Here is a 72,089-nt window from a genome sequence, read left to right as displayed (position 1 = left end):
GCTATAATTTTACACAGAAAAGGTTAGCAAGCCATGTTATCACACTAAAAACAAGGTGAAACACATATTGTTTACATTTTGTGACTACACTTTTGAAATTGTATTTTAACATTTACTGATTGGCCCCCATTCACTTCAATTGTAAGAGCCTCTTTTTAAGAAAAGGAAGGCAAGTCCAAATTTATTTTTGTGGTAATCAACATTATGCCACAAATGTGGTCCATTGATCTTAACTTGAATTAAACTCGGAATATTCCTAACTTCCAGTTGGTACCCTTGTGTAAGCACCCAGTCCCTCACTGACCAATGGCTCACTTTTGCTCTTTATCTCCATCCTGTTAGTTTCCATCCTGTCATTTTTGCCATTGTGTTAATACTCAAGTTATAATTAATAAAGTGGAAGGGCCTGAGCCTGGTTGATCCTTTTGCATAAATACTTCCTTAAATTGCAATACAAGCAAACCCATTTTTGTAGACACACAGTTCAAAGATACTGTAAAGCAAGAATGAACTCACTATACAACTCCAAAGAGTTTCATTTGAGCACTAGACTGTGTAAATAAGTTATCTATCAAATGAATGTATAATTGGTCTATGGAAACATTTCAATTCTACATGACAGGTTTTGAGCTGATAAATGGAAAATGTCTGCAAAAAAATGTCCATGTGCTTACCCAACATCCGGTAAAAAAAAGAGAGAGAGAAAAAAAAGTGTGTTATAGAAAAAAACAACAGTGGATACTGGTTGCTAAAGACAATGAAAATATGTTGTTTCAAACATTTCACTGTAATTTGTAATAAAGCATTAATTATGTATAACATTAAACTGCTGCCACTTGCCTGTGAGCACAAAACATATTCAGTATGTCTAAAGGGGTACAAGGAGAAATAATTCGGCATTCTCATTCATCTCTTGTGTTATTGCAAGAATATGCTCCTGAGGAAGTGAGTTTGTGAATACAGATGTAGCTTATACTCCAGGGTTAAAGACAGCAAATCCCCCTGGAGCTTGTTGGTACCAAAAAAATATAGTTATCGTTTATATGTCATTTCAGCAGTTCAAGTGAATTTACACTATACATCCTACACACTTGACATATTTGTGTGATTCATTTGATGGCCTGGTCCATTTTCTCTTATTTCACACTAGATGTTAAGAGATTTTTTCATGGCACAAAAGCAGGACTTTACAAGGGAAAACACCCTGTCGAGTGCATTTTTTATGGTGAAAGCATTTAAAGTCAACATTCACAACCCATTTTCCTTCAGTTACATGACATATTTCTGAATGAAACAGAATAGTCAAGCAAAACATGTAAGATGAGACATTTTAACTGTCAGGAATTGACTGGATTGGAGTCAGATTGGTATATGAGTTAGCAGTGGATTGTGGAGGTCTACTCCCCTCCTGAAACACTGGTGACACCCACTTTTGAGGAGGTTTTTTGACTGGTACATGAAGGGTGAAGGTAAAGTTCACCCTATAGAACATCACCAATCTGATTGGTAGTTTTCCTCAAATCTGTCTTTGCTTGCTGTTATTACAGTAATATTGAATGAACTATTGGCAAGATCACCTACAACAGAAGCTTAAAAAAAATGCATAAATAGCTATTCGGCTGTTGGTTAACTTTCTTTCTTTTTTTTTTTTTTTTTTTTTTGGAATAAAGTATATGGATGAATCATACACAATGAAACCAGAAAGGTGTATTAATAAAGTAAATAAAGTCAATTTTTATCTAATTTTACGTAGTGTGGTCCACATGCTAAAGTAGGTAGTTCCAACATTCTTTTTAAATTTAATAGAAACTCTTGCAATGGCATACATGTAAAAGAATAAGGATTTTTAAGGTCCAATATTTGTTCAGATATACACATTGTGGATTCAGTCTTCCACGCACGAGGAAGTCCTAGCAACAGCACAGTTTGCATATAACCTTTTAAGCTGAAGCTTAAATACACTGGCAACCACAGTGTGGAGTGCAAAAAAGTAACACTTCACATTAATGTTCCCTTTGTTAAGGGTTTATAAAGGGGTTCATTAATGACTAATATGTCTTTTACAAATGCATTAGAAGTCCCTGATAAACGTGTATAACAACATACATAAAAAAGGGTGGCTTTCATGCAATACCTGCCAAATCTTGAGACTTTTTACTTCACATTTTATAAATGCTCATTAACACTTATTAAACAATAATAACCTATGAAAATGTACCTGTACACATGAAGGAGTTACCCACATTAGAAACCTGTAAAAAAAAAGTTCAGTATGGTTTAATGGTCATCAGGCTTTATTGCTAAAATGTTCACTATTTGGAAAGTATTGCATGAAAGTTGTAATTTTTATTCATGTTGTTATAACTGCATATCAATAATTTATAATGCATTTAAATGACAATTTAATTTCAACTTAAAATAATTATACTTTCATTAGTCACACCTGGATGTCATTTCTATATAAATATGCCATTAATTAGGTCTTTCTTTGGAAAAGCTTTTTATAATTCAATGATAAAAGTCCCACTATGGGACTGTGTTTGAGTGGTACGGTGATATCCTCGTAAAGGTTCCAGTAATTTCTGTTCCAACTAGTGATTCTAAACTGTATGTAAACTGACATAAAAGCACTTACTTTTAAGATGTTGTGAATATGTTGCAATTGTGTGTTTCAGTGTCTATGCAAATGTACCAAAGCATACACATAAACATCACATACAAATATCTATGAATACTATTTCAACCTGTTGTTGTAGAGACAACATACAGGTTCGGAACAACCTAAGTGTGAGTAAATAATGACAATTATCATTTTTGGGTGAACTATTCCTTTAATACAAACTGCTGCAATGATATAATGTACATGGATCAGGATATTTAAGGTTCAATATATATTTCATTAACCCATATTTTGGATTCAATCTGGCAATTTGCAACTGCCAGTAAGACTCACATTACAAATCCCTACAGTAGCAACAACACAGTTTGCATATAATATGTGAGGCTGAAGCTAAACTACTCTGGCAACCACACATATTTTCATCTAATGGTTGCACAAGAAGTAGAAATAAAGAAATATTTATCAATATCCCTCAACATAGCTTTTAAAATATGGCTTTTCTACAGATAATGCCGAAGTATAAATAGTTTAGCCATGGTTTACTCACCCACCTGGAGAAGCTTTCCTAAAACATCCAGCTCATTTTCTGGTAATGCTGAGATTTGAATGTAAAATCCCAAGGATGAAGTCAGTGTCAAAGTCAAAGTATGCTTTGCATACTTCATCTGTGCTGCTGGGAGACCTTGGATGAGGTTTTTGAAATCTAGCAGATGGGGCAGTGGATTCATTCATGAAGGCTCTTGTGATTCAAGTTTATGGTCTTTAGGTTCCCAGTAATTCTGTTTTCTCAAGTCTTGTTGGCACAGACCCATAAAGCTTGTCTTAAATAATTAAGTGACCTTAAAAAAGGTCAGTCTATGATTGACCTTTAGAACATCTTACATTCAATGTTGATAAACAGGTCTTAATCAGGAAAAATGTTTAGAATCTTCAACATTCTTCTAATCATAAGGCAGTGATTAAAATGCATACAGAACTTAGTGGAATGTTTTAAAAAAATATTTTATCTATTCTTAAAGGAATGTTCATCTTGTCTCATCACTCACTTTGTAAAAACAAGAAATATAGACCACTAATCTAAATATTGGGCATGTTTTAATTCCCTGACATTATTTCTCTTATAATGGAAGTCTATTAAGCAAGTGTGCTGGAGGGTTTAAAAGCAGACAATTAAGCTTGTATTTTTGTGAAAGAAATAATAAGTTGGGCTATTTTTCAGGGGGAAAAAATATTTATTGTTAAATGTGTATTTCTTTCTTTCTTTTATATAATTATTATTTGTTCTATAAAGTTGTGTAAATCGTCAGTTTGAGGAGGGACTACTTTTCTAAGTGGATAAACGTACAGTTATGCATTACTGACTCAATTCCTAGGGGTTGTTTCGCACCATAAAAAGGTGCTTAAAAGTGCTTAATAGACTTCCCCATAAACTTGCATTGTAATAGCATTACATACATGCATGTTTCCTTTGTTTTTACAAACAAAAAGATTAGTCGAAACTATAAGCAACAGCTTGAGCTTTAGGCCAGAATATACCTAGAGTGCATAGCTAGCTTTGCCTCTTATAATGCAACTGGGATACAATTAGATGCATATTCTTTATATCACTACAGATGTCTCCAGGTGAACTGCCACTGTGAACTGCAAATCATTCTATGATAAAAGTATGCTAAAGAAAGCTCATTTACTTTCTTATTTACTGTATGTTTATATTTAATTAATAAATAATATGTGATATATTAATATAACTATATAAATATATAAATATATAAATTAATATAATATAAAAATTAATATATATGTGATATATTATATATATATATATATATATATATATATATATATATATATATATATATGATATATTAATATAGTGTAATATATTATATGTATATAAATAAATAATTTAATAAATAAATAAATAAATAAATGTTTCTTTCTTTTTAAATCTTTTATCTGTATAGCCCTAAAGGCAATATTAAATGACATATTTACTGTATGTTTATATTTAATATGTCATTTAACATTGCCTTTAGGGCTATACAGATAAAAGATTTTAAAAAGAAAGAAATATTTATTAAAACAATAACTTCCTTTCATTTAAAAAATAGCCAAATAACTGTGAAAACACCTATAGTATGTAGAAAAGAGCAAAATAACAAACACATTATCCATTAAATGCAAGAAAGCAACAACAATTTGTTTAATTTAGGAACTTGCAAAGAGAAAAACAACTCAGAAATTGTGTAGTGACTTGTTAAATAGAGAAAAACAAGAGTATTTCAGTCCTTTTAAAATTGTTTGGAATAAAACTGGATATTTAACACAACAATGTTGAAACACAGATATTTAAATTCCCTTTTGTTTAGTACATTTTCTATATGTTGACAGAGCATGGCCGTATCAGAAAAAAATGCCTCCTTATAATCTCAGTCCAAAACCTTTCATGAATAATTCCTTCCCCCTTATATTATCTGTAAACATGTTTTATGACATTCTGAGTGAGAGAGAGGAGATATAAACCCCTGTTGACCCCTTTTAACTTTTATTATATCATGATCCATCTTGAAATGCTGTCAGGCAGTGGTTCCATATGGTCTCTGTGTTTGAAGTATACTCACTCAGGAAAATATATTAATTATAGAGAAAGTGAAAGCCTCACTTAACAGATTAACATTACCTTTTTTTCCAAAATGCCATTTCTGATTAAACATATAAATGTACAGCACATGCAAAAAAGGGAATCACATCTATTTCTTCTTTTGGCAGGGATGCATAAAGGTCTGGAGTCAAATAGAACAGTGTCTTTTGATCAATTTGCATTAATACTATTTCACAATTACCATTTTAATTATGGGAAGACCGAGGCTGGTTGCCACAGCTATCATGCATATTTTTGAGCACCTAACCCCACCCCTATCTCTAAACCTAACCACTTCTCAACAATATAAAACATGTAACAGGCAAACAAAATATATTTTTTTCCACAAAATAACAAAAAGCATATTAAAGGGGGCCTGGGTAGCTCAGTGAGTAAAGATGCTGACTACCACCTACTATCACTACCAGTCGCGAGTGCGAATCCAGGGCGTGCTGAGTGACTCCAGCCGGGTCTCCTAAGCAACCAAATTGACCCGGTTGGTAGGGAGGGTAGATATAAAGAATGGTTGCTATAATGTGGTTCTCGCTCTCGGTGGGGCACATGGTGGGTTGTGTGTGGATGCCGTGGAGAATAGCGTAAAGCCTCCACGGTAAAGCGCGGTAACGCGGTAACGTGCTCAACAAGCCACATGATAAGATGCACGGATTGATGGTCTCAGACGCAGTGGCAACTGAGATTCGTCCTCCGCCACCCGGATTGAGGCAAGTCACTATGCCACCAGGAGGACTTAGAGCGCATTGGGAATTGGGCATGCCATATTGGGTAGAAAAGGGGAGAAATAAAAGAAAAAAAGAAAGAAAAGCATAATAAAAGTATTCCAAACAACTCGTGCTGCATTCCAAGTCTTCTGAAGACAAAATACAGCTTTGAGTGAGGAACAGAGTGAAACATCTTGGTTAAGTATGTAAACTTGGTTCCCTGTATAAGGGAACAAGAAGCTGCATAAGTAGCTAACACTGTGGGAACACCTCCCATGTATGACGATACCTGAAGCCTGTTTAGAATCATGCCAATTCATTGGCTGATGACGAGAAGCACAGCACTGTCATCTGCTCAAATTTCTGTGAGGGGCACGAGCACCAAGGAAGCGATGAGGAAGTGTGGCAAAGATATGCAGCATCTCGTTCTCTTATTCAGGGAATCAAGGTTACATTTGTTACATTATTTTATAGGTTCACTCGACACTGTGTCAGTAGCTGATGCTATGGGAATTTGTATACCATGGCATCACACTACTGAATCGCATGCCACCTGTGCCAGCCCATGTAGCAAACACGCAACACCCTAACTGGGCATAATTTATGCAATCTTTCATCCTCAGCTGACTGAAAGGTGGAGGAGAAAAAGAGTGCAGCATGATAACCAACAAGTAAAACAGAGTTGAGGCCACCTTACGCAAAACACCCCAGTAAACAACCCTGGCACAAAGTCCAAACAAGAAGAACAAACCAAAAGGTCATACAAACACCTAACTCACTTAAAAGACGCTAAGGCCAAAAATAGAGCTGTCTTAATACTTTGCAGTTCTTCAGTAGAAACTGAAGAGTCTGAGGCTCAAACTGAGCACCCAAAAACCCCTCCAGCACTATGGAAAAGTCCCACACAGGGACAAATACAGGTCAAAAAGGCCTCATTCTGCACACACCTCTTATTAACTGAGAAACAAGAGGATGGCTACCAATCACCAGACCTTTTAGAGGTGTATGGCAAGAAATCACTGCCACATAAACTTTGAGAGACGCTGGAGCAGCACATGCAGCTTTTACTCTTGTAAAAACACCAGTACTAAACCAATAGGGCAGTGAACTGCGTCCTCACCACACACCAAGGTAAAAACGTGCACCTCCTATGAGAATACAGATGCAGAGTAGGCTGTGCCCGAGCATTCATAATGGTATCTACCACAGGAGGATAATCCATTATTAAACTGCAACCCATTCAAGGACCAAACCCAAAACTTCCATATCTCGGGCCGTGGGTGTCCACTCATGCCTCGTCTGAGTAAGCAGGCCTTTCCGTAATGGAATCTTCCAAGTAGGGGCGTGCAGCAAAGCCTTTATCTGTATTTGTATCTGTTGCAATGCAAAAATGATCTGTATCTGTATTCGGGTATATAGCCATATAACAAATATGTCTTCTTTAAATCATAGAATTACTTATTTTACTTCATATTATTATTATTATTATATTTAATTATATTATTTGTATTCTTTATTTCTAACAAGATAAAGATGATTATATGTTGTCAACCATGGATTGCTCTCCCTCATCATCCATACTGTCAATAAAACAAACTAAAAAAGCTAAATAATACAAGAATATTCTGTTTGAATCAGAAATAAACAACAACAGTGTGAATCATTGACGGCACAACAGTAGGGCTGGGCAATATTGCTACAGAAATTATGCTATATCTCTATATTTTTCAGCCTATTCAATAATTATGTATTTTGCTCTAATTTTACTTAAAAGTAAGCTTTTTTAACCAGAGGCAGCATCATTTCAACCAAACAGACATTCTAAACGTTTCATGCATGAAGTAAAAAATCTAGTTTATAATAATTAAGACATTTCCCATAGTAGTATTTTTTCCAAGTAGGAATAATATTTAATAATTTTCATTATAAGCACTAATTTACAACTGAGTACAACTGAGTTATAAAATGCATTATTTACCTACATTTATTTTTACTACAAAATGTTTTCTGTAAATGAACATGGTGCGCAAAAACTAACTTTATTAATTTTTTAAACCAGTTGATGATTATTATAATACTGAATTATTATTGGGGATTATTGTGTTATTTGAGGATTTGAGGATTAGATTCGTCAGTGCTGGTCCTAGCCTTTTGGGGGCCCTAACCCAAACTTCACGTGTGGGCACCCATGATTCTTGTTCGTAACCCCCGAAACGACAGCCTCTCCTCACCCAACCCTTAAGCCTTTCTCACAGAGCAGTTTCGCTGTACACAAACATACAGAAAGATAATTTTAAGAAACATTTGTATTTATTATTATTATACTTCCAAATTTCAATAAACGCAAAGAAAAGGAACATAAGGAAACAAACTGCACATGTTAAAACTTTAAAGTAAAAAAAAAAAATAAAAAAAATACATAAACATTTCAGTGAAAGTACTTCTAAAACTTTTGGCAATTAACAAACAGTACAATAGGCCTTTAATTTTTTTTAATTATGTCAAATTTAGAATTACTATAGCACAACAAAATATGCCATCTTATCCTAGGGCGGCACCAGAAACTCCACCAGCAGCCCTTTTCACATTACATGTTAGTCACGGATCGCCTCGCAGCATGTCAGATTATCACCTGAATCAAATTTTAAAAATACTTTCAATATGGCATTCCTGTCATAAAACGAAGCTGGACACCTAAGTATGAGCTTAATGATAATGACAAGATTAAATAAGAATTGATATAAATAAGAAATTAAATAAGCTTACCCGGCGCACGAAACGGAAATAAAATAATATAATTTATTATAATAAATATAATAAATTGTTATTATTAATTATAATTATTTATTAGGAAACATGTGACTTCTACAGTTGACATTACATTTATGTACATGTTTAGAACATTTATTCAGTAATGTTTGCGTGACAATAAATAAAAGTACTTAGCTGCTTATAACATCTTTGATAGCACTGGGGCCCCCTGGCGGATCGGGGTCCTTATGCATACGCAACTTGCGTTTAGGGTGTACCAGCACAATTGGTGCGTTTCAGACAACTCGGATTTCGAGATTTTCCCACTTCCGACTTGAAAATAATGACTGGAACGCTGCCTGAAGTCAGACATCCGACTTGTGAACTCGGGGTAGATCGATCAACCCAACTTCAGCAAGTAGCGTTATTTGACTTCATTTCCAAGATGGCGTGACCTCCGAGCATAAACCGGAGCTGGGTTTTTTGAAGCATAAAAACAAACTTTTAAGTATTTTCACTGCAGGAATTGTCTGTATATGCAATATACAATAAATGTACAAGACGATGTTAATAAGAATTGTTTGTGTATCAATAAATGCCTATGTTTTCACCTATTTTGCTTGTGAATAGCCAGCTAGCTTGCATCTGGAAGACTATGCATGTGTTTATGCATTTGTCATGTGTTCATGTGACTGTGATGTGTGATTGACTGGAACACACTGAGGTCGGAAGTGGGAAATTTAAACTTGGATATTCCCACCTCCTACTTAATCTGGAATGCAGCATAAGATTTGTTTTATAGCACGTGAACCACCCTGAGCGCATGCATGAACCCCTCGCCTGAACACAAAGAGTGCATCACCCACTTATTCCGAAGCGCACACAAACCAAGTAGACAATTAATTTCATTTAATCTCAGCTGTTTGTGGTTTAACCTCGTGCGACCCTGCGTCCACATGCGTGGACGTTGCACTTTGACTTCGCTATATGCAACGCATAATTTAAATGAATAAAAACTTCTGCCACACTGAGTCATGTGACACAACAACATGACGTCGATTTCCTTGAAGCGCTCCTACAGACACAGCGCCAACAAATGTGCCTCTGGTAAGAAATCTCTTTAAGTTTTTTCATTGAAACCTATTTGGTTGTAAAGTGGAGAGTTTCTAGTTTAGTTTGATAAATCTGTTTTTTTTTTCATGCGTCAGCACCCTGATAAACATATGTCCATATATGTGGAAACTCGTACCGCATTTCCTCAAAAGTAGAAAAAACATGTTTGTTATTTTCAATAACTTTCAACACATCTGAGGGTCATTTAGCTTCATTTTAATATACATTTTGTTATATTATATTTTGTTATCTCTGTGTAATATGATAATATTCATTAACATTAGGAATGCATTCCTATATACCTATATTTATTATCCATAAGCTGAAAAATGTTGCCTTCAGAGGCTTTATATGGAGTTAGGATGAAAATAAGGTGCATTTCAAACTGTTCTGAGACCAGTGAAGACAGAAAGCACACTGGAGGTTAAGTCATTCACTAAATAGGGAGCAAGGTAGCATCCTATAGCTTTCTTTTTCAGCTAAGTGCATTCAATCTTAAAATCCTACTGAAACTTCTGTTTCAGGCTGCAGATGATGTTTGGTCCACTCTACATGTTTGAAAGACATGGGCCAATGGTAATCAGTACATAGATTCAGAATTTTCCAATGCATCATTTTATTTTAACATGGTTGGCAGTGATTGGATGATGCTGGACGTTACTTTGAATAAGAATCATTTATTTAGCTTTAAAGAAAATCAGCTGTAATATCTGTAACTATAACATCTGCTTCCTCCAACCACCAGAGGGAGCCCTCACTCGAATACTGATCACACTCCATTTTCTTCTACAGTCATTTCCTGTTTGCTATGTATAAATAGCCATGCCTATCCATTGTTACTTTGTGAAGTATTGCCAGTCTTACTGAGCGTTTTCTCCATTGCGATTGCTTCATGTTTTGACCTTTTTTGCCTGTTTACTGGACTTCACGTTTATTGGATTGTTGTTTTTATCTTGATTGCCCATTTGAACTGTCTATTTTTGATCTTTGACTTTTGCGTGTATTTTTTGACCATCCCTTTGCTTGTTGATTTGGATGTTAAACTTCTGCAAATGGATTCAAACCCACCACCAAGCCTGAATTAATTACAGTAATGTCTCAAAAACTTGAATAACCAACACTCCTGGAGACATAATAAACAATTTGATGAAAAAACACCTAACTTTCTATAGCTTAGTGTTATTTAAAATTTCACAGCTTAGTCCCGCTGTCCACATATGTGGACATACATTTTTAGGAAAACTATTTGCTACTATTTTATTGTATTTTTTTGCTTGTTTATTAGGTGCTATTAGTTACAAATCAAAAAGGGAAATGAAAAATGCACGCAGCAGTCATGCGGGGGATTCTCAGGAGGTTAATAATCAAATATTACCATATCATGATTTTTGTGTTATTTGATTAATTTTGCAGCCCTGAAGGATCCTGAAATTGGTCTTATCAAGCAGACAGAAAAAGTGCATTCAAATCATTGTCATATTTACAATATTGGCTAATTATATATTGCCAGCAAAATTATTATGATGATATCCCAGCCCTTTATAGCCCTACACAACAGTCCATGCTTGTTCTTGGCAGGTGACTGTGTTCACTTTGTTTTAGAAAGAAATCACTCTTATTGATCAGAAACTTCACCCCTCTCTCACCTCACACACTCTAATATTTTTTATTATTTTTGAAAAAAGTATATAATTATTGAAGCAAGCTTATTTTGATATAGGGAGCCAGGGCTAATTGTCACATGGGGAAGTTGTCACAGTGGCTACATATGAACAACAAGGATTTGAGTTAAAAGTCTAATTAAACAAATGTGTTTTCTATTGCAGTGGTTGTGTACACTGGATTCAAAATAGTTCAAAACCCTCTTAAAGACACAAAACACAACATAAGCTGGGGACCAGCAATGCTGCTCTTTTCATCAGAGATGTGGCTGTACACATTTATGATTTAAAAAAAGAAACCTACCTCCTACACTGAGAAATATTTACTGGAGTAAAAAGTGTGACAACTTGCACAGATCAAGCTATGGAACATTTAGAATCTGTCGACGTGTTTAATAGACAATGTCTTGGTGCTCTGGAGATTCATATTTTGTAGTGCTATCAGTTGATTAAATTTTTTTATTGCGATTAATCGCATATTTTTTTTTTTAAGTTAATTGTGATTAATCACAGATTTTGCAAGTGTTGGAATTTGACACAATATACTGTATACTTTCCTGTCAAAATGCATTTATTTTCATCTTAGGAAAGAAAACAAAACAATATGTAGCAATATGTTGTTGGAAAGCTCTCAAGGAGTACAATACAACCAGCCTATTTGTTTTACTCACAGACCATAAAAATATAACGAGTAGTAGCTTAGTATATACCTTTGACATTTATGTTTCATGTGAACAGGTGTTGCATATATGCCACATTTTCACTTATAACTTCAAGAAAAATAAACAGAACCTAAATGATCAATCACCATTACTTAGAGGAGGCAATTATCTTTTAAATGAGCCCACACACCAGGTAATCGGATGCAAAGAACATTAGATAATCCACATGGAGCACAATGTGCACACAGCATTTGGCATCTTGCAATCTGGCTGAAAACATGTTAGCTTTCCTGGATCCGATGATGTCATCAGAAATTATGTACCATCATGGAACACTAAACCAATCGGATTGGGTTCAGATTGGTGCAAAAAATCATCCATATTTGGGCAGAGGGATATGTGATTGGTGACTGTTACATATGGCCATGAGGAGATGGCATCAATTACATGACACAAACTCAATAATGCAGACTCACTGAGGCAAATGGCACTCATTCTGTGAAATCTCATTACTAAAATAATGTCTGCATGCTATGCAAACCTTTAGTCATTGTTGTTTTTGCATGTGTAATTATTTCTAATGTACAATTATTATGTTTTATTTGTTTGAAGAGGCTTTTGGACACTTAAAATAAGAAAAAAAGTAAATTTTGGGCTCAAGTTATTTTGTGATTTTTTCAGCAGTTTCTTAAACTGAGAGTCTCAGAATTTATCATAATCTGTATTTCTTTAGGATGATACCAAACACTTGACCCTCCTTGTTTTTTGTTTTGTTTTTTGTTCAAGTTTTTTTTATTTATTTATATATATATATATATATATATATATATATATATATATATATATATATATATATATATATACAATTTTGGGTATTCCACTAAAACAAGAAATCTTTAAAAACTCCTTCAGAGCCTAAAGGGTTAAACTCCGCTTGCAGACAAAAACGTCTCATTCTGATAGTTACGAGTTCATGTGCTTCTGTGTTAATTCAAATGCACCTTACATAGGCTGAAAAATACTTGATTTCTATTACAAGTCCTGTCTAGGCTTGTTTTGTACATCAAATAGCATTAAGAGCTCTTATCCTCATAATTTTATCACTGACACGGAAGCGTTGTTGTATGTGTGTGTGGCTGCATCCAAAAACGTAGGCATCTGACTTGCTGCCCTACTCAGTTAATGGCTTAACCGACAGCATTTTTTTGATTGAACAGAACTCTTAAGGAAATTGGTCTTAGAACAGTTTGAAAAGCACCTTATTTTGATCCAACCTCTAATTGATATTAATTAGAAAGTAATGCTCTTCTCATCTCTCCAAATGCACAAAATGAACTTTTCTTGTGTCTTTCTTATAATGCATATACATATATGGTAGGATATTTCAGCTTAATCCATGAACTTGTGACACACAATTGCAAAACTCACTTTACCATAATTTTACCTGGCACAGAATCTATGCCAAACTGCCTAGAACTCTCACACCAGGTTTAACCAAATGATAACCCTTACAATATGTGGTTATGACTTGTATTCACTCTGTAACTGTATTCAACTGACATGCTGGTAAAAAAAAAAAAAAAAAGAAAAAAAAAATGGTGAATCTGCAATGCTCATTATTTATGGTTGTTTAAGTTATCAGAGTGTCTGAAGTGGATGTTGGCCAATGAGAAGATAGGGAAAAAAGAGCTTCTTTTTATTGTGTTGCAATAACGGACACAAGTTTTCAGAGCAGAAAAACAAAAAGAGAAATAAAATTGAATGCCAAGGAGATTAAACAAAAGTGCCAAAATAATTAGACATAAGAGAAAAGGGATATGAAGGGAGTAATTAACTTAAATGAAGAAAAATCAATCATAACAAGTATATAGAGACCGATAAATAAAGTAATAAATAACAGGCTATGGGGTAATAATATTCCAAAAGTTTTATAAAGACACCGAAATTCGATCACACATTCCAAATTTTGATGTTTGTTTTTATTTTATTTTTTTGTGGAAGAGGTGGACAGAGTTTTAATGTAAATTTAAAAATTTCTATGAAAGATAGTGCTGGCTGTTGCATGTGGACTAATGAAGTGTTTCTCAAGCATTTCATGCTATGTAGTGTTTATTTACCCATGTAAAAGAGGAAAAAGCAAGCGTGATTTCTTTTGGTTGGAAAATTTTTTAAAAGAAGCCTATAAACAAAATTGTGTGATTTGAGCAAAGTGAAGAGGAGTGTTAAAGTTTTATGTGTTGTTCGGACACTGCAGCCCTGTGTTTCACAACATATTTTCCGGAGGGACAAATAAAATTACATAATGTGAACGGATGGTCCATATTTTTAATTCAAGAGTGTAATATACAGTTACATGCTCCTTATAATGCCACCAGTTCTATTGTATTTTTCCAGGTATTCCAATCAATTTCTTCTAATAATCCCAGATACAGACAAGCTACTTCTCCATTTTGATGTCATTGTATGTTTCTTACGATTACAATTATGTCAAATTAAAATGACAGTAAGCTGGCCAATTTCAGTAAATTACCTCAATACTCTCCATTTTACACAAATGTGGGGACATCTGTAATGGGAAAGGTACACAATTTGCGATATACACAAAATGCTGTATGGAAACGGCTCAAGGGCAGATTTATTTTATGCTAAACCCAAACTTATGCCACAATGTGTTTTATTTATTTATTTATTAAGAATGACACCATCATGCAAACCATTTTATCGGTAAAAGGCAATTTGAATAGAATCGAGCAGGAGACAGCAAATTTCACAACAGTAACAGTTAGTTACTGTGGGGACCAGTTCTCCTCTGCCCAAACAGCATGAATATAATCGCAATATTAGTTATTTATTTGTATGTAGTACAAGTCATGGTTTAAATTGATAAACCAAGTAAGTGTTAGGGGCCAAAGTTTAAACAAAAAGATTTTGTATGGACTGTAAGATTTTAACTTAAGTCTTTGAAGTCCATCCTGAATTAACTGCGGAAATGCACACTGATGCATTGCCTATTGTTATTTGGCTGATTAAGGCTTTAGTTGGCAATTAATTTATTGTCTGTGTATTCCAATTTAATAGTGAAGTCCATCCTTTGACCAAAGTGATGAAGGTAGACGTCAGTGAGGTGCATAGCAGTTCAACTGGCAGCTTATGGCAGTTCATTTCGGTGAAGTCCATCATAGTAGTGAAGTGAAGTGATGTCTGGCTGGCACATGCTGCAGTTAGTCGTCATTACTCACCGACACGTAGCAGTGGGAGTCAGACATCAAGCAGGACCGGAGCTGGGTCTGGCAGACTCTGATAACCTCAGGATATATATCCCGAGGTTGAGACAAGTAAATAAATAAAATAATATCAGTGCAGATGCCAATCACTTTAAAGCAAAATTGTAGAATATGAGAAATGTTTCCAGTTCTGGTAGACCTAACTAATGCAGCATAACTATGAGTTGATGGATAAATTAGGTGTATGCCTGTCTGAATAGATGAGTCTTTAATCTAGCCTTTGAGTGTTTCTGAGTCCCGAACAATGCTAGGAAGACTGTTCCATAGTTTAGGAGCCAAATAGGAAAATTATCTACATCCTTTTGAGGATTTTGATATTCTAGGAATTATTAATGGGCCAGAATTTTGCGATTGAAGTGAATGTGATAGAATATAGTGTGATAGAAGGTTGTACTGACAAGTACTGTGGAGCTAGACCATTCAAACAAAGCTTTGTAAGTAATTAACAGAATTTTAACATTTATATAAAAATGTAACAGGTAGCCAATGTAACGATGATAAAATGGGGCTGATGTGATCATATTTCTTGGCTCGAATCAGCAATCTTGCTGCTGCATTTTGAACCATTTTGAAGTTAATTTATTAAACCTGCAGGACATCCTCCCAGTAATGCATTACAATAACCTAGTCTTGAGGTCATGAATGCATTAATTAGTTTTTTGGCATAAGAAACAGAGAGCGTGCGTTGTAACTTAGAAATATTTCTGAGGTAGAAGGATGCTGTTCTACAAACATTGAAAATTTGATTTTCAAATGACAGATTGCTATAAAATATAACACCTATGTTATTCACTGTAGAAGAAGATGTAACAGTATATCCATCAAAAGTCAAATTATATTATAGGGGCATATTTTTAGAGGTTTTTGGTCCAATAATTAGTACCCCTGTTTTGTCAGAATTGAGCAGAAGGAAATTTCTAGACATCTAAATCTTTGATATAATTGAAACACTCTGCTAACTTGGGGAATTATGAAATTTCATTGGGTTTTGAAGAAATATAAAGTTTGGTACTGTCGGCATACGGTTTACTGATAATGTCTCCCAGGGGAAGCATATGAAGAAAAGCAGAGGCCCTAAAAGTGATCCCTGTGAAACTCCATAATTAAATTTAGTTTTATTTGATAGTTCCTTGTTTGCAGACAAAGTGGGAGCAGTCGGATAAATAAGACCTAAAACAAGCTGATACCTGTCCACAAATGTCAACATAATTCTCAAACCTATCCAAGAGAATGTCGTGATCTGTAGTGTCAAAGGCAGTACTAAGAGCTAAAAGCACTAGCAGAGAAATGCAGCCGTGATCAAATGATAAGAGCAAGTCATTTATTACTCTGATAAGCGTAGTATCTGTACTATAATGGAGCCTAAATCCTGAATAAAATTCTTCATATATACCATTTCTCTGTAAAAATGAACACAGTTGGGAGGGCACTACCTTTTCTAGTATTTTAGACATAAATGGGAGATTTGAGATCGGTCTATAATTAACCAACTCCCCAGTATCAAGCTGTGGTTTCTTGATAAGCGGTTTTATAACTGTCAGCTTAAAGTTTCTTGGGATATGCCCTAAGAAAAATGAGGAGTTAATACTATTAAGAAGAGGTTCTGAGATTACAGGAAACACCTCTTTTAAGAGCTTAGTAGGTATTGGATTAAACATACATGTAGTTTTGTTTTGATGTGCTGATATATTTTATTAGCTCTTCCTGACCTATGACATAGGGAATAATATGAGACACTGTCTTCTGTGGTGCTTTAACAGACAATTTGCTTTATTCATTACCAATTTAGACACAGTATTGAATAAACACCTAGGATTGTTGTGGCTATTTTCTATGAGTTTGCTAAAATATGTAGCATTTAGAGCCTGTCTGTAGCTAGAGAGACTATCATTCCATACACCACGAAACACCTCTAATTTTTTATTCTTCCACTTGCACTCCATTTTCCGAGCTGCTCTCTGGAGAACATGAGTATGATCACTGTACCACGGTGCGGTGCTTTACTTTTAATTTTATTCTCTAGAATGCTAGAGAAGACTGTATCTATATTTTCTGTGACTACATCAAGTTCTTCTGAACTTTTTACCTTACTGAGTATTTGAGACAAATCTGGAAGATTATTAGTGAATAGTTCTACCCAATAGGTAACGCGGCATAGATTGAGTGACTTAGCTAAGCACAGCATACAAGAGATGATGTAATGATCTGAGATGTAATTGCTCTGCTACAGAATTGCTATATTATCAACACCAACTCCATGTGACCGAATTAAATGTAGCATATGATTATGGCGATGAGCTGGTCCTGTCACATTTTGTCTGACCCCAACAGAGTTGAAAATATCTATAGATGCAAATAGCAGTGTGTCATTTTCATTATCTATGTGAATGTTGAAGTCACCAATAATTAAAGCTCTATCCACAGCAACTACTAGATCTGACAGAAAATCAGCAAATTCTCTAAGGAAACCAGAAAATGGCCCATGTGGTATATATAATGTAGCAAGAGCAAAAGATGACAGAGATTTTTTCTGATGATGTCACATGAAGCATTATCAGTTCAAAAGAATTAAACTTATATCCTGACATCTTAGTAACACCAAAAATATAATTGTAAATTGTAGCAAAACCTCTTCTTCGACCCTACAGACGAGACTCGTGTTTATAACAATAACGTGGGGGAGTACATAAATTAAAACTTAAATATTCATCCAGTTTAAGCTAGTTTTCAGTCAAACAGAGTGAATCCAAACTATGATCTATAATCATTTCATGATCTAAAGCGATCTAATGTTTAGCAGCCCTACCTTTACATGATCTTTATCTTCATTTATTTATTTATTTCAGGTTTGACATCAATATTTTTTTTTTTTGGTAGTTCAGGGAACAGACACAGTCTCTACATGATATCTAGGTGATACAGTCTCTATGTGTTGTAGTTTATGTGACCTGTGTCTCAAGGCAGCTAACAAATGGTCGGATTAGCCAGTCTGTCTGTGTCCTGAACTAGGCTCCAGTTAGTCAGATACTATCACCATTAAGACTATAAGCCAATTACCAGAGAGGAGGTCGGCACCTTCCCTGGATGGATGGAGTTCGTCTCTCTTTAGCAGGTCAGTATACCCCAAAAACTGCAATTGTCTATAAATCCTGTGCTACTCTCCGGACACCACTCAGACATCTAGCCATTCAGTAACACTAATCTACTATAAATCTCGTCACCACGATGAGCAGGGAGGGGGCCAGAGCATATTACAGTGTATGACATCATTTTTGCAAGTTCACACACTTCTTTTACATTATCTTTAGTGATCTCTGACTGGTGAAGGAAACCAGTCATCGTTAGACTTCTCAATGGGTTTGTCATTATTTTGAAATCAAATGTCCCCTTTAACTTTGACTTCTCTTTGCTCTGAAAATGTTGGTGGCTGGAACTTCAAAAGTGCTCTCTCAGAGTTAGGTAAAGGTTGCTAAAACCCATGTTTAATTAATATGATCTCTTCAATAAAAAAATACATAAATTATAAGATTTTTGTAAATTACAATAAAAATCAACACCAAATACTCAAAGTTGTTGAATCCACAGAATTTTTATTTTTATTTTTTTTAATTATTATTATTGAAGAACTATTGAGAAGGTTTGAACTTTATTAAGCCTAAACGTGCTTCCAAAAGCACAGATAAGTTGATAGACCTAGCTGTGCACAAACCTGATGTTCTGAATGTATTCATCACTCTATATAAGCCACAGAATCCGAGGAATACAGAGACAATGGGGGACTCTTCTGAGATGTTGTGTAATAATGACAGCAGATGTTTTTATCACATGATTTTGCTCTATATGTTAGAGTGTATCCAGTGTTTTAATTGTTAATGTTGTATTTTTTATTTATTTTTAAAAGTATGGGTCTATACAGAAATTGACCTTTCAATAAACACCTACAAAATATTCACTGTAGTAAAAAGTGTGACAACTAGCCCTAGTCTCCCCTTTGCCCTAGATGTTTTGCTTTGCAGAAAGTTAACATTTAAGCCTAATACCATTTCATCAATAATACCTCTTGTGTAACAAACCTGACCTAAGATGTCATTTTTATGAGTTGACATCTGGATAGTATTTGCTGTGCTTTGAAGATTAGCTGTATTTGAAGCAGTCCTTGGCCTTTGTGCTGAAACAGGTACTTTTAAATAAACATTTGATACACCAGTCTCCTTATTCCTGGCTACCAAATGCTGCTTTTTTTGCTCAGCGGATGAGCCTCTTAAGGCTTTTGAGTATTGGTGTCCTGTTTGAGGAGAGATACTGTTTATATAAACCAATTCATGCAAAAACTTTCCACTGAGCCATTAAACTGCTTTGCCTTTTAAAAATAAGTTGTGATAGTTGTGAGACCAACACAAACACACACACACACACACACAAACACACACACACACATGTTGGTGCAGCTATCATTATGAGGACTCTCCATAGACATAATGATTTTTATACTGTACAAACTACAGATTCTACCCCTAATCCTACCCCTAAACCTAACCCTCACAAAAAACGTTCTGCATTTTTACATTTTCAATAAAATATAGTTTAGCATGTTTTTTAAGCAATATAAATTATGGGGACACTAGAAATGTAATACCCATGTAATCACCAGTTTGTAACCTAAAAAAAGTCCTCGTAAACCACATAAACCTGCCCACACACACACACACACACACACACACACACAGCCACACAATTCACTAGCAGTACAGATAAATTGCCTGCAGGTCTTTCATTAGGTCCTACACCCACTGTCATATTTTGGCTGACAGTAAAGTCATTTATGCAAATGGCTTGTACTGAAGGTATGCCCCACAGCTGTAGGTCAATCATAACATTATATAGACATTTTCAGAAGATACTGAAGTAATAATAGGCCCTGTTTACACCAGGTGTAAACATCAAAGGTGATCCAATCTCAAGTGATCAGGAAACATGGGGCTTATACCATAAATCTTTTTTAGGTTGCTAGCCAGGAACATTTTAGTTTGTGCCAACATAGGATATTTGGTATCGCCAAGGTAGGTTGGTTTTTATCAATGTTCTTTGCCATAGTAACTTGCACTCCATGGCTAACTTGCTCAGGGGAAGGTTTTGTTCTGGGTAACAGATACTGTAACTAACAGATCCTGAACCAATCAGCTGAGAAAGGTGACATCTCAGACACCTTAATTCACCCTTGTATCTCTTATTGTACATTTTACAGAAAGATTTTTAGAAATCTACAAAATCAACTCTTGATGTTAATTATTTATCAAAGAGTCTATAGCTGGCTTCACACTAGCCGACTCCAAACAACTATATTTTGGCAGAGGGCATCATAAATAACAATATGAGTATTGCATTAACATAAACAGTTGAAAAATAGTGAATTGGGATGAGACAGGGTTCCCACTCTTTCATGGCACAATTTCCCTTTAAAAAACTCTTTTAAATGGTTTCCGCAGGCTAATTTTATGTTCTACTCAAGTGTAAGCACACTTTCCTCTCTCACGAGCGTTGGGCAGTTGGCAAACATTCAACAACGTTTGGACGTTCGGATTCTTCTGAATGAATCAGCCACAGACTTTATAGCGATACAAGAGTGAGGGCATTGGAGAGTACATGTAAATGTGCTTGATTGTCTCTGTCTCTGCGTATTTACATGATTGCTGTCTGGGGCACGGGTTGGGAGGTTGGTTCTATTGACAGCATCATGATTACCAGCTCCCATCCTGGACACGTATCACTGTGCACGCTCAGGTAGGGCCGCATTCAGCATTTCACAGCAACAGTGAACGAGCCACCATTAACTTCTTATATGCTTCGCATCCATTTCTTATGCGCAGGATTTTCAGATTCAATAATACCACGTAAACTGCTTGTACCATCGTCCAATGACAGGCCGTCTGACATCTTCTTCGAGTGGCACGTGGGAGAGAGGGTGTGTCTTATAACTAAGTCGAAAGTTCATTGGTTGCTCCCACGAGTCAACAGTGCCAATGGCATTTTTTTTAACTTGATTCTCAATTGGAGAAAGTAAAGGAAAAAGAAAAGGAAAAACAAAATGAAAAAGAAAAGCCATTGACAAATGGATGAGGAATAGCAATTGGCAAATGAATTAAGAAAAGCAATTCCAAGAGCAGTGTAAGGAAATTATAGTTATTCAAGTGAACTGGAGTGAAACACTGTGTACAGTCTAGGGGTTGACTGATATTTTTTTGATATGTTTTTTTTTCAGGGCCAATACCGATAACGATTATTAGAAATCAAGGAAACAGATAACCAATATTTGGGGCCGATATACATTTGCAGTAAAAATACAATTTTAAATCAACAGTCAAAAATTCTCTTAAGAACTGGGCAAGAATGAGGACATTGTGGCCCAAAGACAACCAAAGTAGTGGACTAATGGGGATCTTCTACCTTTTATATATATACATAGGAAAGATACTGTATGGGGGTTCAGGGGTAACCCCTGAGAGAAAATGTATGTAAAATTCTTAATGAACCATTTTTATATTTTCCTTAAAATGCAAATCTATCAAAAACAAACAATGTACATTTAATAGTGCAGTTTAAAAATACTGTTATAGTTAAGTATAAATGGTCTGACTATTAAATAATGGGAATGTTTTTCATCATAAGCAGAGAATTCGTAATTTCAAAGTTTTGTTGTCTTTCTTGCCATCCATGCCAGAGATGATGTTATCTTTGATTAATAATTTTTACAAAATGTAAACAAAAATCTCTGTTTATTATGAAAAGGCTGGAAACATGTTGATTAATAAAGCTAATTTTAAACTGAAAAACAAAATAAAATAAATAAATTCTTGTCTAAAGGCGCTCTGGAACCACTATACATTTTCCTGCCACAAACCTTGCTTAGCTGAACCATCTGTGTCATATCAAATGCATGAAGATTATTTCTGCTTCATTTTCGTTTTCTGCAGTATATTTTAGCGAAAGATGCCAGTATCCATTTATACTGCTGCTCACTGTATTTCTCCACTACAGTCTACTGTTGTTAAAATAATCACATCTGCAGCTCTACTATGCGGTGCCTCATGTTGCGGGCCGGTGGAGAGAGGCAACGTATGCAAGCATGAAAATGCTTTTAATAAAGTGTGTTCTGTGCTAAAGAACATTTTTCAAGTATATAGTGCTGAAAGATCAGTTCTCTCTACACCCTGGAGCACTTGCGGTGTACACAGCTCCGTTGTTTTGTCACGCTGCTAACCTAAAGTGCAGAAATGGTGAGATGGGGCAACCTTGGTCGTAATGTCTCAATTAGTGGACCGCAATCCGGACCCCTGATTTTTTTCCATCTGGACCGCAGCCCGCTAATGGGTGACCTCTGGCATAGAGTATTGTGATGTTTATTGCAACTTCAGTATCTGGATTCTTTCCATTTGAAGACAGCTTGTCCTCACAGTGATGCATCTTTCTCTCACTGCTTTCCTCTTTCCCACCTCTCCCCCACAAATACGGAGTACAGTGTTGATTGGCCATTTACTCGTGACATATAACCAATCTGATAATACTGTGGGCTGGACATTGAGCCAGACTACAAGCAGTAAACTTTCAGAGAGAGGCGGTGGCATCAGAGCCAACTGAGCACATTTTTTAATTTATCGGCAATAAGATCAGCCAAAATAACGAATCCGATAATTTAAAAAATGATGAATATCAGATCGTCAGCCAGGCTGATAATCAGTTGACCCCTGGTATTGTCATCCGAAATGAAATATGGATTAAACATGCATTGTAGATCACATGATCATCGAGACCGCGACACGACTAAAGTGCACACCTGAAGAAAGTTTGAGGAAATCAGGTGAGGGACCATTTCTACTTACATTCACTGCAAACACTACAATGTGACAAAAAGCACTATGACCCCGTTTCCACCTGGTATTAAGATGTGTATCGGATGAACATTTGGTCAGCCCTAAATACAGGTCTAAACAGGGTCTAAAACGTTTTGTGATGGGATTACAGAAACCACACATACGAATGTGGTCAAAAACACGTCCACATCGCATTTGAGGTGTAAACACTAATCCGTCCTGTATGCGTCTTGGCAGCTGTGAAGTGCCACCACTCATGTCAATCAACCACTGAGCTAAAACAAGAGTTTAAAGTTTGCCGTTTATGAGTGGCTTTAAAAGGAAATAACTGTCTGATCGTAAATTGTCAAAAAAAAAATTGGATACATACACAATCACAAGAGCATCATGGATCTTCTTTAGTGTGTCTGATATCAACACAGATGACAAGGATGAATACCTGAAGCTCCTTTAACACAGGTATTCCACTAAAATAACGGATAATTCTGCTTGATATGTTGCGTTTGTACTTTAAACTGCAACCACATCTAGGAGAAACAGCTCGTCATTTTTGTTTGCACTTTATTTGTCTTTTCTAACTTTGTTGTGCTTTATCATGCAGTAACACACTGACATAGTGATAGAGACTCTCCCCTCCAAATCTGAACATAAGTGGTCACAGGAGATGCATTTTTGTGACCAGGTGTAAACAACGATGTGTCTTACCTGACCACATGTGATCGGATCACCAAAACCGCATCTTAATACCAGGTGGAAAAGAGGCCTTTGATCATCCGTCTCGTTAGAGGTCTGTGCGAGACTGTTTTAAACATCCCACTCCCGCAAGTTTCTATCCTGCACCCAAACTCTTCCGCTGAATTTTACTCCATGTTCACCCGCTCTCTGCCCACAGTGATTTTCTTCCCGACCACTCCCATTCCCTCAACCCCACATTTGTTTTCTACATGGGGTGTAAGCCATACAAATAGACAACAACAACAAGTATACACAAAAAAAGTTGTATTTTTCTATTATTGCTATTATCAGGTGACGCGCGACATGATGCCCATCTGACTTGCCTGAGCTTGGTTTCTTAACACTAAATAAAAAAAATAAAAAAAAGTTACACATACTTTGATGACACAGTGTGCCCACACTTTGCTCTGCCATTCTTCTAAAGCCCTGTTGACTATCTGCCTGCTCTAAATATTGTATAATTTGATGCACATGCTGTGTGCACATTTATTTTACCTTAACAATAACAAGTATTGTTCTTTTTCTTTTATTCATTAATTAATCAAATAAAAAGATATCCACATCAGATTTTTCAGGATATTTTCTGACCGCCCACTCACATCTCATTGCATTCACATTTCATGGAATCATCATCCACTCCTGCCTTCAACTCGAAAATGTAATCTCGCACAGCAAGAAGCAACCTCGGGAATGCAGACCTCTATGTCCTGTCACCAGTGCTTGAAGTGAACAAGTACTCTCTGGACCTGTCCCAAATGGCACACTTAATGTGGACTTGCGGTCTCATAGCCTTCATTTGCCTGTTCCTGCGAATTCCACGAGACCGTAGTGTGTCCCATTTGATATTTTAGCACTCTAAGGGGTGCTTGGGAGTGCCCCCTTTGCACCCTCGGTGCACCCTTCTGCTGAGCCTGCATCAGCGCGGGCTCCACGGCAGACTATTACCCAAAAGTCAACACTACTGATCCTCTCGGCCAATCACAGCAGACTGGAGTTTTTGTGTTGGAGGAAAAAACATGGCGGACGAGGCGATGTCAATCGCGGATTAAAAATATATTTAATAATCGTTTTTAACTGATTGTCAATGGTGGATCACTTGTGTATATGGTATCACTTTTAAGTCTGATGTGTAGAACTGGTTCAAAACTTTTTTTTATTTAGTTTTCTAGTGATATGGAATTACTCCTATTCAGTTTATTGAATAGTTTTTCTTTTAGGTTACATACTTTTCATAAAAGTAAGTAACCTAACATTAAACTTTGCTATTGTTGTTTCAAAGAGGGTTTTAGAATTATTTTGAGTCTCTAAAATATCAAGACAAGAGAGAATCATTTAATGCGCATGGCTGTAGCTTGTAAGATTGCTTATATTTATTGATATAGCAACATACGGTCTAACAGCGATATTTATACCTGCAGAAGTGTGGCTGTGTGTATTTTATAACTATTTTTGCAAATATATGGCGGTATGCTATTTCTATACATTTTACTGTGTTCTAAGTGCCTGCCTGTAACCATCCATGTGTCTGAATCATGTTTATTTGTTCTCTAAAGATATAAAACAATGGGGTTTTGTTGCTGTAGTTATATGTGTGCTTTGACTTTCAGAGGTTCTTGATTAAATTATTTAATGATTTATTGTCAGTGTGTTACTTGAAATTATTTAATAAAAACAAATATTTAATAGTGAGTTTAAAGTGTGTTCCTTTACCCTATCTATCAATGCCATGACTTTTTCAAATAATAATTTGTAAAACTAAATGTAAAAAAGGGTAATCTGATTAATGTCTGTCCCAAATGCACACTTTTATTACTCATGCCCCCTCATGGACTTGCTGACTAGCACCCCATCGGTCTGCATTTGCTTACATCACCAAAATCTGCTCTCAGATGAAGACCACAAGGGTCAGCCCTGGGATAGGGCCTCTTTTATCCCAAATAACAAAAACAGTAATGCTGTAAATGTCTGCATATTTCATCTTATTCTGGCCAAGAACATCTAGGTTACTAGTGTAACCTCTGTTCCCTGATGGAGGGAATGAGACGTTGTGTCGATGTAGTGACACTAGGGGTTCGATCTTGAGAGCCCCAATCACCTTTGCTTAAAACAGAAAAGGCCAATGAGAATCGGCGAGTGGAATTTGCATGCCACTCTCCACACCGGACATACAGTTATAAAAGGAGATGGCATGCACCACTCATTCAGATTTATGCTGAGGAGCCGATAGAGAGTCCCGGCCATGTCAGCGGCCGGTTCAGTGCCGCGGCAGGAGGGACACAACGTGTCATTCCCTCCATCAGGGTACAGAGGATACACTAGTAACCTAGACATTCCCTGTCTGTCACTCACTTGATGTTGTGTCGATGTAGTGACACTAGGGGTTCCAATAGGAAACGCCGCAGGCACTGAAACATGTCACGAGTTACGGAAGAGTGAACATGGGCAAGCTACTGCATACCTCGCAGTGAGCGCTCGACCACGTCGTGCCCTTCCCGTTAAGGGGGGAGGAGGCACATACCCAAGGAGGCTACAGGCAGTGGCCTTTCCTGATATTTGCTGTTAAGCAATTTACCGCTGAGCACCTAGTGGAATAATGCTGGGAAGTGCTCTTCCCTCTCCAGGAGGGAGGGCACTACGGAGACCACATCCTACCGGAGGTTAACATGTGGAGAATACCTCACATGGACTTACCAACGGGGAAGTTCACATATGGAATGATGCCACCGGGAGGACCCTATCTATGGAGAGAGTACACAGCAACAGTGGCCGAAGCAGAGTGAAGCTCTGATGAGGGGAAATAGGGTTCACCTGAGGGTAAACCGAACAGGTGGAAACGTGTCACACAGGATTACCCAGAGGGGAATCACCACGTATGGAGCAATGAGCCCGAGTACATGGGCTCACCTGAAAAGGGGCATACCACGAGTGCTGGGCCTGGTGGCGTCACTCCTCCGCTGAGTTCATCACCGAACAGTGCTTAAGACTTAAAGAAGCGTCCAGGGTTCACCAGTTATGGGGAGCTGTTGTGGACAAAATAGCGCACATCTTGAAAAAGGGGAAAGGCGTAAATGCAAGTGGTACACCCAACCGGCTACCCGGCCTACCTGCTGTTACCCCGTAACACTGGTTCTTGCAAAGGTATTGGGTGTAGTCCAACCCGCAGCTCTGCATATGTCTGCTAGAGAGGCCCCCCTTGCCAGTGCCCAGGAGGACGCAACACCTCTAGTGGAGTGTGCCCAGACTCCCAAGGGGCACAGCAAGTCCTGCGATTGGTATGCAAGGAAAATGGCATCCCCGAATTTCTCCCAAATCAGCTGGACTGTGTGGGGGTGGAGTCTCTACTCCCCGTGGAGCGTTACCTGCCATGAGAGCGAGTCCACTGCACTGTTGAAGACACCCGGAAGGTGAGTGGCTCGCAGAGACTTCAATGTCTGCTGACTCCAAAGGAGGAGGCAGCGGGCGAGTTGCGACATTCAACGTGAGCGTACGCCGCCATGGCGGTTCATGTACGCCACGGTCGCTGTGTTGTCGGTCCGGACCAACACATGCTTGCCCTGAATCAATGGCCAAAGCCTCCGCAGGGCCAGCATTACTGCCAGCAACTCTAAGCAGTTGATGTGCCATTGGAGTCGGGGCCCTGTCCAGAGCCCCGATATTGCTTACCCGTTGCACACGGTGCTCCAGCCTGAGTTCGAGGCATCTGTCGTGACCACGACGTGACTTGAGACCTGCTCTAAGGGAACGCCTGCCCGTAGAAATGCCAGGTCTGACCAAATGCTGAAAGTATGATGGCAATGTGGCATGACAGTCACATGCTAGGTGCCGTGGTGCCATGCCCACCTTGTGACTTGAGCCCGAGTACACTTGATTCTGCAGCCAGTGCTGAAGTGGTCTCATATACATCAACCCGAGGGGGAGAACCGCCGACGTGGATGTCGTATGCCCCGGAAGCCTCTGAAATTGTTTCACTGGCACCGCTACCTTCTACCTGAAGCCTTTCCCAGGCAAGTCAGCACTGACTGTGCACGCTCGGTCGTAAGACGTGCCATAAGAGTCACAAGGTCCCTGTGCGCACACAATAGATCTTGCGAGTGAGCAAGAATTAGCCAGTCGTCGAGATAATTGAGAATGCGTATGCCCTTCTCCCTTAGCGGGGCCAGGGTAGCCTCTGTGACCTTTGTAAAGATGCGAGGAGACAGGGACAGACCAAAGGGGAGGACCTTGTACTGGTATGCTCATCCCTTGAAGGCAAACTCTCATGGTCTGTGTCATGGAAGGATCGATATGTGAAAGTACGCGTCCTTTAGGTCGATGGCCGTGAACTAATCCTGATGTCGTATGCCCGCAGGACGGAGGCACCCTCGCCCCGCACCAAAGTGGAGAGGATGCCACTGAACCTGGGTGGGCGTCTGGTGAACTGGATCGTGTAGCCGAGAAGAATCGTCCTGATGAGCCACCACGAGGGGCTGGAGAGCGCTAACCAGGCCTCCAGGCTCTGCGCCAGTGGCACCAAGGGGACGACTGGATTAATCACGCCTGGGGAGGGTGGTTCGCAGCAAAGCAGAGCAGGCACGCCGCCGGAAAAACAACTCGGGGGGACGTGCTGTTCCGCAAGCCTGCAACGGTGGCCGGTGGCCTTGTAAGCCTTCGTCATCAACGAGGAAGAGAACTTACAGGCCGTGGAAGGGAGCCTTGGTTGGTCCCTCCAGGTGGCTGCGCTCTACCTGGGGAAGCTCAACATATGCCTTAGCCGTTCTGCCGTCGAGGGTAGTTAGGATGGACGAACCCACAAAGCATGTACTGGCAGAAAAAGGTGCCTTTCACGACTTCGTTAGTTCCTCGAGCATGTCCGGGGGGGCGGGGCAGGGTGTGTCCGTGAGTTGCGCTCTGATCCCAGAAACCAATCATCCAGCCGTGAACGCTCAGGGCAAGGTGGAGGGTTCCACTTTAGCCCGATGCTCGTAACCCCGCAGGGGGTGGCACGTCCTGAGCCTGATATGCCATCGTGATGGCGTCAATGACCCAGTGGGCGATCCTTTGTTTGGAGACAGCACTTCCTTTCCGCTGTCCACCAAAGCAGACAAAGAGTTGCTCGGAGCTTCTAAAGCTCACGTGCGATCCAAATATATGCATAAAGCTTGCACCAGACACAGCAACGCCAAGGCTGGGTCTGCCTCCTCCTGGGGCAGTGCTTACAGGTTCACCACCTGATCCCTAAAAGGGGTCATGGGAACCTTGGTCACATAGGTCAGTCGGGGTCTCAGGATCACGTGAGAGTAACCCATACTGAACTTAAGGCAGTCTTCAAAGAGAGTGCCTTAAGTTCAGCTGACTCCAAGGGCTCAAAGGGAGCTCCCTGTAGACGCTGAAAGACTACAGTGAGATCCCACGGGGGGATGAGGCGTGGTCTAGAGGGGTTCAACCTCCTAGTGCCTCTCAGGAACCTGGTGATCAAGTCATGTTTCCCCAAGTACTTACCATCTACCACATCGTGATGAACCGAAATAGCGGCTACATACACCTTCAAGGTGGAGGGGGACAGCCGCCCTTACAACCTCTCCTGCAGGAAGGAAAGCACCGATCCAACTGCGCATCTCTGGGGGTCTTCGCGTTGGGAAGAACACCACTTAGCGAACAGACGCCACTTCAAGGCATACAGGCACCTCATAGAGGGAGCCCTAGCCTGAGTGACCGTGGGCAGTAGGCCACTTAAGTCCTCTGCATCCCGTCCAAGGGCCAGACATGGAGATTCCAGAGGTCTGGTCACGGGTGCCAGATTGTGCCCCGTCCCTGAGAAAGAAGGTCCTTCCTCAGGCCTCAGGGGCGCTTCGAAGCCTTACTCAGGTTCTTAGTGGCCAGCCGGCCATGAGACGGGTGCCGTCTGCTTCCTGCGCTGGGCTCTATGCCGGGGCCGGTCCACGGATATAGGCTGCAGCAGAGCTGATGTTGTTGCAGCAGGAAGACGCCCTTGGTGATGAGCAGACGGGGTGCAGATTCTTGCGCAACGCCGGGGCAGGATGTGACATATGGCCTCCGTCTGCTGCTTCACCGCCTAGAACTGCTGGGCAAAGTCCTTGACGGTGTCGCCGAATAGGCCAACCTGGGAGATGGGGCAACAAGGAACTGTGCTTTGTCAGCCTCTTGCATCTCAACCAAGTTGAGCCAAAGGTGGCGCTCCTGGACCATGAGGGTGGACATCGTCCACCCGAGACAATGTCGTCCAACCAAGCAGCAACATTCAATAAAAGAACAACAAATGCAATAGTATGGATATAATTGTGCACGTGTAAATTTGCATGCATTGTTTAATGTGTTGTTATAAACATAGCAATGTTTTTGCAAACAATATTTAACAGCACAGCAATAAAACTAATAAACAATAAAATATAGTGCATCAGTGAGTATTACATGTCAAATTTCCAAGCCAGCTTTATTTATGTATAATTAGCAAGTGTCATTTGAATGTAATATGCTCTTATTTAGTAATTTTTTAATAGGCTCATTCTACCTACCTTTCTTTAAAACAAAACAGCCTGAGTATTGGCATCACATGCACTCATTATTTACTATACACAAATTTCAGGTCAGTTGGAAGCGAATTCTCCCATTCTATCATTAGCAAGTTGTACAATTTGTTCCAATGCCTTTAAAATCAGAACATCAACATCATCATCATCAGTTTCGATCTCATTATGGTAGTTCTTCACTGGGAAGATGTTGTTCAATGGCACGCCAAAAACTTGCTGCATAACTCCATCTGGAAATGAACACAAGACCAAAAATAAATAAAATGATCCTATGAATATCAGAAAGAAAAAAAAAACTATGTGAAACAAGTCATTGAATGGTGTCATTGAACCTTTTCTTTGATCTTCTTGCAGGTGTTGATCTTCCTTAGATCCTTATTCACCAGTGGGCATATTTCATCCACTTTGGTCAAGACAATCACTTGAGGAATCCTTACAATGATTGTGCATAGAGGCAATGTTAACAATCTATAAAATGGTTTAGAATTTAATATACAATAATTTGTAGATAGCAAATTTTAATTTGTCCACAAATTCAAATTGTACAAAGCCATTTGTTTAAGATCAGTGTTGGAGGCTATTTTTTTGTGATTAACATTTTTTATTGATTCATCTATTAAACAATGAAAAGCAAAACATATACAAACAGAATCAATATTTAACCCTCATTACTGCAAACCCCCCAACCCACAACAACACCCCAGTGGTCACATAATTATAGACATACACACACACAAACAAAAAAACAAAACAAAACAAAACAAAACATAATATATAATATATATAATCACAAACATCCACTACACCTCTCTCCACTGTCCCTCCCCAAGAGCCCTCCAAAAAAGCCAGATACTTGCCCCATTTCTCCACAAACAAGTCTAAATTTCAAAAGCTGCCACCCTGCCCATCTCCAAACACCACTCCTGAAATGAGGGCGCTCCAGCCGACTTCCAACCCTTTAAAATTATCTGTCTGGCAATCATAATGCTAGTTAGGACCCAGTTTTGTATGTGCTTATTCTCCATATTAATGACCGCCCCATCACCTAAAATACAGAGTATGGGGCAAAATAAAATTTGAGATCCCAATACCTCAAACATAAAACTCTGAATCTTCAACCAAAATTCTTGGATCTTAACACATCCACAAAAGACATGGGTTGTGTATCCATCTTCTGATTGACATCGCCAGCAGGTGGGTGTGTCTTTAAGACCAAGCCTATACAATCTAGAGGGGGTCCAATAGACTCCCTAGAAATCTTGAATTGCATAAGGCGAACCCTTGCATCTGTAGATGCAGACTTGATGTTATTTAGAATCCTAGCCCACACTCCCTCCTCCAATACCAAATTTAGATCTTTCTCCTATAAGGTCTTAAGAGAAGCTGAAGTTCCGTCCCCCAGACTCAAAATTAGTAATGCACTGATGCCTCATGACCTTTTCCAAAAGGAGTAATCACCACTCCCAGAGTATCTGCCACTTTAGGGGGGTGTAAACTACTCCCAAAAACAGTACAGAGCAGGTGGTGCAGCTGTAAATACTTATAGAACTGAGATCTGGGAATCCCAAAAAGTTGAACCAAATTTTGAAAAGATCTCAACACTCCACTCTCATATAGGTCAATGAGTGTAGTAACCCCCCTCACTATCCATTCTGACCAGCAGAAAGGGGACTTATTAATACATAATTTGGGGTTCAGACATATGCTCAAGGCAACATTTAAATAAATGTCCGAATTAAACACTCGACACTTTTGTCCACACCGAGTTCAAATGCGAGACAACGGGGTGTAACTTAACTTCTCTGGTTGGTTTGATAGAAAGGCTTTGTGGCAAAATAGGGGCCAGAAATTCCTGTTCAGTACAAAACCAGGGAGGGGCTCTCTCAGGTGGAAGAGACCAATGAGCCAAATGTCTGAGACCGAATGCATAATAATAAAACAAAATCTTGGGTAAGCCTAGCCCACCTTTGTCAATCAGCCTATGCAACTTATTGAAATGTAATCTGGGATGCTTACAATTCCAAATGAAGGACTTCATTATGCTATCAAATTGCTTGAAATAAGAGAGGGGGACATCTACAGGGAGAGATTGTAGCAGGTAGATACATTTTGGAATACAATTCATTTGAATAACATTAACCTTCCAAATCATAGATAAATGTAATGAAGCCCACCTGCCCACATCGCTCGAAAACCTTTTTATTAAGGGGTCAAAACGAACTCTAACTAAATCAGACAAATTTGCTGGGAATAAAATGCCCAAATACTTAATGCCCTGTTTGGGCCACTGAAAGGCACCCGGTTGAAAAGCTGTTACTGGGCAGTACGCTGTCAGAGCCAAAGCTTCAGATTTACACCAATTGACTCTGAATCCTGAGAATTTAGAAAAGGAATTAATAATTCTGTGGAGGCAAGGCATAGATCTAGTGGGGTCGGAGACAAATCATAAAATATCATCAGCGTAAAGCAAAAAGCTTATGCGCCACACCTCCCGCCAGCACCCCTGGAAAATCATCTTCCCTTCTTATCACGGCTGCTAATGGTTCCAGGGCAAGACAGAACAATAATGGGGAAAGAGGGCAACCCTGCCCCTGTCCAGATTAAAATAATCAGAAATTAATCCATTTGTTTGTACCACTGCTACCGGGTGTCTATAAAGTAACTTAATCCATCCAATAAAAGTATTCCAGAACCCGTATATTTCCAAAATCTTAAAAAGATAATCCCACTCTACCATATCAAACGCCTATTTGGCGTCAAGTGTGATGGCAGCCACCGGAGTCTGATCATTAGCCACTGACCACATGATATTGATGAAATGCCTAATGTTATCAGAAGAGCTACGGCCCCGAATAAACCCCACCCGATCTATATGTATAAGAGATGTCATAACTTTCCACTAACGGTTAGCCATAATTTTTTACAGTATTTTAAAGTCTAGCTGGATCAGGGAAATTGGATGGTAACTTTTACACTCGCTTGGATCTTTGTCCTTTTTAAGTATCAGACTGATCCGGGCTTGTGTCATGGTTGGCGGAAGCTTTCCATTCTTTAATGATTCTGTATAAACTTCTAGCAAAAGTGAGACAATTCTGTAGCATAAGATCTAAAAAATTCAATGGCAAAGCCATCTGGCCCCGGAGCCTTGCCTGTAGGCAAGGCCTTAATTACCTCGCCAAGCTCCTCCAAGGCTATCTCAGAATCAAGATAATTTTTTTGTTGCTCAGTCGTCAGTTTAGGGAGTTCTAATGGTTCCACAAAGTTTCTAATATCTTCATCAGTAGACGAAGACGTGGAACTATAGTGATCAAGATAGAATTCTTTAAAAGCATTATTAATATCATTGGCTGAGTTAAAAATTTCACCACCAGCAGATTTCACTGAGGGAATGGTAGAAAAAGACTCTCTCTGCTTTTTATATCTAGCCAAAAGCTTTCCTGCTTTGTCCCCCAACTCAAAGTATGACTTTCTTTCCCTGAATAGCCAAAACTCCACCTTTCGCAACAAAATAGTATTATATCTGTATTTCAATCGGGTCAATTCTCTGAGGCCATCAGACGACATTTGGCACTTCAGCTCTGCCTCAGCACTTTTAATATTCCCTTCCAACTCCACGAGTTCTCGTGCTTTGGACTTTTTGATGAATGAGGCATACTGTATGATCCGACCCCTAAGAACCACCTTAAGTGCCTCCCAAGCCATGTCCACAGAGGATACTGAGGACCAAGTAATCTCCACATATACATTGATTTCAGCCTTTAACATTTGTTGGAATTCCAGATTTTGCAAAAGGGATACATTAAAGCGCCAACTATATGATTTCTTTTTCTCCGTATGTGGCAACACCTCTAATCTCACCAGGGCATGATCTAAGACTAAAATGTTTCCAATTGAGCAATCCACAACAGATGAAATTAGAGATTTATATATATATAATCTATTCTAGAAGAGATCTTATGGACTGATGAAAAAAAATGTATAGTCCCTACCAGATGGGTTCAAAAGTCTCCAAATATCTGTAAGACCAGGATTTTTACGCATCCTGTGAAGCATCAATGTTGCTCTAGGGCGCTTACACACTTTTGCTTCACTATGATCAAGGACTGAGTCCATCAAAAGATTAAAGTCTCTTCCCAATATTATATCATGAGGGGTGCCAGCGGCTTGCAACATCCTTCAAGATCTATAAAAAAGCCCTGATCATCAACGTTAGGTGTGTTAATATTAGCCAAAATCAACATTTGCCCCTGAATTTCTGCTAAAACAATAATGACTCTTCCTAATTTATCTTTAACCTGTTTGAGACATTTGAATTGTAGATGCTTACTTATCAGTGTAATGACTCCCCTGCTCTTACTTGAGATGCGTTTCTTGAAGGAACACTATCATATTTCTTATGTTTAAGAAGATAAATAACTTTCCTTCTTTTTATGGGGTGCCCCAACCCATTCACATTCCACATGGAGAGAGACCATCCACTCATATTAAGATCTGACATTTTTACATATTAAAAAATATAGATTGTGTGTCAAAAACAAGATTATAAAGACCACTTTCCAACAATAGTGCAACAATCAAACCCCAAACTACCCCCCGAATCAAACAAACAAAAAAAAGAACACCGCGTACAACAGCGCCAACCGGTGTCCATCCCTCTAAATTCAAAAAGTCCATGTATGCCTACGAGAGCCCCCGTGACAAATTTGCCGTCAGATTGCTCAAGTCCGGTGCTTCTATACAAATTTTATGAGACAGAATTACATAACAGAAGAAAATCTATAAAACAAACTCCAACCAATAGGCAGAATAAACACAAAGAATGTGTAGATTCATCCACATACTGCCCCAAAGGTGTGTTCCTCCCCAAAACAAGCTCCAGGCTCTAGCGGAACCAATACACACACACACACAAAATAAGTAAAATAAATAAATAAATAAATAAAACGTTCAGTTTCCTCGGGCAGTCAAATGAATGTGCAGTGAGCCGGCTGTTTCATAAGTGCAGCAGAAGACCTAATCCTTCCAATGTCCTGCAAAAAAATATTCCACAAAACAAACTCCATCCAATAGGAGGCACAAGTACAAATGAATTGAGCAGATTCATCCTCAAGTGTCCCGAAGGAGTTTTATTCCACAAAACAAACCCTAGCCACTGGCGGAACCACCACAAGAAGAAACAAAAAAGGCGCCCAGTTTCCTCGGACAGTCAAGTGAATGTTCAGCGAGCAACATGAAAATCATCAAAATAACTTCCAATGACTTTATGAAAGACGTCGCTTGTTGTGGGCATATAAATACTTTATGGCCATTCTTAGTATCTATTTTCAATTTGGTCGGAAACATCAGTGCAAAAGCGATCTTCTGTTGATGTAAGAGTTTCTTGCATTCCTTGAATCGATCACGTTTCTCTCTTGTTGAATTCGACAATCTTGTAACCAACTCAGAAAATTTCACCTCCATCGCCGTAATCGTAAACGTATTACAGCAAGATCCTCCAAGTCCGCTATGACCTTCATCAGCATCACAGACATGCTGGACAGTTGACATTGAATTTCTCCCGCCGCACCGTCCAAATTGAGTCCCTGGTCTGCGGCCCTGTCAGAGGTATCAGCTTGAGCACGTAAGAATCTTTTAATGCCTCCAGAGCCCGAGGATTTTTAATTTTTTGACATATTGTCTTTATAAAACAGTTATGAAACAGAGTGTATCGAATCTCACCAGTTTAGGACACAAAGAGAATTAAAAACTAGCAAAGTGCGCAGAGCATGCCACCTACCTAAACATTGTTGCAGGCCAGGTACACCCCTTCATGGCAATGGTATTCCCTGATGGCAGTGGCCTCTTTTGCCACACTGCACACATTGTTCGGGAATGATTTGAGTAATATGATAAAGAGTTCAAGGTGTTGCCCTGGCCTACGAATCCCCCAGATCTCAAACCAACTGAGCATCTGTGGGATGTGCTGGACCAACAAGTCTGATCCACAGCGGATCCACTTCACAACCTACAGTACTTGAAAGATCGGCTGCTAATTTCTTGGTGCCAAATACCACAGGACACCTTCAGAGGTCTTGCAGAGTCCATGCCTTGGCGGGTCAGTGCGGAGGACCAACAGCATATTAGGCAGGTGGTCATAATGTTTTTGCTCATCAGTGTATATACAGTAGACAGACACTGATCAGCCACATCATTAAAACCACCTGCCTAATATTGTGTAGGTCCCCCTCGTGCTGCCAAATCAGTGCCAACCCGCATCTCAGAACAGCATTCCAAGATGCTATTTTTCTCACCACAATTGTACAGAGTGGTTATCTGAGTTACTGTAGACTTTGTCAGTTCGAACCAGTCTGGCCTCTGTTGACCTCTCTCATCAACTAGGCATTTACATCCACAGAGCTGCCCCTCACTGGATGTTTTTTTGTTTTTGGCACCATTCTGGTTAAATTCTAGAGAAAAATCCCAGGAGATCAGCAGTGACAGAAATACTCAAACCAGCCCATCTGGCACCAACAATCATGCCACAGTCCAAATCACTGAGATCACATTTTTCCCCATTCTGATGGCTGATGTGAACATTAACTGAAGCTCCTGACCCGTATATGCATTATTTTATGCACTGCACTGCTGCCACACAGTTTGCTGACTAAATAATCGCATGGATGACTGTTGGTGCCAGACGGGCTGGTTTGAGTATTTCTGTAACTGCTGATCTCCTGGGATTTTCACACACAACAGTCATTAAAATTTACTCAGAATGGTGCCAAAAACAAAAACATCCAGTGAGGGGCAGTTCTGCAGATGGAAATTGACTGGTTCGAACTGTATGAGTTGTTGTTTTGAGCACAACCGTGCCATGGACGCATTCTTTCACCCATCTATGTTATTTTTTAATTGTTGGTGTATGAAAACATGCTCTAGATGGATGTCTTTGACCGTTTTTATATGTTTCCGGTGATGCAAAGCTGTATGTGTGTGGGTCTAGCTGACACCATGCTTTAGACTATGTGTGCGTGTCATGCGGATGTGTCTTCATTGTATTTCAGCATGGATTGTATGTTTTTTCTGCTCATGTCAGTGTGGATTGCTTTTGAACCAGTCATAATATGATTCTAATTTTGCAAAGCAACTATAATTGAAGGATGGGGCAGTTAAAAACACTTGGACCCAATGGAAAACAATAAGAAAACCATTTTGTTCATGAATATTTCAGATGTCATGACTGTTTGATAGTTTATGGTGCTGAGTGATAACAGTTGTGTTTGAGATGAGCAGTTTAATATATTCTAATGCAATGTGTTGGATGTACATTGTGTGTAAACCCTGAAATGAAGTTTTATAAATATAGTGGGGTTGTTCATTCTCTTCCAATTGATTTTCAAATATTGCTGATTTTGAGGGGCTGCATACTGTTATCAAATCATAACAGTGGCTTTTACGTTAAAGTTTTATGGAGGCCAAAACGAGTATTTTAGACAGAGGGCCAGAAACAGGGTGGAAAATTATCAGATATTACTATATTTTGAAATTTGGTGCAACAAAAAACAAAAAACCCTTAACATTATCAGTAGACCCAAGTGGATAATAAAAAATAAAAATAAAATAAAAAATCATGACCCTTTATGGAGAACTATGGTCAATTTTCATAATTATATCCGTTTTCCTTTTGTCTAAAATCTAATGCTCCTTGGTTGCAGGAAAAGTAACTGGCTTGGTTTGCCTTCAGAAATTCCAAAAGATAACTACCCAAAAATAAATTCCCACTAGGTCGTGGATGTTATTGCACTCACTTGCGATTCTCATGGCATATAATGTTCCATGGGAGTAAAATCTCATTCTACCAGGAGTATGGCCTACACCTGGGCATAAGCAAAGGGCGTGTCTCTAGAAGACATGTCTGGCTGCAGGTTGGGCTTACGCTTACACCTTTGCCAGGTTTTACAACCTGCATGTATCTTCCCTCTCCTCCCACATATTCATAGAGCAAGAGGGCTACTCAAGACTAACCCACTGGTTAATATCAGTGTTGGAACAAAAACTTGGTCTGTTTATACTTACTGGTGTGATTGAGAGCTTGTGTGCAACATTTCACTACCCTTTTTGCTAGTGTCAGTGTGCCAAAGCCCAATGTTTTACTACCCTAGTTGGACAGTGTCATTGTGCCAAATCCCTTGGCTAGGTGATCACTCTGCTCCTCTCCTTCATGCTAACCTGGAATATGTGTTGAGGCATTGCTCCACTACCCAGCATGGCTAGTGTCACTGTCTTGTCATCAAGTCGTTGGTTTATTGTTCCCACTTTCCTTCCTATTTCTCAATACGAAGGGGTGGCTACAGCAATGCTTTTGACTACCCTGTAATAGCTAGTAGGCACTGCACATCAGTGCTATGGTGATATGATATATGACTCCCATAGAGTCAGCTTCTGACTTAGTGTCAAAATTACCTTCTTGAAAAGGAACACCTTGGTTGCTCACATAACCTTGGTTCCCTGAAAGGAGGGAACAAGACTCTGTGTAGCTCTGCCGCATCTACAGATGTTCCACTGTTATGTGACGAGAGATATGCTCTACTTCCCTTTAGTCTGAAAATCCTGATGGTGTGACACTGGGCTCCAGATTATAAACTCACTATGACATTAGCATAGGTGGAGAACTTCATCAGCCAATCAATTACCGTAATGGTACTGGGTATCAAATTCGTGCCCGCTTAAAGGGTGCTCCAATAGCGTCAGCTGATGTTGCATCTCATTCCCTCCTTTCAGGGAAGCAAAGTTACATCAGTAACCGAGACATTTACTTTAGTTTCAGTTTTTACAGTTACAGTTAGTAAAAAATATATATATATATTTTAGTAAATGATAAATAACCTTACAATAACCCAGAGGACTATGCTGAATGCAAAGTTTAGCGTGTTTTAAATGGCTTTTTAATTATTGACAAAACAACCATAAGAAAATATTTCTGCACCAGTTTTTATCTTATCATAAAAACAACAACTACAACAAACAACAAAACAAAGAACTACTTTGCCAAAGTAGGTTAAATGGCAAAAAAACTTTTCATGGTCTGGACAGTCGCACTGTTGTCTAAGCAATAATCATATTACCTAGGTCATATTATGTAGTGGTTAGTTGCAGTGATACAATGCAGAGTAGCCTAAAATGAAAACAATAATCATACATCGGCAAGTCTTACTCTTAGCGCTGATTCTGTGGCTGATTATGTTCAAATTTTCAGTTAATTCTTTTGGCGTACCTTTGACCGTATCTGCAGCCACAACATATACAAGGCAGAACACCTGATTGGAGAGCAAAGGGTCACTGTTGTAATATTCATTCTCCTGAGTAAGTGGTATATGTTGATCGAACTAAGAATTAAAATGGAGAAAAAAAAACAATGACAAATTCCAAACATACAAATATTTTTCTTTAAGACTTAAGTTCTCAATTAATGTGGTGTTTTACTTCATAGCCGTCCTTTACATGCCCAAATATGACCTTAATGATGTCTTCTGGTTGAGACCCAGCCAAGATTTTAGGATCTAAGCCCATTTTGTCACTCAATGAGAAAGGCATAGTGGCATCCAGACTCTTGACGTTATGTGCTGTGAGCTACAAATTTTTTTTTTTTTTGGTAAGTTTCCAAAATATGTAATTCCTACTGTTATTGTTTTGATGTCACTTGTGAAAAAAGTACACTTAAATGTACTTCTGAAAATAAGATACTTTCAAACAACATACTTGGACTGTGTCCACCAATGCGTTTTTTGCCAACTGAAAATGCCAGGTGCTCCTCTGAAAATGCCCAGCTGGGAGCGCTTTGGTGGAGAAGCGTTTTTTTCATCTGAGACACTTTGGTTGCTATGATACGGAATATCCACGGAAGTAATGTGCTGCAAGTACCTAATTTCACAGATGGTTTGTGTTATCAACAAGTACTGAATGTAAAAATGTCGGCACAATGTAGAGTACTTGCCCTGGCCTTTGCTCCGGATGAAGGGACGGCTGAAGCAAGTAATGTTCCTCCAAGCATTATTTGTCATATTAATATTGTGGTAGTCCGGGAATGTCATCTGATATAGACATTAATACTCAGACCAGCAAACTTCTCCATTGTTGTTGTACAAGCAGGATGTGACGGTTGTCGGTGTGATATTTGTCCTGCCCCTCTCCACAGAAGCAGAGCGAAGTTTCAGTGTTCTTCGCAGGCTGAAGACATGGCTGAGAAGCATGATGGGGCAAAACCGCTTCAAAAGGTGTTGCAATATGCCACATTCACAAGGAAAAGTTGGATAAAGTGGACAGAAATGTAGCCTGCAAGCAAATTGTGTCAGCAAATGAGAGCAGAGAGCATGATTTTGGAGTCTTCCATTAGAAAACAAAGCTAAATGGATCCAGTTTTGATGATTTCTTTGAGAAATATTTTGTGCTTTATTTTTGTTCTTTGCATTATAAGATACTGTCCCAGAAGTGTTTTTCTTAAAAGTATGCTAGAGAACATTGTAAAATGTGTTAACTTTAAATGTAATTTCAAGTAACATTTTAAAGTTAAAATGACAATCAAGTATACTTTTGTTTAAATGTTCTTTAGTATGATAATAAATAAATCCAATTAATTTTCTTTAAAGCACACTTAAAGAGTATTAAAACTTAATGATTTAAAATGTACTTTCAAAATAATACTCTAAAGTTAACCTTAAAACAAAGTGCACTTTTTTTAAAATTGTGTTTAAGTATGTTATGAAACATACTCATGAAAGTATATTCCCCAAAAGTACACTTAAGTATCAGTATTTATTTCATTTTAATTATATTTAATTGAATTATATATACCTGTAAGTATACTTTTAAAATTTTTTACTTTTAGTATTTCAAGTACATGCCAAGTACACATTTATACACTTAAATACACTTCTTTTTCACAAGGGGTCTCCACCATATATGTCATTTTATTTTTTAAATATTAAACTCCAACAGAAAATGTAAAATCACATTAAATATACTGTGCTGGTGGCTGGATGAATTTCAAATGGGGTCATTTGAAATTTCTGACGGGGCATACATTTGTCACTTGACCCTATTTGATTGATCCTATATTTAGGTAGGATTGGTTTAAAAAAAATAAAATAAAATTAAGACGGGGCAAAGAAAAGTGGCAATACCCACAGGTAACCTCAGGTAAAGAAATACAGGCTGCTCTGGAAAAAGACGGTGTGGTTGTTTGAAGGAGCACAATACAACGATACTTGAACAAAAATGAGCTGCATGGTCGAGTTGCCAGAAAGAAGCCTTTACTGCGCCAACGCCACAAAAAAGCCTGGTTACAATATGCCCGACAACACCTTGACATGCCTCACAGCTTCTGGCACACTGTAATTTTAAGTGACGAGACCAAAATAGAGCTTTATGGTCACAACCATCAGCGGTTTGGAGAGGGGTCAAAAAGTATTGTGCTCCTTGAAACACAGAGCAGCCTGTATTTCTCCTGAGGTTACCTGTGGGTTTTTCTTTGTATCCCGGACAATTCTTCTGGCAGTTGTGGCTGAAATCTTTCATGGTCTACCTGACCTTGGCTTGGTATCAAGAGATCCCTGAACTTTCCACTTCTTACTAAGTGATTGAACAGTACTGACTGGCATTTTCAAGGCTTTGGATATCTTTTTATATCCTTTTCCATCTTTATAAATTTCCATTACCTTGTTACGCAGGTCTTTTGACAGTTCTTTTCTGCTCCCCATGGCTCAGTATCTAGCCTGCTCAGTGCATCCACGTGGAGCTAACAAACTCATTGACTATATATACACTAATTGCAATTTAAAAAGCCACAGGTGTAAGAAATTAAACTTTAATTGCAATTTAAACCTGTGTGTGTCACCTTGTGTGTCTGTAACAAGGCCAAACATTCAAATGTATGTAAACTTTTGATCAGGGCCATTTGGGTGATTTCTGTTATCATTATGATTTAAAAAGGAGCCAAACAACTATGTTATAATAAATGGCTTCATATGATCACTATCCTTAAATAAAAGACAAGTTTTTTTTTTTTTTTTTTTTTTTTGCATGATCAGTCATATTTTAAAAATGAATGCCAAAATTTCACAATTTCTGCCAGGGTATGCAGACTTTTGAGTACAACTGTATCTTCAGTTTGTATTATGACTAGTCAAATTTGCATTGAAGATATCGTCAGAGTATGCGCGGTTAGAAAAAAATCGGGCTGCACACGTTCTACACTCAGGAACTCTGCTGATGGCATTTATGTCATGCATCCTGTAAGCAGATGCCTAGCATTCGCATCTGACCGAAGTATACTTTGGGCTTCCGCCGGATTCACACATTCTCCGTGAGCGGGGTGTGAACGAGGTGTGAGCAACACATTGCGTTGGGGTTTAACATTGTCTGCATCTCTTTTCCAGGTTCATATAGCAACCGCGGGGAGTCACAAGCACTTGTTTATCAGCGTACTTGGTCGTGATTGGTTAATTTATTAAGGCCTTTTTCAAGGGAACTCAGTCCACTCTGTGGTCATATTTGGAATGTTCTCGGGCAGGCTGGGCTGCTATTTTCTTTGTAAACAAGTGGCATAAATGTACTGCTCCCATCTACTTGAATGGAGAAAGACTGAAATTTCCAAAAAGGTTGGTCAAGATGCAGACCTATAAATTATTGTGTATAGTTGGTTCAGTTTAAATATTGCATCTTTTCTAAAATCTCCTGATTATTTTAGTTTTCTACTGCACCCAGAGCCGCTGAGTTAAGCGTTAGCCGCATGGCAAAAATAGGCCAAAACTATCCGCTGGGATGATTTACCTCATGACTCATGCTTGCAATGTGAAGGGTGTAATATTTTAACATGGGCACCGAAACAAAAATGCGCTGCTCAAGCCCTGTTCACAGATGATATGTGAAACCGGCATTAAGTATCCCATTACGCACACATTCTCTGTGATCAATGTGCATGGACCTCATCATTTAACATAAAAATCACAATGCCAATAAGATTAGCTCTGAATAATCACCAAATGAAAAATAATTGAAAGTTACAACAAATACTATAAAAGCAGTGTAAAGTCAGCAAACAGTTAAACTATAAACAGTACAAAGTAGTCTGCATAATTGATTTATACCGCAATGCATTATTGGGGACTCCAGTGCTTATCACAGTATTATTAAACAGAGATTGCACACCTTCCTGAATAATGCTGGCTAATCGAGCCTTTAAGGCTTATTTAGTTTAAATTATGGCAGTTTTGTCAAGAATAATCTGGTGAAGGAATACAAGCACTGCCAACACAAAGACGAAAAAACTCATACACTTAATATGCAAAATAACTCAACTATCCTATCTGCAAAGATCTGCTCCCGATAAGAGGTATGTGTTTTTACTTTACATATATTTATATTTGTATATATATATATATATATATATATATATATATATATATATATATATATATATATATATATATTATATATTTTTCGGTATATACTTTCACTGATGTTTTCATTTTTATTCAATTTTGCACATATTGTATTCTGGACAACTTTATGTTTTCATTGATTTTGTTCAACTAAAACATTTAGGCATAGTTATGTGGATAGCTGACATGAAATTTCAAGCATGGTCAGCAGTGTCCAGCAGTGTGACATACAGTTCTTTCTATCATAAAACTATTTTAAACAACATTTTCTGATTTTTTTTGTTCTACTGTAAAGGGTAACAAAATTAGTTAACATGAACAACATTGAACAATACTTTTACAGCGCTTATTATTGGTGGTTAATGTTATATTTAACGTACAAATGCATTTGTAAAATTAACACACAATTAAGCACACGATTAGCCAAAATTTTCCCAATGCTCATACTATGTGTCAGCTAAAGGTTTAAAAGTTTAGATAATAAACTTTCTGATGTATTTCTCAGCAGCTACCCAAGTTCGTTATTTTAGTGCTGTATATGGGTAATATTATTTGACAATAATACTTACTTTCTGTGTGAAACTTTTACTGTTGCAAGAATTTTAATCAACAAGTGCACCAGAGGTGACCCATCCTTGAAAGGCAATATTGACAGAGTTAATAAAGCTGGATTTTTCTGCTCCAATTTGTCCAGCTACCAGGATCTTGATGCGATTTACATCTGGGTTACTCACAGAGAACCTCTCTAGGTAGATTTTCAGGGCTTCTTTTTGTCTGTGACAAGACAAGAGACAAAATATATTCAATTATAAATGGAAGAAACACAATGTCCAGCACAAGCATGTGATAAACAAAGCAAAAGGATTTATAAGTATGAAACAAAAGATTTATCATTATGAAAATACCTCCTACAGTAGGTACCCAACAAGAATAAGCTTGCTACTGCCTCAATCACCGCGTGAATGAGTCATTAGCAGCTCTAAACAGCTAAGGGGCGCTATAACCATAGGATTTCAAAAGGCCAGAGCTAAGCGCCTCAAAGCTGTTTATCACAACGTCACAACCATTAAGCTTGTGGCAGTAGAGGTCACGTGATGCCATGCAAGAAGCAGACATGTGAGCGACAAGCTCTGCGTGCTTTGCTACATTTATAATTATTTTCATGTTATAATCTGGTGAAATTTTATACATCCAGTTACACATTTGCTCTTTGAAGCAAAACATGGCAAAGAAGTCAAAATCCTCGGCTCTGGAGACATTAAAAGACACTTACATGTTCAGGATGAAAGCCCTGACAGGCCTACAGACTGGGGACTCGATTTGGATGGCGCGGAAGGAGAGGAGATCCAGTGTCAGTTGTCCAACAAGTCGGTGATGTTGACAAAGGTTCTTGCAGACTTGGAGGATCTCGCTGTAATATGTCGATCGATTACAGCGATGGAAATAAAATTCTCTGAATTAGTTACAAGAGTGACTGATGTTGAGAGATGAATCGATTGTCTGGAATCTTCGGAGAGGGAATTAACCGCTAATCCGCCCGTGACCAAAGTTGATTTGGAACATCTCCTTGAAAAGCTTGAAGATCTTGAGAATAGAAGCTGCAGGAATAACATTAGAATTGTTGGAATTCCTGAGCATGAGGAGGGCAGAGATATGGTGAAATTACTAGACGAGCTTTTCCTGAGTCTGCTCGACATAACAGGCCACAAGCTGGAAATCGAGCGAGCTCACGGAGTCCCAGCTCACAGATTTGCTGAGGGAGATAGGCCCCGATCGATTCTGGCCAGATTTCTGAGATAAAGATATCCGATAAAGATCTTGTGTTGCACCAGGCGAGGAGCACAGGGAAGCTTTCTTGGAAGAACCATAATATTTTCTTGTTCCCGGACTTTGCGAGTTCGACAAGAGAGAAAAGCGATAGGTTCAAGGAATGTAAGAAACTCTTACATCAGCAAAAGATCACTTTTGCTCTGATGTTTCTGGCCAAACTGAGAATAGAAACGAAGGACGGTCGCAAAGCATTTACATGTCCCTATCAGGCAATGTCTTTTATTGAATCAATGGGAGAGTAAACCATTGGGTGTTTCTCATCTGAGTGGGTCGACTCGCTGTACTTTGGCTTTTGAGGAAGCTGTGCGTCATTTTGGTTTCTTTTTTCTTTTTGCATTGTCTCCGCCAAACGGTTGGAGTTTGTTTTGTGAATAACAATTTTCCTTAAAGAAACTTTTGCATTGACGAAAGATTACATTTGCATTGAAGTTCCCAGACAGTTTTGAAAGTGGGCACTACGGATGACTGCAAAATATCCACATGCTCACACAAAGGATGTCTTTTATAAAGTTGACGGATTGTGTAAGTCATGTTATATATTTTATGCGGCCTCCGAGTGAATTGACTCGACCATCCGGGGATCCGGGATGCTGGTTTGATTTCTTTTTGTATTGGTTCCGCCTAGCGGCTGGAGCTTGTTCTATTGAATAACACTCCTTTGGAACAGCTGTGGATTAATCTGTTCATTCTTCTTGCTTATTCCTCCTGATGGCTGGAGTTTGTTTTGTTGAGTATTTTTATGGGACATTGGAATGATTACGTCATCCGCTGAACTCATAACAGCTGGCTCACTGAACATTTGTTTGTCTGTCCGAGGAATCTGAACGGTTTTATATCAGCTGGAATTTGTTTTGTGGAAGATCACACCTTTGAGACAGTTCTGTGAATGAATCTACACATTCTTTGTGTTAATTCTTCCTATTGGCTGGGGTTTATTTTACAAAGTATTTTCTGTTATGTGATTTTAAAAAAAAGAGGCAAAATTGAGCAATCCGATGGCAAAGTTGTTGTGGGGGCTCGTGGGCGTTCATGGTCCTTTTGAGTTTAGAGGGATTGTCGCCCGTTGGCGCTTTCGTGCATGGGGATAATGCGCATGTTTTTCTTTTTTCTGTTTGTTTTGTTCGGGGGGAAGTTCGGGGTTTGATTGTTTCACTAATGGGGAATGTGGTCTGTATAATTTTGTTTTTGACACACAATTTATTTTTTCTACTATATCAAAATGTCAAATGTTAATATGAGTGTACTATCTCTCTCCACATGGAATGTAAATGGGTTGGGGCACCCCATAAAAAGAAGGAAGTTTATTACTTTTCTTAAACATAAGAAATATGATATAGTGTTCCTGCAGGAAGCTGAAAAATTTGGGAAGATATGGGGTGGACATGTTTTTTTTTAGTGCTGGCACAAGTAAGAGCAAGGGGTCATTATATTGATTAATAAACATCTAGAATTCAAATGTCTCAAACAGACTAAAGATAAATTAGGGAGTCATTATTGTTTTAGTTGAAATTCAAGGGCAAAGGTTGATTTTGGCTAATATTTACGCACCTAACGGTGATGATCAGGGCTTTTTTATAGATCTTGAAGGGATGCTGCAAACTGCTGTCACCCCTCAAAATATAATATTGGGAGGAGACTTTAATCTTTTGATGGACTCAGTCCTTGATCACAGTGAAGCAAAAGTATGTAAACCCCCTAGAGCAACATTGATGCTTCACATGATGTGTAAACATCTTGGTCTTACAGATATTTGGAGACTTTCTGGTAGGGACTATAAATTTTTTTTCATCAGTCCATAAGATTTATTCTAGAATAGATTTTTTTTTATTATATCCAAATCCCTCATTTCATCTGTTGTTGATTGCTCAATTGGAAATATCTCAGATCATGCCCTGGTGAGTTTAAAGGTGTTGCCATATACAGAGAAAAATAAATCATATAGTTGGCACCTTAATGAGTCCCTTTTGCAAAATCCTGAATTCCAACAAATGTTAAAGTCTGAAATCAATGTTTATATGGAGACCAACTGGTCCTCAGTATCCTCTGTGGCCGTGGCTTGGGAGGCACTTAAGGCGGTTCTTAGGGGTCGGATCATACAGTATGCCTCATTCACCAAAAAATCCAAAGCACAAGAACTTGTGGAGTTGGAATGAAATATTAAAAATGCAGAGGCAGAGCTGAAGCGCCGTTTGTCATCTGATGGCCTCAGAGAAATTGAAATACAGATATAATACTATTTTGACATGGAAAGTGGAGTTTTGGCTATTCAGGACAAGACAGTCATTCTTTGAGTTGGGGGACAAAACAGGAAAACTTTTGGCTAGATATAAAAAGCAGAGAGAGTCTTTTTCTACCATTCCCTCAGTGAAATCTGCTGGTGGTGAAATTTTTAACTCGGTCATTGATATTAATAATGCTTTTAAAGAATTCTACTCTGATCTCTATAGTTCCACATCTTTGACTACTGATGAAGATATTAGAAACTTTGTGGAACCATTAGATCTCCCTAAACTGACAACTGAGCAAAAAAAATTATCTTGTTTCTGGGATAAACTTGGAGGAGCTTGGCGAGGTTATTAAGGCCTTACCTACAGGCAAGGCTCCGGGGCCTGACGGCTTTGACGCTGAGTTTTTCAAATCTTATGCTACAGAACAGGCTCCACTTTTGCTAGAAATTTATACTGAATCATTAAAGAATGGAAAGCTCACACCAACCATGACACAAGCCCGGATCAGTCTGATTCTTAAAAAGGACAAAGATCCAAGCGAGTGTAAAAGTTACCATCCAATTTCCCTGATCCAGTTAGATGTCAAATTTTGTAAAACATTCTGGCTAATTGATTAAGTTATGACATCTCTTATACATATAGATCAGGTGGGGTTCATTCGAGGCCATAGCTCTTCTGATAACATTTGGCATCTCATCAATATCATGTGGTCAGTAGCGAATGAACAATCTCTGGTCTTTTGATAACATATGGTAGAATGGGAATATCTTTTTAAGATTTTGGAAATTTATGGGTTCGGGTGTACTTTTATTGGTTGGATTAAGCTACTTTTTAGACACCCTGTAGCGGCGGTACAAACAAATGGACTAATTTCAGATTATTTTACTCTGGATAAGGGCACCCGGCAGGGTTGCCCTCTTTCCCCATTATTGTTCTGTCTTGCCCTGGAACCATTAGCAGCCACAATAAGAAAGGTGGATTATTTTCCAGGGGTGATTGCAGGAGGTATGGCGCATAAGCTTTTGCTTTGCGCAGATGATATTTTATTATTCGTCTCTGACCCTACTCTGCCTTGCCTCCACAGAATTATTATTTCTTTTTCCAAGTTCTCAGGATACAAAGTCAGATGGTCTAAATCCGAAGCTTTGGCTTTGACAGCGTACTGCCCAATAACGGCTTTTCAGCCGGGCGCCTTCCAGTGGCCCAAAGAAGGAATTAAGTATTTGGGAATTTTATTCCCAGCAAATTTGTCTGATTTAGTTAGAGTTAATTTTGACCCCTTAATAAAAAGGTTTTCGAATTATGTGGACAGGTGGGCTTCATTACATTTATCGATGATTGGGAAGGTTAATGTTATTAAAATTAATTGTATTCCAAAATTCAACTACCTACCACAATCTCTCCCTGTAGATGTCCCCCTCACTTATTTTAAGCAATTTGATAGTATAGTGAAGTTCTTCATTTGGAATGGAAAGTGTCCCAGGTTACATTGCAACAAGTTACATAGGCCGATTGACAAAGGTGGGCTAGGCCTACTCAAGATTTTGTTTTATTATTATGCGTTCGGTCTCAGACATTTAGCTCATTGGTCACTTACACCTGAGAGAGCCCCTCCCTGGTTTGGAATTGAACAGAAAGTTATTGCCCCTATTTTACTATTTCAAAGCCTTTCTATTAAACTAATTGGAGAAGTTAAGTCGCACCCCATTATCTCGCATCTGCACACGCTATGGACAAAAGTGCCAGAGTGTTTAATTCAGACATTTATTTAAATGTTGCCTCAAGCATATGGCTAAACCCAAAGTTGCGTATTGGTGAGTCCCATTTCTGTTGGTCGGAGTGGATTGAGAGGGGTGTTAATACACTCAGTTACCTATATGAGAGTGGTGGGTTCAGATCATTTGAAAATTTGGTCCAACATTTCAGGATTCCTAGATCTCAGTTCTTCAGGAAGTTACAGCTGTGCCACCTGCTTTGTACTATTTTAGGGAATAGCATACACCCCCCTAAAAGGGCAGATACTCTAGAAGTGGTGATTACTGCTTTTGGAAAAGGTCATGTGGCATCAGTGTATTACTCCCTGTTAATTCAGAGTCTGGGGGATGGAGCTTCAACTTCTCTCAAGAGATTATGGGAGAAAGATTTAAATTTGGTATTGGAGGAGGGAGTGTGGGCTAAGATTCTAAAAAACGTCAAGTCTACATCTAGAGATTTGAGGGTGTGTCTGATGCAATTTAAGATTTTGAATCGATTATATTGGACCCCCTCTAGATTGTATAGACTTGGTCTTAAAGACACACCCACCTGCTGGTGATGCCAGTCAGAAGACAGGGACACAACCCATGTTTTTTGTTGATGTGTTAAAATACAGGAATTTTGGTTAAAGATTCAGGGAATTATGTGTGATGTGTTGGACACAAGGTTTTCATTTTGCCCCAGACTCTGCATTTTGGGTGATGGGGAAGTCATACATTTTGGGGATAGCCACTTGAGAGGTTGGGTCGTGACTGGAGTTATGGTAGCCAGGCGAATAATACTCAGGGGGTGGAAGACGGCTGGGGCACCCTCGTTTCGGGAGTGGTGCGGGGAGATGAGCGAGGTTGCGGCATTTGAGGAGGCAAGCTTCAGAAGGTTAGGAAAGTGGGATTTGTTTAATAGGAATTGGGGTGGATATGTGGATTTTTTGGAGGGATCTCGGGGAGGGGCAGTGGAGAGGGATTTTTGATTTTTAATTTTTAGTTTGATGTGTATGTGCATGCTTGCTTTTTGAAAGTATTTTTTTTTTTTTTTTAGTTTGTTTCTAATTTTTTGCCATAATTGTAAGAAACCACTGTAATGCGTGTTTGTGTCGGGTGGGGGGGGATGTTCGGGGGGATATATATAATTTATATATTTGATTCCATATTTTATGTTGTGTCTATTGGTTTTTATGAATGGAATCAATAAAAATGTTAATAACAAAAAATGCTTGTGGCAGTAATGCTTGGTTAAGCTTGTTTTGCCTACCGCCATAAAATAGAAGAAGAAGAAACAAGATGAACAAACACTGAAATCAATTAAATCAAATTGCTGGAGGGATGGTGCTACATTCAGCACTTATGAGTCACAAGGATGCCCAGGCATCAGAGAGTTATTTGTTTGCATTGATTCATTCACATTTCATTAGAGAGAATTATTATTTGTATTTTTATTAGTGCTGTCAGTTGATTAATTTTTTTAATTGCGATTAATCGCATATTTTTTTGTTGTAGTTAATCGCATTTTACCGCAGATTTCATCCTTGAGATGTTTCTACAACTTGATTGGAGACCACCTGTGATAAATTCAGTTGATTGGACATGATTTGGAAAGGCACACACCTGTCTACATAAGGTCCCACAGTTAACAGTGCATGTCAGAGCACAAACCAAGCCATGAAGTCCAAGGAATTGTCTGTAGACCTCCGAAACAGGATTGTATCAAGGCACAGATTGAAGTATTGAAGGTCCCATTGAGCACAGTGGCCTCCATCATCCATAAATGGAAGAAGTTTGGAACCACCAGGACTCTTCCTAGAGCTGGCCGCCCAGCCAAACTGAGCGATCGGGGGAGAAGGGCCTTAGTCAGGGAGGTGACCAAGAACCCGATGGTCACTCTGACAGAGCTCCAGCATTTCTCTGTGGAGAGAGGAGAACCTTCCAGAAGAACAACCGTCTCTGCAGCACTCCACCAATCAGGCCTGTATGGTAGAGTGGCCAGACAGAAGCCACTCCTCAATAAAAGGCACATGACAGCCCACCTGGAGGACTCTCAGACCATGAGAAACAAAATTCTCTGGTCTGATGAAACAAAGATTGAACTCTTTGGCCTGAATGGCAAGTGTCATGTCTGGAGGAAACCAGGCACCGCTCATCACCTGGCCAATACCATCCCTACAGTGAAGCATGGTGGTGGCAGCATCATGCTGTGGGGATGTTTTTCAGCAGCAGGAACTGGGAGACTAGTCAGGATCAAGGGAAAGATGAAAGCAGCCATGTACAGAGACATCCTTGATGAAAACCTGCTCCAGAGCGCTCTGGACCTCAGACTGGGGTGAAGGTTCATCTTCCAACAGGACAACGACCCTAAGCATACAGCCAAGATAACAAAGGAGTGGCTACAGGACAACTCTGTGAATGTCCTTGAGTGGCCCAGCCAGAGCCCAGACATGAACCCGATTGAACATCTCTGGAGAGATCTGCACTAAGTGCAGCACAAAATTCATACCACGGATCCATGCCAATTAAGCTGCAGCTCTGGCGACTTCCATTGTCTCACCAAGAGGCTGCTAATAAGGTCTTGTTGGACATGAAGCAGGTGGGTATTATTGAGCCCTTAGAAGGTGAATGGGTGGAAACTATAATCATAGTCCCTACAAAGGGTGGGCAGTGGAGGTTTTGTGTTGACTATAAGCACTTTAATAAAGTTACCCGAAATGACTCTTACCCCATCCCATTTGTAGGTGGACTTAGACACTGGACTTAGTAGCTGGGTCATCTTGGTTCACCTCATTAGGCCTCCTTAGTGGCCATTGGCAAGTGCCGCTTACTCCAGATGCCAGGCCACAAGTGTCCTTTTGCACTAATAGGGGGTTATGTCAGTTACAGGTGCTCTGTTTTTCCCTCTGCAATACTCTTGCCACATGTTCCAGGTTAATGGACAAATTGTTGTCTGGAATCCATTGACATAGTGTTTGGTGTACCTGAATGACATTCTGGTCCATGGCAACTCTTTCCAGGCTTCGCTGGAAGCCCTCAGAATGAAGTGGATAGGGTGAGCGAATCTTGTTTGAAGTTTCATCCAGACAAATGTCACTTTTTGAGGAGGGAGGTGATATTCTTGGGGCACAAGCTTTGGGTTCAGTGTATTGGCACATTGGAGGAAAAAGTCCAGGCTGTGAGAGACTGGACAACTCCCACAAACGTCCAGCAGCTCAAAAGCTTCTTGGGTTTAACTTCATATTATCGTTTGTGTGTGGCTTTTACTGTATAGGAGACTCACTTTTCAGACAGCATGAAGAAACACCGCCGCTGCCATGAAAAAAAAAAAACTGAATATAATGTGTAATTTAACTGATATAGGTTCACAGTATGAGAAGTCTTTTTAAAAGCATAAAAGTCTATATATTTATCTAAAATGTAAAATGATTTATATTAACTTAATAGTATTTAATGAAGTGCACTGTAAAAAAAAAAAAAAAAAAAAATCCTGTTAAATTTATGGTAAAAAACTGGCAGCTGTGGTTGCCAAAATTTCTCCGTAAAAATACTGTAACCACATTTTAGGCTTGATGGGATGTAATTTTGATGCCTCTATACTTTACGTTGCATTACCGTCATTTATATTATTAAATGATAAACTTGATATATTAACCTTGGGAAAATGTAAAAATCTGCTTTTCACTTTTTAATGTATTGTTAATCACTGTAGTAATTACATAAGGGCACATGATGACATGAAGTTCATCAATAGTGGCCCTTTCAGGAGCAATGACCAATAAACATGTAGAGACACTCACACAAACATTAAACACCATCAGGGTAACACATGTGAAATTAAAATAATGCAATAACCATTAACTAAACTACATCAAATATAATGCAAAACACCCCAACGTACACAACAAATATTAAAAATAAGAACAAACATAACTATTCCCATAAAATATAATTATTATGGGAATTCTAGGAACGCCAGCTTATTGTTTTTTTACCATAATTTTAACAATGATTTACCATAAAAAGTACATGTACTGTCTTGTTAAACATAAAATACATTTTTATCATTAATTATACAGGAAAATCATACTAATTACATCTAAAAAAATTAAAAAAATCATTTTACCATAAAAATACATTTATTGCCTTTTTAAATATATTTAAAAAATGTAATGTATATTTTAAGGCAACGTCCCGTTAACCAATTAACGTTTTTTTACTGTAGAATTTTTACAGTCTTTTACCGTTAACATTACAGATATTTTTTACAGTGTGCAAGCAATGTCACTTTGTGTGATAGTCTACAGTATCATTTTAACCAGTATATTTGTTCATGTGCAAAGAAACATCACACAATAAATTTGTCTTTAAAGTGAGAGAATCACCTTACGAACACTTCTGCAAGCAATAATTGTTTCGAGGTTCTCAGCATTACGCACTGCATACAGTTACAGTACGTACAGAAATGCAATGAAACTCAATAATACATTTTAATGTGCTGCTCAAAAGATAAAAAGGTTTCCTGATCTGTCAAATAAACCATCTTATAATATTTTAAAATGTAGGTATAATATATTAAATCATAATATATACATTTTCCTGTGAAGCGCCAGAGGTGGGTAGAATAGCCAAAAACTGTACAAAAGTAAAAGTACTAAGTCTTTTAAAAATTAATTACTCAAGTAGAAGTAAAATTACTAATGTTAACAATTACTTGAGTAAGAGTAAAAAAGTATTGCATTAACCCTTGCCAGCCGGAGCGTTCAAATTTGGGAACAATTATTCCCATGGTTCCTGTCTCAGTATCTTCACCGTCCTATCACCGATTTTATTTCTGAAAACTGCCAGATACTCATGACAATATAGGCTAAAAGCACATATGATATATGTATCATCATCCACATCATCCTCGATTTGCCTGAGTGGAGCCAGAGAGGATATCCCGGGAGACTACCTCCAGTGTTGGACTTACTGCTTCAAATTGAAAACTGAGGCGATCTTTCGAGGTAAGACAAGTTATTTAACATGTGTTGTCGATATTGTCTATTGAAAGTCAAAACGTTTTAGTTACGAAGCATTTATTTGTAAGAGTAATGCTAGTTATTTCTGAATAAAATGACATGACCGTTGGCGTTCATCGGACAGGCAGGTAGCCTCTATTTGTAAGCAAATTTCTGTGAAACTTGCCAAATAAACGATGAACCGTCATCGGCGAGCCTCTTCTTTTTATATAAACGTTTTTTTTTTTTTTTTTTGCCAGTTTCTGTGAAACTTGCTAAATAAACATTAACTAGCAATACTATGTACATTTTAACTAAATATCAATAACTTTGTTTGCCAGGCAAAGAGCAGACGCTGTTCAGACCTTTTTTTTTTTCTTTTTTTTTTACACTGTTCAGACCTGCCTAGAAACTGGCCTGCTAGTTAGATAAATTATCTAACTTGTTGATTTTCCCATTTAATAAAAAAAAAAAAAAAAAACAAATTAAAGAAAATCATGCCCCTCAGTATTAGGTGGGTTTTTATAGCCTATCTGCGTTCGTGGGGTTTATGATTATTTTGTTTTCTCTTCTGTGTTCTCAGGAGCTGAGGGCCCAGTGTAAGGGGGCTAGCCATTCCCTGCTAAATGGTGGTAGTTCCCCTGTCACATGCGGAGTGCTGTGTATTCACAACTGATTCACCTGTGTGCTTGTGTGAGTGAGAGTGTACACTTGTGGGTGAAGTGTCTTTTTATCGGGGGAATCGCTGCGCTCGGCTAGCCTACCTGCTCCTAGTAAGCCTTAGCCCTCTGTGGTCAGCAAGTGTATATGCTGTTTTATGAGTGTGTGTGTGTGAAGCCTATTACAAACCACGAAGTTGACTGCAGTGCTCATAATTTTAATACACTTAAGTGATAGAATGAGCGTACAGTGCCCATCTGACTTATCTAATGTTAAAATAAATAAAACTATTTTTCTACTTTGGTATTCACGTCTCTTGCCCTTTTGTTTTGAAACAATGAACCTGTGTGCCCTTTTCTATTTGGGATTGGGTTAGTATTTCCCTGTTAATTACAGGGTCAGCTTATCTATGGGTTTTCCATCTAACATATTAGAATCTGCAGCATTCTCCCCACTCTGCTACAAGTGTATGGATTTGTGAAGAACACACTGCTGGCTACCAATTGTTGTACTTTTTTTCTGTTGTAGAGATGGATAGAGAATATGGCTCCCTGCTTTTGAGGGCATGAGCACACAGGAGGAAGACCTGCTGGACCAGGAACTACTGCAGGAAGACCCAGACCACGAGGAGATGGAGGATGAGATTGAACCTGATCCCCAGCTAAGACCATCAACTGGGTATGTTTGAATGTGTATGTATTGTTTCTTTCTATTTCTCATATGACTGATACTCACAGTAACACTAACACTATTACTCTTATTATTTTGGATATGGCTAGCCATTCTTGCACAGGTCCCAAGTCAGCTAGAAAGCGTAAACGCTTCCCTGACTCTGTTTCTTATCCCCTGTACCCTGACATCGATTCACAGGCACCAAAAACCTATCCCATTTAAGCCTAGCTGTCCATTCGGTATTGACTTAGGTAGCGTGCGTCAGGCTGTGCGGTCAACCTCCAATATGATGTTGCAAGAAATTGACTTTTTTCATGCTGTTTTTTACTCAGGCTGTAGTTGCTGAGATATGCAGCTTTACAAACCGACAGGGGTGGGAGCTCGTCCTAAACTGTCCGTCATATTCCAGCTACCAAGGAGCTTGGATGGAGGTGACCCCCGAAGAATTAAAAAAATTTACTTGGTTGCTCATTTACATGGAGTTTTCAATTCTCCCTGATTCCCATCGTCATTGGGGAACCAAGTCACTTCAGGGCTCGTGGGCCAGGGGATTTATGTCATGTGACCGCTACAAGGCTCTTTTAGCATCTCTACATGTTGTAGACCCTACCACAGAGGATAATGAGGATCACCTTAGGAAGTTGCGTTATCTTATGGACCACCTCTAACAAAAATGCCAGCAGCTCTTTCAGCCTAACCAAAATCTCGCAATAGATGAACGTATGGTCAAGCCTAAAGCTCAGTCAGGATTTAAACAATACATGAAGGGCAAGCCTACTCGGTGGGGTTTTAAATTATGGGTAATTGCAACATCAGACTCGGGTTATACTCTTGACTTTAATGTTTACACAGGTAGTCGTGATGGGCGTCACTGACTTGGCCACAAAGTAGTTGAATCGTTACTGTAGCCATTCAAAACCAGGGCCACAATGTTTGGTTTGACAACTTTTACATGTCCCCAGCTCTTATGGTTAAGTTGTTAGAAATGGGAACTAATGCCTGTGTGACATGCAGGGTGAATCGTAAACTGTTTCCTGCAGAATTTAAAGACATCAAAAGATGAATGCAAGACAGCTCGTGGGGATATGAGGTGGTGTAGGATTGAGAGGAATATACTTGTAATTCAATGGAAGGACACACGTGCAGTTACATGCCTCTCCAATTTCCACAATGCGAATGGCTCAACCGAAATTACTAGGTTTGTCAAAAATCATGACAACTGGACAAAAGAAGTAGCCCTCCAGCCCACTGTCATCAGCGATTATAACAAAAACATGGGCGGTGTTGATAGGTCAGACCAAATGATAAAATCTTACGACTTCATACAAAAAAACTCAGAAGTGGTGGAAGATGCTTTTTTTCACTTCATAGACATTACCGTCATCAATAGTTTCATATTGTTTAAGGAATGGCAACACATTCATGCACTAGGGGATGAGCGTAGACCGGTGAACTTAACCAAGATAGATTTCAAACAAAACCTGGCTCGTCAGCTGGGAGGTATCGATATTCATGCAAGTTTCCATTTGCATACACTAAAGCCTGTAGTCCCTCCTTCATCATCACTCCACATAGCCCATGTCCCTAAATTTGAAGAGTCCTCTAAGAGATGTTGGCTGTGCTATCGGAAAAGTAGGACTGAAAATAAAACTAAAGTAGCTTGTTGCGCACCGGAATGTAATGGCAAAAGACTTTGCTTGGTTCGCGATAGGAACTGTTTTCAGTCTTGGCACTCAGCTGAGTGTGACGAAAAGGCCTAGGTTGGGCTATGTTTACTGTTGTTGTTGTCCTCTCCCTCCAGTCTTTTCTCCCTCTCTTCTCTCCACTGGTATTGCAGTTGTTGAGTATTTATGAATTTATATACATATATTCTGTTCCTGCACTCTTTATTAAAAATGTGTTTACTGTAGATAGTTCGAAAGTTTGATTTTTTATGTTTTGCTGTGCAATGTGTGTGTAATTCTAATGTTCAAATTAAATAAAGTGTGTGTTTTATTGAACACATAAAATGTATATTTCAGTGTTTGTGTCCTTCAATTTCAGATGCAGTCTCAATTTATTATTACAGGTGCTCAAAAGGAGTATTTGAGGTGTGGTCATGTGAAATGTATCTTAACATTCTAAATGTTTGTTTTATTCTCTTTTCCCACTAATCACTAGAATGGTCATAACTTTTAAACAATAGATTATATTTCTAATCTGTCTGCTATTCTACATTGCCCACAAAATTATGTATATTTCATGCACTCTAAGTTTCCCTCTATCTTGTAATTAAAATGGTTGAAAATGCAGTTGTCTGTTGAAGTATGGTGGCCGGAGAAGATTTTTGTAAAAATTGCTGTGTGAAATTTTATTGTTAAAGGATGATTAGCCTTAAATAATCATACATATATTTACATCATTTGAAAGCCCTAGTTATTCTCTTCAATGTGGTATATACAGTTCAGGGGTGTGATGTTATATGAATATGAATGTAATATGGATATGAATATCATATTCTGGCACAGAATGGAATTTTCGGAATTTTGGGCACAGGATTTAAAGGGTTAAAAGAATACTCAAGTAGCGAGTAACTAGTTACTTCCAATCAGATTATTATTATTAACACCTTGCATGCATGAATCATGTGCCGATGTGATCCTTTATACTAGTGGTTGACTGATATATCGCCGAGGCCGATAAATCAGCCGATATTCGGACTTTTTTTTATTATCGCATTGGCCGATACATTTTCCCGTTTGAATGATTTGTTTCTTTAGGGTGTCGAAAATCACCTGCTTGCATGTGAAGCGACTGAGACATTATAACAACCAGTCACGTTCATGTAGTTGTTATGTGCCATCGTGTTACTACAATAATAGACTGGTGTGCAACACAGTGTAATTTAACGGTCCGCATATCAGAGCCACGACAGACGCATTTGAGCTCATAATGTTAAAGTGCTTGCCTGTTTCATTCTCCCTCTCTCAACAGTTCCTTGTAACTTTAACTGTCTTGTCTAATGATAAAAAGGCAAATATCAATAAAACTAATATCATATACGTACACTATATTGCCAAAAGTATTCGCTCATCTGCCTTTAGACGCATATGAACTTAAGTGACATCCCATTCTTAATCCATAGGGTTTAATATGACGTCGGCCCACCCTTTGCAGCTATAACAGCTTCAACTCTTCTGGGAAGGCTTTCCACAAGGTTTAGGAGTGTGTTTATGGGAATTTTTGACCATTCTTCCAGAAGCGCATTTGTGAGGTCAGACACTGATGTTGGACGAGAAGGCCTGGCTCGCAGTCTTCGCTCTAATTCATCCCAAAGGTGCTCTATCGGGTTGAGGTCAGGACTCTGTGCAGGCCAGTCAAGTTCTTCCACACCAAACTCGCTCATCCATGTCTTTATGGACCTTGCTTTGTGCACTGGTGCGCAGTCATGTTGGAACAGGAAGGGGCCATCCCCAAACTGTTCCCACAAAGTTGGGAGCATGGAATTGTCCAAAATCTCTTGGTATGCTGAAGCATTCAGAGTTCCTTTCACTGGAACTAAGGGGCCAAGCCCAGCTCCTGAAAACAACCCCACACCATAATCCCCCCTCCACCAAACTTCACAGTTGGCACAATGCAGTCAGACAAATACCGTTCTCCTGGCAACCGCCAAACCCAGACAGTCCATCAGATTGCCAGATGGAGAAGCGTGATTCGTCACTCCAGAGAATGCATCTCCACTGCTCTAGAGTCCAGTGGCGGCGTGCTTTACACCACTGCATCCGACGCTTTGCATTGCACTTGGTGATGTATGGCTTGGATGCAGCTGCTCGGCCATGGAAACCCATTCCATGAAGCTCTCTACGCACTGTTCTTGAGCTAATCTGAACTTTGGAGGTCTGTAGTGATTGACTCTGAAGAAAGTTGGCGACCTCTGAGCACTATGCGCCTCAGCATCCGCTGACCCCGCTCTGTCATTTTACGTGGCCAACCACTTCGTGGCTGAGTTGCTGTCATTCCCAATCGTTTCCACTTTGTTATAATACCACTGACAGTTGACTGTGGAATATTTAGTAGCGAGGAAATTTCATGACTGGACTTGTTGCTCAGGTGGCATCCTATCACAGTACCACGCTGGAATTCACTGAGCTCCTGAGAGCGGCCCATTCTTTCACAAATGTTTGCAGAAGCAGTCTGCATGCCTAGGTGCTTCATTTTATACACCTGTGGCCATGGAAGTGACTGGAACACCTGAATTCAATTATTTGGATGGGTGAGCGAATACTTTTGGCAATATAGTGTATATATGCCATACAGTATATATATATATATATATATATATATATATATATATATATATATATATCGTCTGCAAATATGTACATATCTCATTTAAACAGATGTAATAACCAAACCTCACACAACTAGAGCAGATCCAGCATCCTGTGGAGCACCCTGTGGACCTCTAAAGCATGTATTCAATCAGTCTCTGCTCAGCAGTTCCCTGTCACTTTTAAATTTCTTTTCTAATGATAAAAGGCAAATATCATTAAAACTTATATTATATACCATCTGCAAATATGCAGATATCTTGTTTAAAAAGATGTAATTCACGAACCTCACGAAAATCCAGCGTTTTCTTCCTGTCGAGCGCTCATCTAATATCTTCCTCTGAAGTGCGTATTCTATCAGCCAGAATCAAAACTGCAGGATCAGGATCAAAAGTTCCTCTCATTCACAAGTTATGACAGTCACTCCGTGACAATCCAAGCAGGCGATCCAGGCTGTTTAAACTGTCAGGAGATTGCTGCTCACGCTGGATCCGCACGAGGGCGTGAGTGCAACTTCAAAGTAAAAGCACTTCACGTTTGCTATAAGTAAATGTCTTATTCGCTATGCACTATTTGTACAATTGGTTTGATTCTGTATTTTTTTAGATAACGTGGACATGACATCCATGGTAGCTTGACTACCGTGTGTACTATTTTCTTCTTCCTAATATATTAACAATGTCTTCATGTGCAAATAAATTACTAAAATTTGATGACTAAACAGAAATCAGAAGAAACTGCTATCTACCATTAAAAATACATTCTTTTTTACAAAGATAAAGTTTTTGTTGTTACGTGCCAAGGTGTTACTACAATAATAATCCGGTGTGCAGCACAATGTCATTTAAACGCACGAAAATCCAGAGTTTCCTTCCGTCGAGCACTCATCTAATATCTTCCTCTGAAGCATGCATTCCATCAGCCAGAATAAAAACTTCAGGATCAGGATCAAAAGTTCCTCTGATTCACAAACCATGACAGTCACTCCACGGCTGCATCCGAAAACGTAGGCAGCTGTCTTGCTGCTTTGCTGCCTAATCAGTTAATGGCTTAACTGGCAGCTGTTTTGAATGAATGGACAATCCAAGCAGGCGATCCAGGCCGTTTAAACTCTCAGGAGATTGCCGCTCACACTGGTTCTGCACAACCCCATAAGTGCAACTTCAAAGTAAAAACGCTTCATGTGTGATATGAGTAAATGTCTTATTCACTATGTACTGTATGTACAATTGGTTTGATTCTGTATTTTTTGAGTAAATGCGATTTACTAATGCACACATGCCATCCATGGTTGCTGAACTATTGTGTATACTGTTATTTCCCTCTTCCCTATATATTAACAAGTTCTTCATGTGCAGATAAATTACTAAAATTTTATGACTAAACAGAAATAAGAAGATACTGCTATCTACCATTTAAAATACAATATTTTTTTCTACAAAGTTAAAGTTTAGTGTGAAATGGAGTAAATATAGTGCTAAATAAAAGTTTATTCATTTTAGCAATATAATGTTTATGTTATTTACTATATTAAATTGTGTGAAATATCAACATTGTATCGGCCTGTCGGCCACCATTGCGTACACTGCGTGAAGTATGTTTTGGCATTTATAATCAATGACACTACAATGGATGCAACGCGACATCACTTGCGTCCAATGTAGACAGTTTGTAACATGGATTTATAAGCACTGGTGTATTGTAGCAATGATATAAGAAAATGTATAATGAAAAACTGAGGTAAATAGAGCCCGTAGTTACAGAATCATGTACAACTTACCGCTACATGTTTTCTTAAGTTGAATCCGTAATTCTGTATGCTGACATTTCCACTTGTTTTGGTGTTGAATAAAGGCATCAAATAAAAACAACTCTTCATTTTCACTGTGTGAAGTGATAAAAAAGTGTTTGTTTTGAGCCCTTGCTGCTGGCCTGCTGCTGAATGATGAGTGATGAACTCAAGTTGAGTGACAGCATCACTGTAAAGTTGATGGAGTTCCGGTGCCATAAAAGTCCCATTCATAAATATCTCAATAAATTATGCGTTTATTAACACTTGTTAATTTAAAACCAGTAATGTAATGATAGTTATGTCTACCATTTGTAATGAAGTAAAAGTAAAAATGTTTAATTGAAATTTCACTTGAGTAAGAGTAAAAAGTATTCACCATTAAACCTACTCTTAAAAGTACATTTTCTCCAAAAAGTTACTCAAGTAAATGTAACAGAGTAAATGTAGAGTGTTACTATCCACCTTTGTGAAGCGTGCTTTAATTTGGAGTGAGACATACTGGGGGAGTGAATTTATTGTGTCACTTTACTCACAGCTGATTGGTACAGTATCAGTTTGTTATCTGAAACCCAGAATAAAACCTGCTCCGGAGCAGGTTAGCCGTGTGGCGTAAGTTGCTATGGGGATGAACACCAGTAAAAACCGACCCACCTTCTTGAGCATGAAAAACCAGAGTTTGCTCAAACTAAACTCAAACTTACCTGAGTAGCCACTGAAATCAGCTTTGTGCAACAGGCATTATGCGGTCAATAAATTCAGAAATTACCTCAGTTTTGTATTGAAAGACACTTGTATTAAAGTGCTCTATTTCCCTCAACTTTTTATAAGGATAAATTAACAAAGGAAAAAATGTGGGATGCTGTTGTTGCATATTCCCTGTTTGTGACTAGACTTTTATGTTGAAATTCTTTAGTTCCCTGTTCCTGTTTCCAGTGTTAGTTTTGTAGTCCTTTGTAGTTTCATTTTATGATTGGTTTACCTTGATTGTTTCCCCAGGTTTTCATCATTCCCTTGTTTTCCCTTGTGTATTTAAGCCCTTGTTTCCCCTGGTTTCTTTGTCAGTCTTCACATGTGTTACCTTATGCTCTGTGCTTTGTTCTCTGTGTTTTGTTTCTTTGTATTGTGAGTTAATTTGTTTACCTTTGTTTTATTAAAGCTGCGATTAGATCCTTATCCTTGTCCTCGCCTGCCATATTACAGCTGTACCTGGCTGTTGGTGAAGATCGGAGTTAACATATTGGAAGTGTGTCCTTTTTGTGAGGAAAGTAGGTACTTGAAACTAAACATTTTGGCTGGTGCTTGAACAAAGAGATAATGCTTTTCAATGGATGTGCATAATTACTTATTTCTGACTATATTATTAAGCTATATTATTAAGTGGGATCGAACCAAATCGAGTCCTCTGTTGTGCAAAACAACATTCAGGCTCATCGTCCTCCCCTTCAACTAAATTATGTTTAAAAATGTACAGAGCTTATTGTGTTGGCTGTCACTACATGAAATAATTCTACAAGACTGCATTAGATTACACAAGCGTCATGTAAATATGATTTAACGATGATCAAGTTTGTAACAATAGCTCATTCCTAATCTGATTCTGTATAAAGTGCAGCAGTTTCTGCAGCAGAAACACTGCTGGTGTAAAAGCACATGTGTTGTTGCTATGCCCCTGCATCGATCAATATGCCATGCCAGCTCTAATGCATTATGCCATTAAAGCAAAAGGGTGACATACTAAATTCTACAAAATTCTGAAATCTGTATCTTATGTAGTTTTATTATAATTATTTAGTGTGTGTGTGTGTGTGTGTGTGTGTGTGTGTGTGTGTGTGTGTATATATATATATATATATTGCACAGTATGAGAGAGATTTAAACTATATATTACAGGGATTTTCAGTTTTAGCTTATGTTTGTCCTTTAGTCTGAATGGTCTCTCTTTTATACACAAAAATACATAAAAAATGTAAAGTACTCCTCATCGCTGTGTACAGTGCATCCGGAAAGTATTCACAGCGCTTCACTTTTTCCACATTTTGTTATGTTACAGCCTTATTCCAAAATGGATTAAATTCATTATTTTCCTCAAAATTCTACAAACAATACCCCATAATAACAACATGAAAGAAGTTTGTTTGAAATATTTGCAAATTTATTAAAAATAATAAAATGAAGAAAAAAAAAATCACATGTACATAAGTATTCACAGCCTTTGCCATGACACTCAAAATTGAGCTCAGGTGCATCCTGTTTCCACTGATCATCCTTGAGATGTTTCTACAACTTGATTGGAGTCCACCTGTGATAAATTCAGTTGATTGGACATGATTTGGAAAGGCACACACCTGTCTATATAAGGTCCCACAGTTAACAGTGCATGTCAGAGCACAAACCAAGCCATGAAGTTCAAGGAATTGTCTGTAGACCTCCCAGACAGGATTGTATCAAGGCACAGATCTGGGGAAGGGTACAGAAACATTTCTGCAGCATTGAAGGTCCCAATGAGCACAGTGGCCTCCATCATCTGTAAATGGAAGAGGTTTGGAACCACCAGGACTCTTCCTAGAGCTGGCCGCCCAGCCAAACTGAACGATCGGGGGAGAAGGGCCTTAATTAGGGAGGTGACCAAGAACCCGATGGTCACTCTGACAGAGCTCCAACGTTTCTCTGTGGAGAGAGGAGAACCTTCCAGAAGAGCAACCATCTCTGCAGCACTCCACCAATCAGGCCTGTATGGTAGAGTGGCCAGACGGAAGCCACTCCTCCGTAAAAGGCACATGACAGCCCGCCTGGAGGACTCTCGGGCAATGACAAACAAAATTCTCTGGTCTGATGAAACAAAGATTGAACTCTTTGGCCTGAATGGCAAGCGTCATGTCTGGAGGAAACCAGGCACTGCTCATCACCTGGCCAATACCATCCCTACAGTGAAGCATGGTGGTGGCAGCATCATGCTGTGGGGATGTTTTTCAGCGGCAGGAACTGGGAGACTAGTCAGGATTGAGGGAAAGATGAATGCAGCAATGTACAGAGACATCCTTGATGAAAACCTGTTCCAGAGCGCTCTGGACCTCAGACTGGGGCGACGGTTCATCTTCCAACAGGACAACGACCCTAAGCACACAGCCAAGATAACAAAGGAGTGGCTATGGGACAACTCTGTGAATGTCCTTGAGTGGCCCAGCCAGAGCCCAGACTTGAACTCGATTGAACATCTCTGGAGAGATCTGAAAATGGCTGTGCACTGACGCTCTCCATCCAACCTGATGGAGCTTGAGAGGTCCTGCAAAGAAGAAGTGTGCCAAGCTTGTAGCATCATACTCAAAAAGACTTGAGGCTGTAATTGGTGCCAAAGGTGCTTCAACAAAGTATTGAGCAAAGGCTGTGAATACTTATGTACGTGTGTGGGGGTTTTTTTTGTTTTGTTTTTTTGTTTTTTTTAATAAATTTGCAAAGATTTCAAACAAACTTCTTTCACATTGTCATTATGGGGTATTGTTTGTGGAATTTTGAGGAAAATAATCTACTTAATCCATTTTAGAATAAGACTGAAACATAACAAAATGTGGAAAAAGTGAAGCGCTGTGAATACTTTCTGGATGCACTTTATGTAGCCAACAATAGAGTAGTTTAGATATTACAGTATATGATGAACTTAGCCCCAGTCAAATTTTCTCCATGGTTTTTCATATTCTAGAAAAAAAAAGTTATATTGTTCATAAACAATAATTCAGGTTAAGTCAGTTCTCTTTCTTCATTAAGAGAATGCATTGATTGCGTGTGTGTTTGTCAAAACAATACAACTGTAAAATGCATGTAATACTGTAACATACATAAAGCATGTAAAATATTGAGGTCTCATCTAGTATTATTGTCGTTAACGAAAACTAAAACAAATTAAATGAAAATATTTATAAAAACTGACATGACTGGAAAAGACTAAGACTAAACTAAAATACTTTTTTATAAATCCAAAACTAAAATAAAAATGACATTAATTTTTTGTTTTAGATTTTTGATACACAAAATTATAAAATGTGAAACATTTTCAATCCACTGTAATTAAACATGACAATGCCACAAGATATAGGTAACACAAGTAACCTGATTTAGATACAGTATATATAAATTATACCAGTAAACACTTACCTTTAAGCATAAAATACTTAAATAAAAGCCAACTTATTTGAAACAAAAAAAAAAATAATTACATAAAATAAAAATAAAAAACATTGAGAAAACGAAAAACTAAAGTGGAACGATAAAATAGAAATAAAAACTAAATAAAAAAAAAATCTAACAATAACCCTGGTCTCATTTCACCTGGACATGGAAACTCTTCTGCCAGTTTGGAATCTGTTTGTCCCATACTTAATTGCCTTTCTCCTTTGAAAAGTTGACTGGTATCCTACTCCCAGTAAATCTGCTGCAGAGATTGAAAGCTTATACCACTGGACCGGTTTATATACTGCACTGATTTCACTTTCAGTTTTGTAAGAAATAAAATAAAATGTTTTAATACTCTTTTTGAATTTATCTAACATAAATTAATATACATACTCAGTACGTAGTGAAATAATCCTTAAGTCCTAATAAGGGTGCAAGGAGTTAAACATGTTTTATAAGAACATTCAACTTTTCCTGGAATTAGAAACTGAAAGTGATTTGGAAGTGCTGTGTCATTCCGGGGAGGGGAGGGGGTGGCCAAGGATGTTACACAGGCCAACAGTTTTAATTTATATTTTAACTTTACAATTTAAATCAGAAACTTAATGTTTTTTATTTCGGTTTTGTTCTGGCTCAGGCTTTCCATAGCCTTCTTTCCAAATGGAGGAATGAAATATGAGAATGGTTGGTTACATTATTTTTTAAAATGACTACTCTGTGCTAAGGGTGGGTGATATACCAGTTGCAGTTGTGTTATGTTTTTTGGTGGTGTGTTAAGATCCAAGAATTTTGGTTGAAGGTTCAGAGTTTTATGTGTGACGTATTGGGCACTCAAATTCCATTTTGCCCCAGACTCTGTATTTTGCGTGATGGGGCGGTCATCAATATGGGGGATAAATACATAAAAAATTGGGTTCTGACCAGTGTTATGATTGGCAGGCAGCTTATTTTAAAGGAACAGTTCATCCAAAAATTCAAATTTGCTGATAATTTACTCACCCTCAGACCATCCAAGGTGTATCCATGTTTTGACAGTCCAAAATGCTTATTTAGGGTGCATCAAAATAATCCACACAACTCCAGTTGACAAATAAAATTCTTCTGAACCCAAACGATTGATTATTTTTAGAAACAAAACAATACTTATATACTTTTACCTGTAAATTCTGTGAATCTCAGTAAATGCTCTCGCACTTGGTTTCACTAATTACAACTTGTGTGGCTTGAATTCCTGACAGTCATATAGCCTATATATTTCTGCTAAAGAAAAAACAGATAACGCAACGGCATTGCTCCAAAATAAAGGATGGTTATTTACTGCAGTAATGTTTTTTATTTTATTTATTATTATTTGGAAATTATGATTATTATTTATTTTATATATATATATATATATTGTTTTAAAATAGTTTTGGTTTGTGAACGGCGCTTGGTCTGTGGTCTGTGCAAGTTTCTCTTGTAAACAATGACACGCTTCCTGCCTCCTCCTCCACTTGACGCGTGACCTTACCAATGAGCTTACATCATCCCTCATGAGCGTGCGTCACAGAGATGTACGGAAGCGAACATTTGTAGTTAAAAAAGTATATAAGTATTGTTTTGTTTCTAAAAAAGAATCAATCGTTTGGGTTCAGAAGAACTTTATTTGTCGACTGGAGTCGTGTGATGCACCCTAAATATGCATTTTGGACCGCCAAAAAAAAGGAGTACATTCACTTGCATTGTTTAAAGGATAAGGCCTGAAATGAAATCCTAAAAATCTTAAATTCTGTTTTGATGAAGAAAGAAACTCAGATACATCTTGGATGGCCTGAGGGTGAGTAAATAAGCAAATTTACATTTTTGGGTGAACTATTCCTTTAAGGGGATGGAAGTTGGCTGGAGCGCCCTCATTTCCGGAATGGTGTGCAGAGATGGGGAGGGTGGCTGCTTTTGAGGAGGTGTCATGTAGAAGGCTGGGGTTTTGGGATTTGTTTGATAGGAAATTGGGCAGTTATTCAGCATTTTTGGGGGACTCTTGGGGAGGGCCTGTGGAGAGAGAAGTATAGTTTTAATTATGTATGATTATTATATTTACCTTTTTTCTTTCTCTCTTTTGTTTTTTTTGTTTTTTTTCCTGTGTATTCTTATGTGACCACAGGGGTGCTCGTTGGGGGTCAGGGTGGGGTTGGTAATTGGGGAGGGGTAATAGTGGGGGTTAAAGGTTGATTTAATATATATATGTTGTGTTTTTATATCTACGAATCAATAAAAAAAATAAAAAAATATTGGAAAAAGAAGAACAAATCTGTACAGAATAAAATAAATAAATAAATAAATAAATGCTTTTGATCCAAGTCCCAGGAAAGGTGTATACAGGTCTGAGGTCAGCACAAATATTGCCAAATTTGACTTCGTGTACATTTAAATATATTTGATAATTTACAGCCAGTGAGTCTGATGTGTGACCTGCGAGTACATACGTCTACCGGTACATCACAATAAAAATCTCTCATTCAGAAGTTACAAATGTTTGTGATGTTTTCTGCCCTGATTTGGTCACAGTATTACAAAACATCTATGATGATCCCGTCTGTATAAATGTAAGAGCTACTTTTAACTCATGAAAAATAAACATAGCAACCAAGACATATTAGTGTATAAGTCTGTGCTTCATAATCTTATGATGTGTTTATTGACCTACATTAGTAGTATAAATTAGTAGTATAAATATATACTATAGTATATATTTAATGTGTATATACTAATGTTAGTCAATAAACATTTACATTATAGTGCTTTTTTATCTGTTACAATGTGTTACAATTATGACATGCTTGGTGTTATGAATAACATTGTCCTATGTGCATTTCCAGTTTAATAGTATCCGAATCGATGATTTTATAAAAATAATTGACACCTGTACAGATAACTGACATGCCTAAATACATTTTCAAAGACCCACATGAGTTTTTATCCATGCTCTCCCCATCATCTCTGCTTGACTTTGGTGAAATGAAGCTGTGTTACTTGAATGATAAATTAATCAATTAAACAGCAATATAACCCTTTCATGATTAATAAAATGTAAAAAAAAAAAAATAAATAGCCGGCATTTGCCACATCCCACAGTGTGAAGGTATTTGCAGAACCCTTCTACATAGGGGACCCTACAAGCTTAGCCTAAAATAGCATAACACGGCGGTCCTGTAGACATTCCATTGGCGATACACTGGCGAGGAGACAAGAGGCCATTTTTTATGGATGTCTATGGAGGATATGCTTCATTATGCTGAATAAACTACTTTTGTGAGGAAACAGATCATCAGGTCACCCCGTCCACTAATCTTTAGCATGTTTTACACTAAACGATCCTTTTGAAATGAACTATGTGTGGAATTTACTACAATAAAATTGCTGTTTTATAAGAGAAGGCATGGAAAATTTCACGACAGGTAAGTGTCAGTTTATGGCTCTCCCCTTTCGTTTGTATGGTATGACTTATGGCAAACGGTGACTTACTGTCGTAACATGCTAGCTGACTGTTACGCTCTCCCCAATGTTAAAAATGCGGAGGCTATTATCTCTGTATAGAAGATCTCTGGTATATGGAATTTTGGTCACAAACATGGCGGCATTGTCATACAGTAATGTCACATGAAACAGGTCAATAGCTGCATTTCTATGCCCAGAACCCAGAACCGGAGTGAAAGGTGGAGGGAGCAGGAATGTCTGTCACCTCTTCTCCATTATGAACAGACCTCCGCCTGAAGAGACCTCAGCGAAAACAGTCGGTAGATGTAACATTCTCTGCCAAAAACAAGTAGTTTAAACCCGAGAAGTGAGATGCTGGCTTCAACATAATGTTATCAGAATGATTTTGGACCGGTGCCAGCTCACAGCGGACGTGATTTCCAGCACAAATATAGAAGCCAAGTGATCGACAGAATGTCCTGTCACTTGTTGCAGCTGCTTAGGACAAAAACTCTGATTAACATTTAAAAGAAAACTTTTATTGCATGTTGTTTGGTATCTGGTTAGGACACGGTGTGACTTTAGCTACCTTCAGCCCCATCTCTCTGTTTGATCGAGGACTCTGGTTCAAACAAATAAGGCTGGTCATAAAAAATGCATCTATTGTTTTGACTACAAACACTTCAGACATGTTTAGTAAGTTCTGTTCTCTGGTTTGTGTGCAGCCATGTTGTGTTATCTGTTGTTAATATCGCTGGTGGTCCTGTTGAAGCAAAACAAAACAAATTTTCGCTTGAACGCCCCACCTCGCAAGCGGCTGCAGCACTCTGCTCTCGTGCAAGGAGCTCTAAAGCTTGCACGCAGGCTGTCTCATGAATGCACACAGAAGACCAACGGTTTTTGAAGATTTTCATTAAATAATACATTAGATTCGGTTTGTTTCTCACCAAACCTAATCGTATTCCTTCAGAACAAGACATGAGTTGCATACAGTAATTTATTAGACTCCTGAATTATACTTTTGTGTCCTTTTGAAGCTTGAAGAGGTGGTCACCATAAACTGCCATTGTATGACATCACTGAGCACAAAATCTTTTCATAATTTCTCCCTTTGTGTTAAGAAAAAGAAATAAAGTCATAGGGGGTTATAACAACACAGGGGTGAGTAAGCAATGACTGAATTTTCATTTTTGGGTGAACTACTCCTTTAAGAAATACTTCAGGAACAAATAGCCTTTTTCTACCAGGTAAGGCTATTTGGCTATGAATTTAATATAAATAGCACTGTTACTATGGAACAGTTGAAAGATTCATATTATGTTCTGGAAAAAAAATGGGTTAGTTTTGGTTCCTTGAAGTGCCTCTAATGCCTGATACAAAATAATAACCTCAGTTGGAATTTAGGTCATTATATTTTTATTTAGTGTACTGTGCAGTATTTGCAAGTGTGATCTATTACTATGATGATATTATTATTTTTATTATTATTATTTTGAATAGTAATAATAATACTAATCTGGATGAGGAGAAAAAGAGACGTAACCCATGAGGTTTATAGCTTATTAGGGACACCTTGTGAATGTAACGTGTAAAGATAATGAGCTTCAATTCCAAATGCATTAAATTGGGTTGTACACATTCACACAATGGCGTTAAACAATGTTTCTCTTTAGTTGCTCCATTTATGAACAAAAAATAGGTATGAGACTGTAAATTGTTCACTGAAACTGATAGAATGTTCTGCTGATGTTTGATGAGGATTAATTGGATAAATATGGAGCCCCTTAGTGGACATAGTTGCTGAAATAGATTTGTTTCCTCACAATATGTTTTGAGCATGTCCTCGCAATAAATTAGCCTTGGTTTTACTACAGTAACTATAGTTCAACTACCACAAAATTTACCAAGCATGGTTTTACTTAAGTAACTATATTTTAACCATGATTTTGATAGTGAAATCATAATAATACACAATATCACTATAGTAAAAACATGTTGTTTGCAAAAAATTAATAAATAAAAACATGGTTAATAATTAACAACAGTCATGGTTACTTCTATAGTAAACAATGAACAACTCCCCCCATCATGACTGCCACAGTCCACAAGCCAGTGCCCACGCCTACCACGGTCCATGATCCAGCGCCCACATCTGCCACGGTCCACGAGCCAGCACCTGAAGCCTCGACCATCCCAGAGCCAGCGCCTGAAGCCTCAACCTTCCCAGAACCAGCGCCTGAAG

General features: G+C 38.4%; 1 pseudogene; it reads right to left on the bottom strand.

Annotated features, from left to right (window-relative positions):
• Positions 1–30,638: 30,638 nt before the first annotated feature.
• On the bottom strand, positions 30,639–63,420 carry LOC127433209 (interferon-induced protein 44-like; annotated as a pseudogene).
• Between the last annotated feature and the right edge of the window lie 8,669 nt (positions 63,421–72,089).

The sequence above is a fragment of the Myxocyprinus asiaticus genome, chromosome 43, assembly GCF_019703515.2.
Source record: "Myxocyprinus asiaticus isolate MX2 ecotype Aquarium Trade chromosome 43, UBuf_Myxa_2, whole genome shotgun sequence".
NCBI classification, from domain to species: domain Eukaryota; kingdom Metazoa; phylum Chordata; class Actinopteri; order Cypriniformes; family Catostomidae; genus Myxocyprinus; species Myxocyprinus asiaticus.
Note: the sequence above shows the minus strand (reverse complement) of the source record. Positions and strands in the feature narration are given on the sequence as shown.